The 69,582-nt window shown below is 56.2% G+C and overlaps 5 protein-coding genes across 8 annotated transcripts in view; 2 read left to right on the top strand and 3 right to left on the bottom strand.

The window, feature by feature from the left end:
* Positions 1-11,456: 11,456 nt before the first annotated feature.
* LOC133355088 (spindle and kinetochore-associated protein 1-like) lies at positions 11,457-20,079 on the bottom strand. Its single transcript, XM_061572384.1, has 7 exons — positions 19,940-20,079; positions 18,476-18,586; positions 16,775-16,899; positions 16,026-16,126; positions 15,058-15,249; positions 13,784-13,953; positions 11,457-12,466 (listed from the first exon to the last, which is right to left on the bottom strand). Exons 1-7 carry the CDS (start codon positions 19,944-19,946, stop codon positions 12,318-12,320), a joined length of 855 nt encoding a protein of 284 aa, XP_061428368.1. The 5' UTR covers positions 19,947-20,079; the 3' UTR covers positions 11,457-12,317.
* A 1,301-nt stretch (positions 20,080-21,380) lies between these two features.
* Positions 21,381-28,925, top strand: LOC133355010 (RNA-binding protein, mRNA-processing factor 2a-like). The gene is made up of 8 exons (XM_061572267.1): positions 21,381-21,386; positions 21,928-22,017; positions 23,735-23,812; positions 25,309-25,347; positions 26,107-26,169; positions 27,073-27,226; positions 27,994-28,157; positions 28,779-28,925. The coding sequence occupies exons 1-8, from the start codon at positions 21,381-21,383 to the stop codon at positions 28,923-28,925; spliced, it is 741 nt and encodes a 246-aa protein (XP_061428251.1).
* Positions 28,926-31,460: 2,535 nt separating this feature from the next.
* LOC133355091 (tumor necrosis factor receptor superfamily member 19-like) lies at positions 31,461-39,283 on the top strand. Its single transcript, XM_061572387.1, has 3 exons — positions 31,461-32,966; positions 37,932-38,164; positions 38,651-39,283. Exons 1-3 carry the CDS (start codon positions 32,632-32,634, stop codon positions 38,809-38,811), a joined length of 729 nt encoding a protein of 242 aa, XP_061428371.1. The 5' UTR covers positions 31,461-32,631; the 3' UTR covers positions 38,812-39,283.
* Positions 39,284-39,989: 706 nt separating this feature from the next.
* Positions 39,990-52,225, bottom strand: LOC133355080 (phosphopantothenoylcysteine decarboxylase-like). 2 transcript variants are annotated; one of them, XM_061572371.1, is made up of 6 exons: positions 52,121-52,225; positions 44,358-44,986; positions 43,567-43,662; positions 42,186-42,314; positions 41,640-41,808; positions 39,990-40,697 (listed from the first exon to the last, which is right to left on the bottom strand). In XM_061572371.1, the coding sequence occupies exons 2-6, from the start codon at positions 44,475-44,477 to the stop codon at positions 40,150-40,152; spliced, it is 1,062 nt and encodes a 353-aa protein (XP_061428355.1). In that variant the 5' UTR covers positions 44,478-44,986; positions 52,121-52,225; the 3' UTR covers positions 39,990-40,149. The 2 variants fall into 2 exon arrangements, with proteins under 2 accessions (XP_061428355.1, XP_061428356.1); XM_061572372.1 differs by having other exon boundaries at positions 44,358-44,555.
* Positions 52,226-59,327: 7,102 nt separating this feature from the next.
* LOC133355084 (tropomodulin-1-like) overlaps positions 59,328-69,582 on the bottom strand; it is a 16,106-nt gene continuing 5,851 nt past the window's right edge. For all 3 annotated transcript variants that reach the window (XM_061572379.1, XM_061572380.1, XM_061572378.1), the window contains exons 2-10: positions 67,860-67,991; positions 66,885-67,041; positions 65,655-65,771; positions 64,805-64,888; positions 64,049-64,179; positions 63,711-63,818; positions 63,314-63,457; positions 63,007-63,151; positions 59,328-62,554 (exon numbers count right to left, since the gene is read on the bottom strand). In XM_061572379.1, the coding sequence (XP_061428363.1) occupies positions 62,529-62,554; positions 63,007-63,151; positions 63,314-63,457; positions 63,711-63,818; positions 64,049-64,179; positions 64,805-64,888; positions 65,655-65,771; positions 66,885-67,041; positions 67,860-67,982 (1,035 nt within the window). In that variant the 5' untranslated portion in view covers positions 67,983-67,991 and the 3' untranslated portion in view covers positions 59,328-62,528. The remainder of the gene's footprint in view (positions 62,555-63,006; positions 63,152-63,313; positions 63,458-63,710; positions 63,819-64,048; positions 64,180-64,804; positions 64,889-65,654; positions 65,772-66,884; positions 67,042-67,859; positions 67,992-69,582) is intronic.

Raw genomic sequence — 69,582 nt, 5'->3', positions numbered from 1 at the left:
CCCCCCAACGTCATCCGTTGCATAACATCATTAGCCGCCCCGGCTGATTAGCTCACCTCTGTTAGCTCGCATTCGTCAGCATCGGCCGTGATCTATCCACTGCTGGATGAGGTTGCCCCCACGTCGCGCGGGTCGGTGCGTGGGGTGGTCCCAATTATTCAGCGGCGGCGCGGTGGTTCGAACCCGGCGCCTCTGAGTTCGATTCCCGCATCACGGCCAGCCAACATCAGTGACAGCGAAAATCTACATGGGGCCCTGGGCCTCCTGCCCCTAGGTCGACTCAGCCTCAAATGAGTACCTGGTGCGGTGCGTGAAGATGATCACTGGGGAGACAAAGGCGGCCGAGCGTGGTGCTGGCCACCCCCCCCCCCCCGTGGTGTGCCTGGCTGGCCTTCACAACTGCCCCTCGTTCACAGAACTGTGTTTTTTCCCAACAGCCTATCACAGGCTAATACGGGGACCGTTGCTTTGACCATATTTCACACCACGATGAGTTGTGGGAGAGTTATGGGGCAAAGATATTTGGAGCATAGTACACTACAACAATCTATGTTGCTGCGCTGCCCTCTGCTGCCCACCGCTTGGGATCGCGGACGCCTATAGCACCTGTGTTTGTTTATGCGCGGTGCATGGTGGTCCATCCAAAGCGCCAATCCAGGCTTTAACCTGCTTAGCTTCCTCGAGATATGACGAGATCGGGCGCTTGCAGTGATATCATCGTAGGAATAATCACCATCACCACCACTATCATCATCATCAAAACCATCATCATCACCACCATAATTATCACCACCATCATTATCACCACCACCATCATCATTACCACCACCACCATCATCACCACCATCACCACCATCATCATCACCATCATCACCACCACCACCACCAGTATTCATTTCTGAAATCACGAATTGGCCAAACATCCCAGTGAAGCAGCATCTTTGTTCACAAGGAGTATTGAGCCTCGGTCGAGGCTCTCCTGGTGGAATTATCGATCGCTGTATTACATGATCGATTATCGACAAGCTCTGGTGAGCCCCCTCTCGTGGCGCCAAACGGTGATGTGAGCCCAGACATTGCAGGGCTCCGCCTTTACGCGACAGTCGCTGGCAATGCACACACACAGACACCACACACACACAGAGACACCACACACACACACAGACACCACACACACACACAGACACCACACACACACAGAGACACCACCACACACACACACAGACACCACACACACACACACACAGAGGTAAACACCACACACACAGAGACACCACACACACACACAGACACCACACACACACACAGAGACACCACACACACACAGAGACACCACACACACAGACACCACACACACACAGACACCACACACACACACAGACACCACACACTCACACAGAGGTAAACACCACACACACAGAGGTAAACACCACACACACACTCACACAGAGGTAAACACCACATACACACTCACACAGCCATCTCCTCCCCACCTTCCCTACTGTGACAACTTGGCAGGGCTCTCCTGAAAGAGTCGTGAGACTCGGTGAGGCTCCCTGGGTGAACACGCGTAATCAGAATGTGTGTTTACACTGGAGGAGGAATCCGATGAGCTATAAAGCTCTTTTCGACAGATGTCCAGTAAGTGTGTGTTGCTACGTCAGACAAGTCGACACCTTCCCGTATGTCTCTCTACATGAAAGAAAATACAGGTACAGTATTTATGTTCTTACACATGCCATCAGCCGCAATGGCCTTCCTCCTGGGAGTGAATATGTTCCAGTAGCAGCGGTTCATAACAAACGAAACTCTAGAGCGGTTTCAACATTCAGTGCATCATCATCATCAGCAGCAGCGTGAGGCTTTGCTTGAAGCAATGTTGCTGAACTACCCGATGCTACGGGCGAGGACTGGTTTCAACATTAAGGGTCTTATCAACAGCAAGGTCAGACTTGCTTCAGCCAATGATATCGACAAGGTCACCGCCCTCTGCTGGGTCCTACAGCTGCTCGACACAACTCTATATCACGCCCACTTCATAACCATCGCGTAGCAATGAATACATATTCATGCTTGTGCCCGCAGGTGCAGGGGCAATTGGGGATACCAGTGCCCCCCATCAGCCCCGGCCTCCTCCCTCCAGATGGCCGCGTCTCTGCAAGCAGCCGAGCGTGCCCAGATGAGAGAGAGAGGGGACGGTTCCTGGTTCCTGGTTCTCGGAAACTCGGATATTTTTGGCGAGGTTCTCAACTCGGCGCGGGATTCACGGCTCTGTTGTTACACGTGGGGTTTTTTTTGCTGTTGTTTGCTTGAATCGGCATGACATTTTCTCTGGTTTTGAATTCCAAGGCATCGCGGAAACACGGCGTTGGGGCTTTCGTGTTCACGCGGAGCGGTGGCGCAGTGGTTAGCGCGCTGCGAGTGCCATGCCCGCTCACGACCAACATCCCTGACGATTCCGCCCGAGATGAGTCCCTGGTGCGGTGTGTGAATCGCCCAATGAGGGAGACAAAGGCGGGAGGGTGTGGTGTTGGTCACCCACCCCGCCACCACCCCCGTTTGCCAGCCGGACCAGGTGAGAACAGGGGGGGGGGGAGGGCACGAACCCTGCACTGCGGTCGGTCAGGTTTATCCGGAAATCGTCGCTGAAAGTGCCACTGGGTAGACACCAAACACAGCCAGAGACAACATACCCCCCCCCCCCCCGAGTAAGAAAACGCACGCTGTGAGCACACGCGCAACAGAGACAAAGATCCCCAGTGCAGGCGATAACAATGTGCTCTATTAGACCCAGCGCAGTATAAATGCTGGCACATCCCATTCATACAATCGCAGGCATACACGAACACACATTCTTGCTGTGATCATTGCATACCAGTGTAGATTATTACGCATAAACACCCCTGCTGGGCATGCGTGTACACACACGTGGGCCCACGCATCGTTCCCCTCAATGACGCACGGTGCACAATGAAGTGGCAGGCAAGGCACGAATCCCACACAGTCACACGACACGAATACTCAACACAGTCACACGGCACGAATACCACACGGACACACGGCACGAATACTCAACACGGGCACACACTACAAACAACAACAGCCGCCAGTCACAGCACTGCGCTTCGTGGGTGCACTCCTAGTGTGGAGGGCGATCGCTCTCTCTCGCCGCTGTCAGGATTAAGGGGCCGTCCATAAATGACGTCACGCGATTTTTGACGATTTTTGACCCCCCCCCCCCTTCCTCTTCGTCCCACGGCGTCACAAAAAGTCAGACCCCCCCCCTCAAATATGACGTCACAAAGCTCTGCCCCCCCACCCAAATGTTTTTTAAACATGCTTAAAATCGCTTTAAACTATTGTCAATGTAGTGCGTATTTAATGTGGCGCTGCACTCTGATGTTGTAGGAGGAAACATTTATTAAAACGTCTATTTAATTAAGTAGAACGTGTTGTCTATATTTATTTAAAGTTGTGCATTTTGATGCGACGTCACATTTCTCTAACCCCCCTCCCCCTCGTCACACATCGTCACAAATATCTGACACACCCCCCCATAGGTGCGTGACGTTATTTATGGACGGCCCCTAAGGTTACGGGCCAGACTCATTAATGTGCGATGGGATGACTGCCCGAGATGGCCAGGCAGGAGCACCCACGCCTGCAGTGGGACCCACTGAGCGACGCGACGTTTTCGGATGCGCTTCTGCGGCCGTCTGGAACGTTCCTCCTTTCGATGTTAGGAAGGCACTGGGAGGTATGCACTTTTATATCATCATCATCATCATCTAGATCGGCAAACTCGTTTCTTTAAAACGGCTTTTTGTGTGTTCGTGTGTTGTTCTTCCCCCGCAACATCCGACTATCGCGGTTGGCTACGTACGTGCGTGTCAGACGTACACAAAGAACACGCTCATTAAAGACAAAAAATCCCCGTGGAGGCTGCACACAGGCGGACACGTCTGTCCTGTATGTTGGCATTCTTACGCACCGTACGTAGCCGACCGTGCTAATCGGACACACCTCGACATGCCATTAAATATAACAAAGCATTTGGCCTTACCCCTTTCCGGAAAGAATGAAGGTGCTAAGATGTTGAAAAGCCAAAAGGAGACATCACAACGCATCACGTCTGCATTAACCACACACATGCGTGTTTGTGATAAAAACGTGCAAACATTTTAAATATTTACGCGATCTAACCCACACAACAACAACACCAAAACCCCGCATTATGGACGAGCATTCTTTGAGCAGCAAGCGCGTGGTGCCCTTGAGACACGTGTTGGCCTGCAGCCTGCCCCGTGTCCTTGTTGCCACAACGCCACCACGACACAGGAGCGCCCTTCGCCGAGCGCGGCCGCCACAACCACCACAGCCACGTGTCCCCTCCACACCACCATACTCATGTTGACGCTCTACTCTGAGTACAGTAGTGCTCATTTGAAGGCTGAGTCGACCTAGGGTGTGACCTAGTGATCGGCTTCAAACACAAAAATTCGCCACCGATGTTAGCCGTGGCCGGAAATCGAACTCAGGTGGCCAGGTTTGTAGCGCAGCGCACTTACTGGGCCCCCCCCCGCCCACACAGAGAGTCTTACACACACACACAGAAACACACACACACACACACAGAAACACACACACACACAGAAACACACACACAGAAACACACACACACAGAGTCTTACACACACACACACAGAGTCTTACACACACACACGGAAACACACACACACACAGAAACACACACACACACAGAAACACACACTCACACACTCGGAAACACCCATCACACACACACACAGAAACACACACTCACACTCGGAAACACACACACACACAGAAACACACACTCACACTCGGAAACACCCATCACACACACACGGAAACACACACTCACACTCGGAAACACCCATCACACACACGGCAACACTTATCACACACACGGCAACACCTATCACACGGCAACACCTATAACACACACGGAAACACACACACACTCGGAAACACACACACACTCGGAAACACCCATCACACACACGGCAACACCCATCACCCACACGGAAACACCCATCACACACACGGCAACACCTATCACACACACGGCAAAACCTATCACACACTCGGAAACACACACACACTCGGAAACACCCATCACACACACGGAAACACCCATCACACACACACACACTCGGAAACACCCATCACACACACACTCGGAAACACCCATCACACACACGGCAACACCCATCACACACACGGAAACACCCATCACACACACGGCAACACCTATCACACACACGGCAAAACCTATCACACACTCGGAAACACACACACACTCGGAAACACCCATCACACACACGGAAACACCCATCACACACACACACTCGGAAACACCCATCACACACACTCGGAAACACCCATCACACACACGGCAACACCTATCACACACACGGCAACACCCATCACACACACGGCAACACCCATCACACACACGGCAACACCTATCACACACACGGCAACACCTATCACACACACGGCAACACCTATCACACACACACTCGGAAACACCCATCACACACACGGCAACACCCATCACACACACGGCAACACCCATCACACACACGGCAACACCCATCACACACACACACACGGCAACACCCATCACACACACACTCGGAAACACCCATCACACACACGGCAACACCTATCACACACACGGCAACACCCATCACACACACGGCAACACCTATCACACACACGGCAACACCTATCACACACACGGCAACACCCATCACACACACACACGGCAACACCTATCACACACACGGCAACACCCATCACACACACGGCAACACCTATCACACACACGGCAACACCTATCACACACACGGCAACACCCATCACACACACGGCAACACCCATCACACACACGGCAACACCCATCACACACACGGCAACACCTATCACACACACGGCAACACCTATCACACACACGGCAACACCCATCACACACACGGCAACACCTATCACACACACGGCAAACACCTATCACACACACGGCAACACCCATCACACACACGGCAACACCCATCACACACACGGCAACACCCATCACACACACGGCAACACCCATCACACACACGGCAACACCTATCACACACACGGCAACACCCATCACACACACGGCAACACCTATCACACACACGGCAACACCCATCACACACACGGCAACACCTATCACACACACGGCAACACCTATCACACACACGGCAACACCCATCACACACACGGCAACACCTATCACACACACGGCAACACCCATCACACACACGGCAACACCCATCACACACACGGCAACACCTATCACACACACGGCAACACCTATCACACACACGGCAACACCCATCACACACACGGCAACACCTATCACACACACGGCCGTTGAGTTAAAACGTCGTCACTTTCATACAGCGGTGAATTGTGCTCCGCACAACAATCATCAGGATCAGCCAGGGCCACTCCCCTGCTACTTGGCGAATGCCTTCCCAATCTCCTGCCGTCTCTTCTTGTGATGTTCACAATCGGCTGCATTTGTTTCGTGCGGAAATGTTCACCTGGCCTCAAGATTCGTTTCCTGGAGGAGGTGGGGGGGGGGCCTTGGCTCGGGGTTGTATTTGTTTAGAAGCGGACCGCGTCGCTTGGGTGACGTTTTTAAGAGAGGTTCCTGGAGGGAAAAAAAAACCAACTCCGCACTCGCAAGAGTTTAACACGCACACAACATACAGAGCCAGCCCGTGTAGCCTTAACAGACTGTAGGGGCAAGTGCTGTTAGCGAGCACCTATGAAGTCCGGAACGGCACACGAGGGGTGGGTGGCCAGCACCACGTCCGACCGCCTTTGTTTCCCTAGTGGCGATGTTTTTACACATCACCACCAGGTACTCATTTGAGGCTGATTAGACCTAGGGGAGGTCCAGGACCGGTTCACATAATCGTCACTGGTGTTGGCCGTGCGCGGGAATCGAACTCGCGTCGCAGGGCTCGTTGCATAGGGCGCTCAACCACTACACTACCGCTTCCCACACACGGACACACACACGGACACACACACACACACGGACACACACACACGCACACACACACACACGGGCATACACACACACACGGGCATACACACACACACGGGCACACACACGGGCACACACACACGGGCACACACACACGGGCACACACACACACGGGCACACACACACACACAGGCACACACACGGGCACACGGACACACACACACACACACGGGCATACACACACACACGGGCACACACACGGGCACACACGCACACACACACGCACGGGCACACACACGGACACACACACACACACGGGCACACACGGGCACACACACACGGGCACACACACACGGGCACACACACACACGGGCACACACACACACACGGGCACACACACACGCGCACACACACGGGCACACACACGGGCACACACACACACGTAAATTATGATGACGTAAAGTGCCCAGCAGCAGAAGCAGCCTTTAACATTCCCAGCGCGTGTTTTCAACACGCACGCACGCGCGTGTTAATTTACGACCCGATGTGTCTGTGTCTGTCTCTCCCCACTCATGTCTCTCTGTCTCTTTCAACTCCGCGTGTCTCTCCCTCCCCTGTGTCCTCACGCATTCCCACGTCCCTGCCTCTTCCCCAGCCTCTCTCCGTGCGTTTCCTCGTCTCTCCAATTCTCCCCTTTCATCTCTCGTCCTCTCCCCGAGTCCCAATCTCGAGAGCTCCTCCGCCTGCACATTGATCAACGCGGTGCGCTTCAGCTCATCGGTCTATCGGTCTCTCCGGACCAATATCGTCCATCAGCATGTCTCTAGAAGCACATTTTTGCTGGTTTTGACATTCTGGGCCTCTTCAATAAGAGACCGCGGACGTGTCGTTGACTCGGCAATAATCTGGGTCTCGTCAGCAGAAACACCTGAGGGTCGAAACGCTGCAGAGTTGTCTTGCTGCTACACATACAGCTGGATGATATTGTACTGGTAGGAACCTCCTGGTTACACCAGCCCACAGGGATTATTGGGTCCGTCCGTCGTGCAGGGAGGGGCTGGGTGGGTAGGGGGCTGGGCGGGGAGGGTGGGGAGGGGCTGGGTGGGGAGGGTGGGGCAGGGTGGGGAGGGGCTGGGTGAGGAGGGTGGGGAGGGGTGAGAAGGGTGGGGAGGGGCTGGGTGGGGAGGGTGGGGCTGGGTGGGGGATGGGGGGGGGCTGGTCACCCCGTGGTGCTCTTATAAAACTCAACGTTTAACCTTCTCACGCCGGCTTGTGCCCGCCCTCACAGTCGGGCATATTTGCGGAAATCCACCACGCCGCCGTTGATCCTGGCCATTGATGAGACCCAAATGTAGAAACCGGCCCAGAGTGCGCGTGCTTTAAACAAATACTTGCTGCTGTTGTTGCTGCTGCTGATGTTGCTGCTGCTGTTGTTGTTGCTGCTGTTGTTGCTGCTGATGTTGGGCAGCGCATTGTGAGCAGGTAACAGTCAATGAGCGTGGGTGGGTAATGAGTCTGAGCCCAGGGCACCCAACGCAGTCGCGACTCTCATTGTCTCAGTGGTTTCCCACGCGGAGCAGTCGTCACCTTCCCACGCCTCTCCCTCTTCACGCGCCGGGGGGTCTCGCCACGTGACCCTGAGACCCACGCGGGGCGGTGGGGTTGGGGAAGGTGAGAGACGTGGGGGGGGGGGGTCACGTGACACAGCTGTACCTGGAGCCGACAGCCACGCGACACGATAAGAAGTGGTCGTGGGGAGTCCACGGGGGAGGTGAATTGGGGTCAATTCTTCGGTAACGGAGTTACGGGGTAGGCAGGGAAGGAGGGGGGTTGAATGGGGTTATCAGCCTGTGGGGCCGTTCATAAATGACGTCACGCGATTTTTGACCCCACCCCCTCCCATCGTCACAAAAAGTCAGACCCCCCCCTCAAATATGACGTCACAAAGCTCTGCACCCCCCCCAAAAATAAAACATGCTTCAAATCGCTTTAAACTATTGTCATCGTAGTGCGTATTTAATGTGGCGCTGCACTCTGATGTTGTAGGAGAAAACATTTATTAAAAAGTATATTTAATTAAGTAGAACGTGTTGTCTATATTTATTTAAAGTTGCGCATTTTGATGTGACGTCACATTTCTCACCCCCCCCCCCCTCGTTACACATCGTCTACACCCCTCCCCCTAGGTGCGTGACGTCATTTATGGACGGCCGGAAAGCGCCCCCCAAACTCGTCACAACTCGGGAGGCCAAGCGGGGCTTTATCCTGGACAGGTTCTGGACGAGCGGCCGCCAATTGTGCAGGGAACATCGTCGTTGTGGGCACGTGCGTAGCGTTCCATTGTTGTACTGCACACCGCTATGCTTCTCGCATCCTATGCCCCACGCCTTCACCAAGCCCCGCTAACCAGAGCGGTGAAGTATGGTCAAATAAATAATCACGAACCGCACCGCGGCATGGGAAGGCCCTCATCCAGCAGTGGCTTGAACATGTCAGTGAACCCCATGTAAAACAAACCATGCCTTCACATTTATCATTTGGGCCACATCCAACAGCTGATACGTTTATCACACTTAATTTGATGAGACTCGCAGAAGTGGAAACCGGTTCAGGGTTTACTTTGAAACAGACGCTGTTGGGATGAACAGGGGAAAAAAGACCTTCGGTTGACAATGGCTTGCTGGGTTACATGGCCCCTAAAGCCTCGTTGGTGCTTCACGTGGAGATGCCGGACAACGCTCGTCTGTTATTTCACGCCGCACACCCGAGTATGTAGAGCACAGACGCCCAGGAATAACACACCTGTGTACACACGACGATAAGCCAACGCACCTGTGTTTGTGCACACACACACACGCGGCTTACCGTGATGCCAGGTGACACCAGGCCAGGGGGCATCTGCTCTGCGCGTGGATAGTGGACTGCGGTGCAGTGGGGAGCGGTGGTGCAGCGGTTAGCGCTCTGCACTACGAACCCGGCGACTCGAGTTCGATTCCCGCTCACGACCAACACCGATGCCGACTATCTCAACCAGTCATGGGCCTCCCCTCGGGCGAGCGAGCCTCAAATGAGTACCTGTGTAAACATCGCCACTCGGAAGGCAAAGGCGGCCGGGCGTGGTGTTATCCACCCATAGGTGCTCGCTAACAGAATTTTTAGAACTGCAGTGCACACACGCGCGTGTTACTCGAGGGCCATCACACGGCAACAAGAACACTCCTAGGTCCATTAGGCCTGAAATGGGGGTTATTCCTCGGTATAAAATGTCCTCAATCTCCATTTCTGACGAGCCACACAGCACGTGTTGGTCTTCTCCGTTGGAGCACACGTGAAAAGTGTGATGCTGTGTCGGTCGTGGTGCATAGGTAGAGCGAACAAGGACCCAATAACATGTTTTCCAATAACACTGCAATGAAAGGAAAATAAATATTCAACGACGTTTCGGGGAAAGGATCCGTGTGTGCAATCTGTTCTCATGTAAATTAAATCTCGGGTTTCATTTCACGCTGGTTTTTCCAGAAATAATATGCTCCTTCGACTGAAAAGTCGTTTAGCAGACTCAATTTTACCAGCAAACTTCAGCGAGGCAGTCTCAATGGTCATTGCACGTTGCACACGCCAGGTGATTGTCAAACACGTCCAACTGGACAATCATTTGGCGCGTGCAGTGTATGAGTGACTTGTGAATTACGATTTGTAAACATGGAATAGCGTCGAGCCGGGAAAAAAACACTAGGATTCGAGAAGTGGGCATGGGACAAGGCCACGCCATGGTTGAGACTAACAACGGAATGGCAGACCGAAGACGGAGTGCGACCAGAACACCTAATGCGGAGAGCGATGAATCTGGCTCCTGTGCTGGGTGGTTACATCGTCTGATCACGAGGGGTGGTTGCAGCTTGGATGAGGCCTTCACCCAACAGTGGACTGGACTGTGGCTGATGAGGATGGATAGGCGGGACTGCGGTGGGTCGCGAAGGGTCTGGGGCTTGGCAAGTCACGTGGGAGCTGCCGTGACCCAGGGACTGGGCTCAGGCGCGCGGCGCCACCGCGTGGACAGAGTGGAAGACGGCGCACCGCGTGCGGTAAAGACGTCGGGCTTCCGTTCATTGCAATTGAAGGGGATGGCTACATTCGCATTTAGACTGGAGACGAGGGCGACTGTTGCACTTGTCCAAATCATCGGGAATGCGCCCGATCCCACCACCACCACCACCGAGCACAGTCGGCTGCGTATGGTGCAAAACAAATATTCAAGAGACAGATCTCCACTTCATGGTCATCACTCGTATTACCATCAACAACAATTATGCCTGAACTGTTCTCGCCTCGCCACCATCATCATTATCACCACACCACACACAAGGACCTAACTTTCACAAAACCAACATTCAAGTTTATTAATACACAAACTTACATTATATACAAAACTAGCTTTACTACCCGGCTTCGCCCGAGACTTGGATTCTTGTCTTGGATTAATACACGGCCTACGTGGAGGGTTCATATTCTTAGTTTTTTTCGGTAAAGTCACGTGCCGCATGCGGGTAACATCACAGATGTGACGTCACCACTCACTTTCCGTGAAAAATATATCCATTATTGCGCCCTCCTCCCGCCCCCCAAAATACAAAAGTCTTTTTTTTATACTTTTTTGCATTGTGTAGTCTGGAAGCTACCCACATGCCAAATTTCAAGTTTGATGCATGTCGGGAAGTATGCTCAACATTTCGAACAGACACATTCACAAATGTCCCTTTAATAGATATAGATGCGGGCTTTGTCGCCAGCAGAGGGCAGTGCAACAACAGCCATTGCTGTATTGGACCTCCATGCGCACACCCCTTTGGGGGGGTTGGCAAAGATAATGAACCTCGCCCTGTTGTGAATTGTATGTGGAGGTTTGGAAGGACGCCCGAAATCAAACAATAGAGAAGATGGTCACTCGTTTTTTTCCAGCGACGTGTTGGACAAGTGCGACGCTTAAGCCAAGAGAAATGAGGACGCCCAACCACCACGTTATTCGTTATTCGCACAATATATTTTTTTAGGAGGCAGCAGATAAGAGGGACGATCAAAGGGACAGCAATAATCTCACAGGAAGCACGAACACAGCGGCAGCCCGCACGAGGCAGCCACCTCGGCGGTCGCGAAACCTCCACCGGCGCCAGCACGACAAAGGCCCGACCACCTTGGGGGCGAGCGTGTGGGGGTTCGGGACAAGCGGCAGTGGCGCCGGCAGTGCTCAGAGCACCACGTAGCGCGTGAGCCCGCCCCCGCGCACCTCGCGCAGGCGCTGGCAGTGGCGCAGCACGCCCAGCAGGTTGAAGAGGCGCTTGTCCACGCGCAGCTTCGAGTTCTCGCGCAGGTCGTTCTCCACGAAGAAGCTGTGGCCTGGTGGGGGGGGGGGGCACCGTCGCATGGCTGTCACTACCGTCAACTTTCCGACAATTCGTCAAGCAAAAACTCAACACGTAGGTACTCTTAGGCTTTTTCGGCAAAGTCACGTAGGTAAAAAATAAAAATAGAAGTAATAATAGAAATAAAATAATAAATCACGACGTTTCGGAGGCAACACAAGTCTCCGTCATCAGGTGGGACCCTCGCAGCTAAAATTACTGCATCAAGTTCAAATCTAGAATTAACACGTAGGCTTTCGCGACCAATATTATTCTGGCGAATTGCCTGATGATGCTGGATGTAATTACCAGCGAAACGTCGTACTCAAAAATTGTAAATGTTGTGGATTCACTCTTCAACACATCGATGGGCTAAAGTAGTGAACTATTTGTCACTTTTGTCAACGTGACACTTTTTTTGCTGATTGGCCGTGTCGGGTGGTGGAGGGTTACGACACATTTATAAATAACGCGATCTGACCCAAAAACGTTTATTATAGCTATTTGTTAAAAGCGACCTGGCTATCACGAATGATAGCTCAATCAAGTGGATTATCTTGTGGAAATTTATAGCAGCCAAATATTCCAAATACATGTTTCTAAATTTGGGAAGGAAAAACCAGAGGACCCGGAGAAAAATCCACACAACCACCAGGAGGAGAGAGACACGCCAACTCCAAATATTCTGGCGTCAGGGTGGGGATTGAATGAGCGACCTCCTGGATAAGTGTGGAGCAAGCGTTTCTGACAAATAGAACACGCGACTTGATGATTGGGCCGCGGCATCACCAAACAGTGGCGCTTGTGCCACTCGTTGCATTTGCTCGCAGTTCGTGCCCCGCGGTTGCCCACGTTCATACTCGCGGGGGCATTGACCATGAAGATGCGGGGGCATTGACCATGAAGACGCGGGGGCATTGACCATGAAGATGCGGGGGCATTGACCATGAAGACGCGGGGGCATTAACCATGAAGATGCGGGGGCATTGACCATGAAGACGCGGGGGCATTGACCATGAAGACGCGGGGGCATTGACCATGAAGACGCGGGGGCATTGACCATGAAGACGCGGGGGCATTGACCATGAAGACGCGGGGGCATTGACCATGAAGACGCGGTGCCTGCCTCAAAGTGGACATTGCAGATGAAGCAACCTTCGAAAATGTAGTCGGATAGCGTGTGCTGGTGCCCCAATCCGATTGAAAATGTACTCCCCGAGCTACCGCCTTTCTGGTTATGCGTGGCGCCAGTAGGCCGGCGGTGAAGAGCAGCAGTGGGGGGGGGGGGGTATGGGTACGCTGGCCAAGCCACCTTTGGTGTGCGGGGTCTCCTGCTCGCGGTAGACACGATGCCGCTTGACGGCAGCCTCCCCGAGCGAGCGCTTCGGCTGCCGCAGCAGCGTGTACTTGGAGGCGAGCGCGCAGTTTATCTCGTGCACGGTGCCGTTCACCTGCTCGTACGCCATGCGGCCCTTCAGGTACCTGCGGCACACACGATGACGTCCTTGTGCATGCGTTGTTGTTGTTCTGTGTGTTGTTTATCCGGTGTATACAATGCAATTCGTCACCTCGAATTAACCTGCCGTGATTCTAAAGGGGCCGTGTTCTTGGCCGTGGCTCGCCTCTGGTTTGATCTCCAACGCTCGCGCTCAGCCATGGCTTGGGCTCACTCCGCTCATGGAAATCCCGATCGTGGCTGAGATCATGCACGGAGCAGTCAAGATAAACGCATGATTTGAACCGGCTCAGTTGAACCAGAGCAAAGCCCGAGACCGAGTCATCACTAACAATAAAGGGCCTCAGTTCACGATTGCTACTACCCACGTGCAGTGCTCGGTTCAATCCTGCTTCTGAATAACGCCGGTGCTTCGGGACTCGTTCCATTCTCGTGTGATGCAAGAGATCGAGGAATAAATGATGAGCAACAACAGCTGTTGTTTGCCACTGCACAGACATAGCACACGCACAGATAGACAACGCATACACAGGTGGCTGTTACTCCAGTCATACCACAGTCGTACCACACGCACTGTAGTAAACCACGAGAGTATGCGGAAGAGGAATAGAAAAACTTCACAAACTCTCTCCTGAAGCCTTCTTGTGGCTAACAGACCTCAGACATTGGCATTTTGCCCCTAATCGTATTACTATATGCGAGGATAAAAACCACACACACGAATGTCTACACGCGACAACTACAGCCGCTGTGCGACACGAAGTGATGGTGACACCAACACGACGCTTGTGCCAGGCTGGGTGCGCTTTGAGGTCACGTGAAGTGTTGAAGGCTTGCTTGTAGCGCACGGGTAAGACCCAGGTGTTGGCGGTTAACGGACCAAGACGACCGTGTGTTCTTCATTCACATCGACAACAGTAATTTGTTTTGAATGGCACTCTTCTTGTACTCAGTCGTGTCAATACTTTTTAGGCGACCAGCTACTTCTCGATAATGTCAGACAACAGTTGCACTCTCACGCAGGGGGGCCCGCAAGGATTCGCAGTCTAGGGCTGCCTGCGAGGTTCCTGGGGACCCCGAGGGATCCAGAGGAACCTGGGCAGGGGTGAGGGGGAGGTGGGGAAACTCACGCTGGCACTGCCTCGAACTCGCTCACGGTGAGGATGTTGATTGCGGGGATCGGGGGGGGCGGCGGTCGCTCCTTCTTGGGAGGCTGTGCGGGTTGCAACGGGGCCCCAGCGGTCGCCTGGACCCCCGCTTGGGGCCCCAACAGCGGTCCCCCTTGGGCCCCAGTGACATGGGGATCACCACTGGCCTGCATGCTGATAGTGCCAAGAGTCACGGCGAGGTAAAACGTGCGTTAGTGGCTTTCAGAAATCAGAGTGTCACTGAATGGATGATGCAAGCCACTCACTGTTTGGTGTGTCCCTAAATCAAAATGTCATCATCATCATCATCCGCCATGATTATCTATTCACTGCTGGATGAAGGCCTCCTAAAGGCCATCGTTATATCTCCTCAGTCTTGCGAAGCAACTTTCATCGAACTGCTTACGTTCTCCGATCCATGATAAATGTAAACAATGTGAGTGACGCTTGCGGTGACAGAAGAACACTGACCAGCGTGGTTGAAGTATGGTCAAACAATCACCACGACTGACACATGGGGAGGCCCTCAAATAGCAATGGATTGACAAAGGGCTGTCTGGATGTGTATGTTGAACTTCTTTCGCACTGTATGTAGCCAACCGTGCTCAATCGGAGGTGCGGGTGAAGGACAACAAACAAAACACATAAAGCAGTTATAAAGACATTAGTTTTAATCTAGATTTAAAAGTGCATAGCTCCAGTGGCTTCCTAATATTGCAAGAACGTTCCAGACGGCCGCAGAAGCACATCTGAAAGTGCGTCATGCAGTGACCGTCTTTGTTCGATAGTTAACCAAAAGCTGTTGCGATGATGACTGGAGTTTGCGTGATGGTTTATGCTCCTTGACGAGATCAGCAAGGCACATACATACTTGCATACACAAGTGTAGGCCAAGGGTCATGCGTCTCCCACGCGTACAGAGCTAACCCTCACACAGGTGTCTCCCTCACCTGGCCACTAGCGGAGGCTGCTTCCCGGGCAGGTGCTTTGGCAGATTCTCAAGCATGTGCTGCAGCGATTCGTTATTCCTGGTGATTTGCGCCATCACCGCCTTGCGACCACATACACATGCACACAACGACCCCCCCCCATAGTTGTAGCAAACCGTTGCGGAAAGTGCTGTTAGCGAGCAGCTTTGAAGGCCAACATAGCGCAATGCTGGTTTTTACGCACCGCAGCAGGTACTCATTTAAAGCTGAGTCTATTTACTATACTACAATTTTTATTTCACAAAGTAAAGCCCAATGAGCTATATAGCTCTGTTTCAGAAGCAACCTGGCCACAAATAATAGCTCAACAAAGTGGCTTATCATGTGGACATGTATATAGAAGTCAAATACTCTAAACGCATGTTTATAAAATGTGGAGGGAAAAACCGGAGGACACGACCATGGGGAGAACATGCAAACTCCAAATATACAGCAGGCGTCAGGGTTGGGATCGAACCCAAAACCTCCTGTACACCAGGTGAGGTAGTTAACATCTCATCACCACGGCAAGATGTTAAGGCCAAGTCGACCAAGGGGAGGTTGTGAGGACCGATGTTGGCCATAAACAAGAATCGAACTCGGGTCACTGGGTTCATAGCGGAGTGTGCCAACCACTGCACTACCGCTCCCCTACACATGAAGGTCTCCTGTACAGCCACACAGCAAGTGCTGTTCGTGAATACTAGAGGGCCAGCGACAAGAGCTCTCACCTGCACTTCGAGCGCAACCTGGTTTCGCTGCTTCTGCAGCTGCTGCATCTCCTGCACAAGTGCCTCAGCTTCCTGCAGCTCGGACTCCACGCTGTGCAGCATGCGCACTAGCCACTCGTCATCCGCTGTGGGCACACAACGAGGAAAGCTGTGATGAGGTGTTGAAAAGCTGGGAGGTGTAAGGAGCTGTGTGAGGAGTACAGAGCTGTGAGGAGGTGAACGGAGCTGCTAAGAGCTCCTTGAGGTGGAGGCGTGAGGAGCTGAAGTGTAAGGAGCTGTGGGAAGGTAAGGACCTGTAAGGTGTAAACAAGTGTGAGGAGCAGCAATGAGCTGTGAGGAGGTCAAATGAGCAGTGAGGTGTAAGCAGTTGTGTGGCGTGCTGCAAGGTTTGAGGAAGAGCTGTAAAGAGACATTTGGTGCAGAGACGTGAGCTGGGAGCTGAGGTGGGAGCTGAGGTGGGAGCTGAGAGGAGAGGTGGGAGCTGAGGTGGGAGCTGAGAGCTGAGGTGGGAGCTGAGAGGTGAGGTGGGAGCTGAGGTGGGAGCTGAGAGATGAGGTGGGAGCTGAGAGGTGAGGTGGGAGCTGAGAGATGAGGTGGGAGCTGAGAGGTGAGGTGGGAGCTGAGAGATGAGGTGGGAGCTGAGAGGAGAGGTGGGAGCTGAGGTGGGAGCTGAGAGATGAGGTGGGAGCTGAGAGATGAGGTGGGAGCTGAGAGATGAGGTGGGAGCTGAGAGGTGAGGTGGGAGCTGAGGTGGGAGCTGAGAGGTGAGGTGGGAGCTGAGAGATGAGGTGGGAGCTGAGAGGTGAGGTGGGAGCTGAGAGATGAGGTGGGAGCTGAGAGGTGAGGTGGGAGCTGAGAGATGAGGTGGGAGCTGAGAGGAGAGGTGGGAGCTGAGGTGGGAGCTGAGAGATGAGGTGGGAGCTGAGAGGTGAGGTGGGAGCTGAGGTGGGAGCTGAGAGGAGAGGTGGGAGCTGAGAGATGAGGTGGGAGCTGAGAGGTGAGGTGGGAGCTGATAGGTGAGGTGGGAGCTGAGGTGGGAGCTGAGAGGAGAGGTGGGAGCTGAGAGATGAGGTGGGAGCTGAGAGATGAGGTGGGAGCTGAGAGATGAGGTGGGAGCTGAGAGGTGAGGTGGGAGCTGAGGTGGGAGCTGAGAGGAGAGGTGGGAGCTGAGAGATGAGGTGGGAGCTGAGAGGTGAGGTGGGAGCTGATAGGTGAGGTGGGAGCTGAGGTGGGAGCTGAGAGGAGAGGTGGGAGCTGAGAGATGAGGTGGGAGCTGAGAGATGAGGTGGGAGCTGAGAGATGAGGTGGGAGCTGAGAGGTGAGGTGGGAGCTGAGTGGTGAGGTGGGAGCTGAGTGGTGAGGTGGGAGCTGAGTGGTGAGGTGGGAGCTGAGTGGTGAGGTGGGAGCTGAGAGGTGAGGTGGGAGCTGAGTGGTGAGGTGGGAGCTGAGTGGTGAGGTGGGAGCTGAGTGGTGAGGTGGGAGCTGAGTGGTGAGGTGGGAGCTGAGTGGTGAGGTGGGAGCTGAGTGGTGAGGTGGGAGCTGAGTGGTGAGGTGGGAGCTGAGAGGTGAGGTGGGAGCCGAGTGGTGAGGTGGGAAGCGAGAGGTGAGGTGGGAGCTGAGAGGTGAGGTGGGAGCTGAGAGGTGAGTTGTGAGGAGGTGGTGTGTTGCGAGGAGGCGAGCTGCGATTGCGTATTTCTTCACCGTCCACATCTCGGATCTGCAGCGCCAGCCTCAGCGCGTCCACCTTGGTCCTCACCAGCAGCTCCAGGTCCTCCACGCTCTCCACCATCACCACTGCCGACACGGCCTCTCCTGCAAGGCGACATTGGAAGTGAGACGACAATTCAAGAAGGTTGCACCGAACAACTCAAACAGCAACCAAACGTAATGGCCAGCTCAGACGATCACTATCATCACAGCCTCCACCTGCGGGCAAAAACAACGAACAGCAGCACAGCACCCAACAGCGTAGACCATTTCCAACATCACAGCTTCACCTGCAAGCAAAACCATCACACAGCAGCACAGCACAGGCCGCAGGGTTCCTCATTGCACGGCCCGCGGGCCACTGGCGGTCCCTGGTGGCCTTTAGTGCGACCCCCGATAACCACCCCCCACCACCACCACGCTGTCAAACCCCAATGGTTAAGTGTGTGGCGGCCCTCACACTGATTGTGTTTAATCGGAGAACGTGGCCCCCCCTCTAAAAACCAGTGAAGAACACCGACATAGAGACCACCACAGGGGGGCACAGCGTCACCTGCAGGCACTCATCACACAGTCTCGGCCACAGCAGCAGCAGTGTCAACACGGCTCCGCGAAACAAACGAGTCGAATTTAATTGAACAAATTTGGCGGAATGAACCCGATGTGCGAACTCCGAGTTGACTGCTGATCCACACTGAGGCCATCATCGTCATCTGCAGTCACTGCTGGATGAAAGCCTCCTCCCCAACCTATTACGTCTCTCAGCTGTTCAACACGTGGATAAGAGAACATAAGCAAGTTAGAGACATCATCAACATGAAACGCGAGGAGTTGTGAGCTGAGGAGGGATGCTGTGAGGTGCTGTCGAGTCTTGTCTGGCCGGATCGAGGGGGCTAGACGGGCACGGCCTGGACAAGAGATGGAGCGATGTGGTTACAGGAGGACGTGGAGCTGAGTGGACTTGCTGTTGACCGGTACCAGCGGTGTCAAGATCGGCCGCTGTGGAGGAGGCTCGTGAAGGACGCTACTGGGCAGTGCCAGGCTAGGTGCACTGTGAGGCTACTGGGAAGTTGGAGGCAGTCGCCCTCCAACAACAACAACGGAGGGTGGAGGAGCGATGCTCACAACAACGAGCGGAGCGCCGGGCGGATAAAACGCAGCAAAGTTGCCACAGAAGGGGGCACAGGCGGTGCATCAGCCACGGCAAGTGCGGGGTCGACACTTCACGTGGCCTCAAAGTGCACCTAGCCTGGCACAGGCGCCGTGGGAACCTCATCGCCACTTGGCGGCTGTTGTTGTTGTTATCGATTGTAGGTTCACACTAAAGCCATCATCAGCATCGGCCAGTCAGTCCACTGCTGGATGAAGGCCTTGTCTCAAGCGCGCCGCAATCAAATTACATCTTTCGAGCATTTAAAATCTCCTCAGACGAGGCGAACGAAGGGAGAAGTCACTCACCCGACATCACTTCCAGTTTTTGTCCCCAAGAGTTGAGGTCTTTAATGTATAATCTCGGTTAAGGTCTTTAATGTATAATCTCGGCTGAGGTCTTAAACTCCGGGCCCAGCTCTCCACGCCGCTCTCGGGATTGAACAACTTCAACACGAATCGATTCCAGTTCAGTTTCGGCATAAAGAGAATCGATTCTATACCTCACCTATGCACCCAACCGCGCGTGTACAATTGATATATTAATGCAATTAGAAAATGTATGAAGTACATTCAGTAGTTTTGTTTTTATGCGTACAAACACGAAGTACAGACTATAAATGACATTAAAGGAATAATCATATTATGGAATCGAATCGCTAATGTATTGTTTGTAAGTTAGGAATCGGGAATCGGTCGTGACGAATTTCAAACGGATTCCCGCCAAATTGGGCTGGGCGGTGACGCCACTACCGACAAAGGGAGTTCAGTTAAAATAAAGTTAATTTAGTTAATGAAAATGGAGCAAAACAAGTTCCACTCGCTACACAATGATCATTCACGCGGCATTAAAATAGACAGCACGATCATCCACGATCAATCACTGTTGAAGGGTTCACTTCACCACACACGCCGTTGACATCTTTCACTGTCCCACAATGTAACGATTTATTCACCGACTGTGAAGATAATTCCTATTCTGAGTGTTCTTTCAAGAGAATACCATGAAGTCATTCGATTTGTGAAAATGTGGTCAGTAACATATAGCACTTGTGCGGCGGTGTTTCTCGCCAAGCAGAGTGGCGCAGCGGAAGCGTGCTGGGCCCATAACCCAGAGGTCGATGGATCGAAACCATCCTCTGCTAGCTGTTATTTTTTTTCTTTTACTTTAATGAACAATCACTTTTTTATTGTCATTAACATTACATTTTTCATTGTGGAAAAAAAACCTACCTTTTATTATTTAGTTACTATGTATATAGACGTGTATTTCAATGATTTTTCAACAAATTATATATATGCCGTACTCTATATTCGTATTTGCTACCATGATTAGGGTTGGTCATCGAGCACTCGTTTCGGCAGCCGGTGACCACCATGGAACTTGATTCGCCGGGGTTCGTGGCGGAGTGCGCTCACCACTATACCACCGCTCCCCACAAACCTGCTCACGCACACACCTATCGCTTTGTAAGATACGACATTGTGGAGAAACCGGGGTAGTGCCTCTCATCACGTGGACAATGCAGTCCAATTAAGTGGCTTTCTCCACTCCCCGCAGCTCAATTAAGCCACAATTACAATAAATTATGAGCCGAGCTCATTCGTGGAGCGGGTGACGGTGGAGCGCGAATCGTCGTCGTCCTTTGTTCTCGTCGGCACGTGCCAGGGTCACGTGTCCCTCGTGAATCCTGCACGCGGAGGGTGCACAATTAATGACGTCACAGCACGGGTCGATGTATCTCGAGTGATGAGGGTGAGCTTGCCTGGTGTGTGTGTAGGTGTGGAGGAGTGTGTGTAGGTGTGTGTGTGTAGGTGTGTGTGTGTAGGTGTGTGTAGGTGTGTGTGTGTAGGTGTGTGTAGGTGTGTGTAGGTGTGTGTGTATAGGTGTGTATAGGTGTAGGTGTGTGTAGGTGTGTGTCGGTGTGTCTCCGCATCAAATGGGTACCTGGTGTGATGTGTAAACATCGCCATTGGGGGAGACAAAGGCGGTCGGGCGTGGTCCTGGACACCCCCTCGTGTGCCGTGCCGGCCTTCATAGGCGCTCGCTAACAGCACTTGCCCCAACAGTCTGCTGAGGCTATTTGGGGTATCTTTGTCTTTGTGTGTGACATGCGATTGCGTAACGAGGGATTGGGGGGAGGGGGTGGAGGGGGAGGGAGAATCGGGACAAGGGGAAAGGGAGGGATGGGAATGCCGGGGGGGGATGGGAATGCCGTGGGGGGGTGGGGGGGGTCGTGATTGCATCACGTGACCCACCCGCTATAAACGCGACTCGCGCGTGCCGCCTGCTCCAGTCGCAGTCGCACTGCGAGGGGTCCGCGGCGCGCGCCGAGGTCACGGGGTGGTCACTCCTCCTGGGGGGCACTGAGCACGTGGGCACGTGGGCACGTGGGCACAAGGGGGGGCACGGGGTGGGTGGGCACGGGAGCACGGCACTTGGGGCACGGAGGAGGAGACGCGACCCCAGATACGAGAGTGTTGAGCAAAGTTGCACTGGAACCTTGCACCTGTGGGCTTGCCGTCTGCTGCTGCTGCCGCTGTTGCACCACCTGGCGCTGCTTGCCTGCTGCTGCAGCTGCTGGCTCGGCGGGGCGATATGAACTTGAAAAGCGATGGGGCATTTGATGGCCTCTCCAAAGACGAAGGACAGGCGAGTGCGTGTGTGTGTAAAGGTGCGTGTGTGCAGACGCAGGTACAGGTGTGTGTGTGTGTGGGTACAGGTGTATGTGTGGGTGTGTGCCTAAATATTTCCAACCATCTTCGCCGGTGGGAAACATTTAGGCTGGCCTGCCTACGATCCTTCCTGGGTTTAACCAGGCTGGATTGTGTGAGGAGCTCACAAATCCTTGAAAGATCTGGGCAAAGTCCCATTGGTGAGCTCCGGCAGGCAGCGTTGGCTGGGTCATGTAGCCCGCATGCCCAGCCACCGCATGCCTAAACAGCTTTTGTTCGGCCGGATCGAGGGGGCTAAACGGGCGCGGCACGGGCTAGAGAAGAGATGGAGTGATGTGGCACAGGAGGACATGGAGCTGAGTGGACTTGCCGATGACTGGTACCAGCGGTGTCAAGATCGGCCTCTAGAGGAGGCTCGTGAAGGATGCTACTGGGCAGTTGAAGGCAGTCGCCCTCCAACAACAACGGAGGGCGGAGGAGCGACGCTCACAACAACGAGTGGAGCGCCGGGTGGCTAAAGCACAGCAAGTTGGTACAGTAGGGGGCACAGGTGGTGCATCAGCCAGTAATCGCGGTCATCTCGGTCAGTCGACCCGTGGCACCTGGGTCTGCCCCGTGACCTCCTGCCAGCGGGCGTTCGACACTTCACGTGGCCTCAAGGTGCACATTGCCTGGCACAAGCGTCGTGGTGACGTCACCGCCACTTAGTGGCGAATGGCGGTTATTGTGGACGCGGGTACAGGTACGTGCGTGTGTGTGTGGATACAGGTGCAGGTGTGTGGGTATAGGTGTGTGTGGGGGCACAGGTGTATGTGTGTGAACATCGCCACTGGCGGCTCTGCGTGGTGCTGCTGGCCAGCCACGCGTCGCGTGCCCCAGCGGCCTCCCTGGGGCTCGCTCTGAGCAATGCCCCAAGAAGAAGACTTGGAATGGGGTGACGCGAAGTCTTTGCAGCGTCAGCGTTTTTGAACAACTGTGTTTCCTCCCTTAACACCATAAATCTTCCTTCAAAAATAAAATTCTGTAGCAGAAGATTAGTACTGGATACAGCTCACATTTGCAAATGTGATTTGTAAATGTTATTTTTTTAGATTTAGCGATGCAATGTTGACTTAAAGCTTTCGTGACTGCAGGAATTCAAATTCTTTGGGTCTTTCGGTGAAGTCGCGTAGGTTCAAATTTTAAAAAATAACTGAACTCTGACGTTTCGATCACGACACAAGCGATGATCATCGTAATGTGAACTGCGTTTGTGTTCTGACCCGCCCCTACTCGACATCGGTGGAAAAAGAGCTTTGTAGCTCGGATTCCTCCCGGTGCAACTCAATATTCTGAATCTAAAGGTGTGTGTGTGTGCATTTAGATACACGGGGCATCTTTGTCTCTGTGTGTTTCCCTATAACGCCGCTCGCGCCTGACCCCACGCAGGTTCGAACCCTGTTCGTGAGCGGTCTCCCCATGGACACGCACCCTCGCGAACTCTACCTGCTCTTCAGACCCTTCAAGGTGAGGCGGTGGTGGTGGTGGTGGTGGTGAGGTGGTGGTGGTGAGGGGGGGTGGTTAGGTGGTGGTGAGGTGGTGGTGAGGTGGTGGTGGTGAGGGGGGGGTGGTTAGGTGGTGGTGGTGAGGGGGGGGTGGTTAGGTGGTGGTGGTGAGGGGGGGGTGGTGAGGTGGTGGTGGTGAGGGGGGGGTGGTGAGGTGGTGGTGGTGAGGGGGGGTGGTTAGGTGGTGGTGGTGAGGGGGGGGGGGGTGGTTAGGTGGTGGTGGTGAGGGGGGGGGGGTGGTGGTGGTGGTGAGGGGGGGGGGTGGTGGTGGTGGTGGGGGGGGGGTGGTGGTGGTGGTGAGGGGGGGGGGGTGGTGGTGGTGGTGAGGGGGGGGGTGGTGGTGGTGGTGGTGGTGAGGGGGGGGGGGGGTGGTTAGGTGGTGGTGGTGGTGGTGGTGGTGAGGGGGGGGTTGGTGAGGGGGGGTTGGTGAGGGGGGGTTGGTGAGGGGGGGTTGGTGAGGGGGGGTTGGTGAGGGGGGGTTGGTGAGGGGGGTTGGTGAGGGGGGGTTGGTGAGGGGGTTGGTGAGGGGGGGGTGGTGAGGGGGGGTTGGTGAGGGGGGGGTTGGTGAGGGGGGGTTGGTGAGGGGGGGGTTGGTGAGGGGGGGGTTGGTGAGGGGGGGGTTGGTGAGGGGGGGTTGGTGAGGGGGGGGTTGGTGAGGGTGGGGGGGGGGTGGTGAGGGGGGGGGTTGGTGAGGGGGGGGTTGGTGAGGGGGGGTTGGTGAGGGGGGGGTTGGTGAGGGGGGGGTTGGTGAGGGGGGGTGGTGGTGAGGGGGGGGTGGTGGTGAGGGGGGGGTGGTTAGGTGGTGGAGGTGGTGTGGTGGTGGTGGTGGTGAGGAGGTGGTGAGGAGGTGGTGGTGGTGGTGAGGGTGCGGTGGCAGTGGTAAGGGGGCGGTGGTGAGGGTGCGGTGGCAAGGTGGCGGGGGTGAGGGTGCGGTGGTGGTGGTAAGGTGGCGGGAGTGAGGGGACTGGTGGTGAGGGGGTGGTCTGGTGGTGGTTGGTGGTGATGAGGGGGCGGTAGCGGTGAGGTGCGCTCCGTGGGGGGAGGGGAGGGGGGACGCGGCGGATGGGGAGCGGTGGCGCAGTGGTTAGCGGCGCGCTGCCCTACGAACCCAGCGCTATCCCAGTTAGACTCCCGCCCCCGCCCATTTGTCAAGGTCGAGTCGACCTGCACCTCTCCCCCTATCTCGACTCGGCCGTAAATGAAGTACCCGGTGCGGTGTGTCTACACATCGCCATTGGGGAGACAAAGGCGGCCGGTGCGTGGTTACCAATAGCCCCCCCCCCACCCCCTTGTGTTCCGTGCCGGCTTTCATAGATGCTACTCGCGAACGGCACTTGCCCCAATAGTATGTTAGAGGTTTTACGGGGGATCTTTATCTTTAGTGATTGAACAAGGGGGTCGCTTGCGGGCGCCCCACATGACCCCGTCTGTCTCCCCCCCCCCCCCCCCCGTTGCCAGGGATACGAGGGGTCCCTCATGAAGCCCACAACCAAGCAGGTGGGGGCACCTGCGCTGGACCGGAGGTGTGTCGGGGTAGGGGGGGGGGTGTGGGGGGGTCACTGTCAAGTTGACCCCCCCCCCACCCCCCGCGTTTCTGTTCCGCGGCCACGGCTGTCATCGGTGTCGAGACGAGCTCTGAACCGGCTGCTGGGTTGGGTCCCTTCCTCCCCTAGGTGGACTTGGCCTTAAATGAAATGAGCACTGCGATCCCTTTTATTGGTGTTCTCTGTAAGCATCGGCGCTGGGGAGACGAAGGCGGCTGGGCACCCACCACCCCGACTCCCCCCGTGGTGGCGACATTCACAGGCGCTCGGTGACGGTGCTCGACCCCGACGGGCTGTGGGGGACGTGGGACGTGGTGGTGGTGGTGGTCGTGTGCTATTGATTGTGACCACCCGAGTTCTATTCCCGCTCACGGCCTGCAACACCCAGTGGTGACGAATATCTGAACCGATCCTGGGCCTCCCCGGGGTCGGCTCTGCCTCAAATGAGTGCCTGGTGCGGTGTGTAAAAACCTCGCCACTGGGGAGACAAACGCGGCCGGGCGTGGTGCTGGCCACCCACCCCCTTCATGTGCCGTGCCGGCCTTAATAGGTGCTCGCTAACAGCTCTTGCCCCAACAGTCTGTTTAAGGCTATTTTGCATGATGTTGATGGTGGTGGCGTGGTGGTGGTTGGCGTTGATGATGATGTGGTTGGCCGTGGTGGGTGGTGGTTGTTGATGGTGGTGGCTGGTGGTGGTGTGCGCATTCCGCAGCCCGTGGGCTTTGTGATATTCGACAACCGAGAGAACGCGGAGGCTGCCATGATCGAGTTGCACGTGAGTGGCTCCCACCTCCGATCGGCACGGTTGGCTACGTACGGTGGGAAAGAAGTGCACCGTGTACAGTACAATCGCCATCGCTCCACGTGCCCCAGCGCAGTCGTCCCGCCATCGCTTCCTTTATCCATCCCGCAATCACTCGTCCGTTCGTCATCCACCAAATCCCCAACCCCCACCATCATAATCCCTCGCCGCCATCATCGTCATCAATCCACTGCGGAGTCGTCTCCCAAGCAATCTTCCGAAACTCATCTTGGCAAATAAGAGTTGTCGATAAAAAAAAAATCCACCTCGATAATATTTTTAAGTGCAAAGTCGCGTTTTCACGGCTGTCCAGTGATGTCTCCTGATGGCACGTGCCCACAGACATTAGTCGCCTGCTGCACGTGTAGCAGTGCGAGTCTACGCTTCTATTATTACCTTGACAAAGTGCAACCGCTGTAGACCCCACCCTCCCTAATTAGGCCCCTTTCCGTCGACCAGAGCCAGCCCCCCCCCCCTGCAGAGCCCCCCCCTGCAGAGCCGCCCTGCAGAGCCCCCCCCCCCCTTTGCAGAGCCCCTCCGCCCGCCTTTGTTTAAGCCCTGTCCCCCCCCACCTCCAGAGGCTTGGGCTGGCTTGGGCTGGCTTGGGTGGTGTGGTGGTGGTGGTTGTGGGAGGCGGGTGGGGGGGTTCGTGCGCATCGGTGGTAGTGGTGGGCGGGGTCAGAATATTAATACTGCAGGAGGAATCTGATGAGCTATAAAGCTCTTTGTCACTTTGTCACGTGTCCAGTAGGGGCGGTTCAGAACTTTACAACTCGCAATACAAAAACACGATCGAAAAGGTAATTTTCTCATTTTAATCTCCTGAGTAATATGCCCTTGACCTCAGGCTTGACCCCAACTACCCCCCCCCCCCAGGGCATGCGCTTTGACCCAGAGAGCCAGCACACGCTGCGGCTGGAGTTCGCCAAGGCGAACACGCGCGTCTCGAGGCAGCGTCTGAGCCCGCCAGGGCCTCTCGCGCTCCGTCTGCCGATCCAGCTGGGACCCCAGTTCCTCACGCGGGACCCACGTAACCAGAGCACACACGCCCCCCTCTACCCAGGAAACCACGGTGGCCGGATATTAACTACCTCGCCTGGTATACAGAAGACCCTGGGTTCGATCCCCAACCCTCATGCCTGCTGTATAATTGGAGTTTGCATGTTCACTGTCCCCGTGGTCGCGTGGAGTTTCCTCCTGGGTTCTTCGGTTTTTCCCTCCACATTTTAGAAACGTGCGTTTTATAGAGTATTGGTCTCCTTTAAATGTCCCCGTGATGAGTCACTATTTTTTTGCTATCTTTTGACCAGATCTTTAAAAAAAAGACATATATATATATAGCTCCAATGGGCCTTACCTGGTAAACTAAAACAAGTTGCGTTTTGGATTTTTAGTGCCCCACCACAGTTTGGTTTCTCACGGAAGTGGTTGCCGGGTCACTGGAGAATGGCAGGCAATAGGTGACACGTGCGGTGTGCGTGCCACCTGGGGGTGTTCTTCCACAAGCACGTGCAGACGATGCACACTTGATGTCTTGCAATAGGTGCTTGAGCATCTTGGCACCCCCTGTGTTATTGCTGGTTTGGCGCACTGCGCTACAAACCCGGCACCCGAGTTGGATGCCTGCTGACAAATGACCGGTGACGACCATCTGAACTGGTCCTGGGCCTCTCTCCGAGGTCAACTCTGCCCGGTTAAATGGGTACCTAGTGTGGTGTGTAAACACCGGCACCGGGAAAAGACAACGGTGGCGGGGCATCTCCCCCCCCCCCAACTCCCATCTTGCCCCCCCCCCAGAGGAGCTGCTGGGCCCCACGCTGGTCCCCGCCTCCAGGGACGCATGGGGAGCGTTCCCCCCCTTCCAGCTGTTCGCCACGGACCTGAGCTCGTCCTTTCACGGGACCCCCTTGCCGGGGCTCTCCTACCCGGGTCTCGCTCCTCCTTGGCTGCAGAGCGCTCAGGTGAGAGCCCCCCCTCACTCACTCAGGATTCCTGTAGCACTGCCTCGGCAGGCCACGTTTGTCGACTTGCTTGGGCACCACCTTTTATGGCCGCCCCCACATCGTATCTGCCAAAAGTCAGAAATCGCTCCCCGACCCACACAACCACCACCACCAGCAGCGTGTACGAGTCACGCTTGGCGTAACGCGGCTCGCGACGACACTACTCGTGGCCCCGCCCACTACCGGGACAGGTCGGCTATAACGTGTAAGGCTTGGGTACGAAACGGATTTTTCACAATTGAATCATCATGGGGGAGGGTGGAGAGAGGGAGACGGCCCTTCTGACCCCCCCCCCCCCGGCCCAGCGGGGCGTCTGGCAGCGTCTCTCCAGGCGGAGACGGCGTCTGGTCGTGGACCTGCACGGAGACGCGCGGGGCTTTTGTGATGCTGATCACACGCGCGCCACTGCACGTGGACACGCGGTGCGGGGTGGGGGGGTAGTGACACGTGTGCCTCTGCCGTCTCTACACAGCCGTCGCCTGAACCCTGCCTCGAACCCTGCACTCCCTACCCCCCTCTCTCCCCGCCAGCCTTGTCGTAACCCTGCCTCTTGATCCCCCCCCCCACCCCCTCACCCAGGCCGCTTGGGGGTCGCCTGCACCCCCAGGTGCAGCTGCGGCCACCCCCGGGGGGAGCAACGCGAGCGCGGGACACCGATCCGAGGCCGCGAGATCCCGGTTATGGGGTTCCGCGAGTATGGAAAACCCTACTCTCCCTTCACCGTGACCCGGGGTGGGGGGGGGGGGGGGTTAGGGCGGGCAGCTGCTGCTGGTGGGGGGGGGGGGGGCCTCGGTGGGGAGCTGAGGGGCTCGCGTCTTGGTTGGGGGGGCACCGCCATCGTGCGCCTTGCGCTGTTGGGGGTGGTGGTGGTGTCAGTGTCGGACGAAGCTACTGCGGGGCCTGTGTAGCATGATGTTATAAAGGGGCCCTGAATTTAAAAACGCGCGCATATTAAAACACAAATGTTTAACTTGCACAGTAAAGTAATTGTATTTTTCCATTTTGCTATACAGCCAGATAATACGACAAATCGCTAACCTTAAACACCCAGTCGTTCGTAAAAATTGTAGGCAATATAGTACTATAGTAATAGAGAAAGTGCAGAATCACTGAACCGGAATCGATAGCTTGAAAGCGATTAGTGCGGGGCCCGTAGCCTTTGTCGCTACTCGTGCTACTGGGATGACCCGGCACTGGCACTGCTGGTGGTGGTTGTGCGCGTCTCTCCCTCTGCGCCGTGTCGGCCTTCATCGGCGCTCGCTCAGCCAAGTCCGTCGAGGCACCACGAGTCGCCAGACTCGTGGTGCGTGCGCGAGTTGTAGTCCAACTTTTTTTTTAATACATAGAAGTAAATTTCGCAGGGATTATTTTGGTGTTCGCTAAAATAAAATCTTGGCGAACCCCCCCTCCCCCAAACCCCCTACCCCCTTTTTAAAGCGTGCGAGTGACTGCGAAGTCCCAATGTAGGCGGGCGACGTTCATCCCCAGTGAGTTGCTGGTGCGCGCCGCGTGTTGCTGTACGCGCCGCGTGCGCCGACGTGACGAGCCGACGGCCTCGACGCGGCGCTCGCTGCGACGGCACTTGCCCCGACAGACCTGTGCTGGCTACACGGGGCACCTTTATGTTTTGAGTGCGTGAATTATACATCCAGAATATTTATTTATGAGAGTGCCAGCCGCCTAATGAACCCAAGGGTGCCTGCGTCGGTCTGATAACAATCTTCTGCTGCTGTGCGTGACGAGCTGCTGCTGCGCTTGTGGTGATTGGGAGAGAATAAAGTTTACTCTGAGCCTGAACAATCTCGCTGCTCGGTCTTCACCGGGCCCCGTGTCTCCATCCCTCTCGTGTCTGTCTCCGTGTGTCCTCCACACCCCCCTTCCCCCTTGTCTATCGGAGGGGGGTTTAACTTTCCAGCGATGGGGGGGGGGGGGGTATGGGGCTCAACTTTTTTTAAATGCACCCCCAAACCGCCAGTTACTGGGGTACATCGCTGCAGATTTAATCGGCCCGTGTTCCAAGTCGTGACTCGGATTCAAGCGAGCCAGCTCGAAGCAATGCACTCTGCTTGATCCGGCTCTGGGCCATGCCCCCCCCCCCCCCCCTCGAGCCGTGCTCGAGATGCGACTCAGCGGCGGGTCGCGCCGTCACGGAGAAGAGCGCCCCGAGGGCCCCGAGGTGGCTCGACGGTCCGAACGCGGAGCCAGCGCCGCCGAGGTTCCTGGGTTCCAATCCGGGATTCGCCCGCTGCCTGTAATCAAATCGAATTCTCAAGTGTCGCGAGTTGGTCTCGTCCTGTCGGCTAATGACTAAGACGCCCATAGTGTTATATCGAGACAGATATCCATAGCCTTTTACAGAGACTCATAATCTTGCATGGAGAGACTCGGTAACCAATAGGCTCGTCCAGACACGCATAGTTGGACATTGAGCCCTAGAAGAGATCTATAGGCTGATAACCCCCATTGATAAATGACCTGGAGTCCAATAGACTTGCAGACGCCCCTACACAGTATTCTGTGACCCACGCACACGTGTAGACTTGCGTAATCTGAAGTTGTGATTAAACCGGGTGTTCCATTGTAACCCAATCAATGGCTGCACACACAACGCAATTCGATGTAATTATTCACTTGATGTGACCCAATTCCAACCTGGGGAGGGAGAATCATCTCGTGTTTGACTCGCGCCACGAGCATCACCAGCGCGGTGCAGGGCGGGCGGCAGAGTGCCACTGCACTCTTCGCTGTGTGCGCCGGAGGTCACGTGACGGCGATCTCGGTAGCAGTTCAGTGAAGGCTCCTTCCACGGGCCGTTCTTTCGGCAAATAAAAATCGACTAAGATTAGATCTTGCGAGGTCTTTCGGCAGTCGAATGCAACCGCCGTGGGACCTGGCAGAAGGAAGGTAGCGATGGCGGAGTGTGCGTGGCGGTGACATCAACGCCCTGATCTGACATCCCCTCCCCTTGCTGATGATTTCCACCGTAGCCATTACAAGGAGCTGCCTCTGAATTTAGGGGGCACACGGGGTGAAGGGGGAGGAGGAGGGGGGCACTGACCAATAACCCCCAATGAAGAGAGGGCCCCGAATAGGGGACCCACCCCCCGCGCAGACGCAGGGGACCTCATCCCATAGGGGGCGCTGAATTGAACAGGGTGGAGGTGGGATGAGGGTGGGCGTGGGTTTTGGGGGAGGAGAGAGGGAGCGAGGGAGGGAGGGAGAGAAAATCGGGACATGCCCAGACACGCCACTCCACTACCGCCGCTAAATCTCCAGCACTCCACGTCGCGGACCTGCACGGGCACCCTGAACTTTATTTCCCAGTGTGAAAAAAAAACAAACTAATATCACCCTGCATCGTCAGCATCAGCGGCATCGGTGCCGTCATCATCATCGGCAGCAGCAGCAGCATCAGCAGCACGTGCGTGCGTACGGGATGCGCACTCGCGGCCACGTGGGTTGGACGCGAAACTCTTCGGCTCCGCGTATTTCCAGCCCCCCGCCCGGGACCCCCGAAGTAAGCCCGTGCGACTGAGCGGAGAGAGAGAAGAAGAGGCTGGACGTGAGAGAAGAGGCGCCTCAAGTCCCCGTGCGCAGCCATCGCCCGCGACGTCTCTCAAACTCTCGTCTCAGTCCGTGAAGTTTTCCGCCCCCTCCATTCATTCTCTTCGTGTCCTCTCCCTCACTCCCTCGCCCGTCTCCTCCACCCCTCGTGTCGATTGAGCGACGTTCTCCTCTCAACAATCGTCTCCATACCTCTCGACTCACGGTCCATCTCTCATCTTCACCTCAAGAGACACATCGTCGTCAAAATCACCGTCACTGCGTCTCTCGATTTCCCAATGCTGTCATCTCCATCCACCCGTCTCTCCTCTCATCTTCCCTGCGTCGCTCTGCTTTCCATCTCCCGTTACGATATCTCCGGAAGATGCGTCGCCACTGATTACTTTCACGAGCTCTCAAACGTTCTCGTCGCAATCTCCCTGAGCTCCTCCGTACGCCTCCTCGTTTCTCCATCGCTTGCGTCTCTCGCGGCGCTCACCGATTTCTCTCAAGTCTGAACATCTCCTGCCTGTCCCACCTCCTCCTCGTCAACCTCTCTCCTCCAAACACACATCTCAACACCGCGTGTCTCTCAACGGGTCACCCCCTACTTACTACACCTCCAGCTGTCGTCTGATTCCACTCCGTCAAATCTTTACACCTCTCAATATCATCTCGTCCGCCATCTCTCAGCTGCCCATCTCGTCTGCTCATATTTTTGCCCTCTCATCTCACCCGGGCGATCTCTCTCCCAATATCTCTCCTGCCCCACCCGTGCGGCCGCATCTCCGACAAGTCGCTCCCTCTCCGAGTAAGAGGCGAGGACCAGGGAAGTCCTCGTAGTTTGGTAGCAGTCGCAGTCGTAGTCGTTGTTGTCGTAGTCGTTGTCATGGCTCTCCATCTCAGCCCAGCTCCATCGCCAGATCACCGACCTCATCATCACCACCATCACCACCACCATCATCCTCTTCCTCCACCACCTCCTCTGCTGCTCCTCCTCCTCGCCGCGAGCGCCGTTGCGCTCTCCTCGGGCCGGGCCGAGGCTCAGGAAGCGGGGGGCCACCCGGGATGCCCCCTTGGAGAGGAGACCCCCGCCGAGGGGGTCCGCTACCCCGCGTGCCGCTGCGGGGTGGAGTTCGCGCGACCCCTGCCCGAGGAGATTCTCCCCGCGGACCCCGCGAGTCGCCGCGAGCAGGGGTACCACCGTGACGAGGCCGGGGGCTGGTAAGGGCGACACACGCACCCTGCAAGGGGATCATCAGATAGGGGCTCAGAGGGACATTCACTGAGCAAATCGGGGACCCCCAGAAAGGAGAGAATGGAACATTCAACAGAGGAGATTGGGGACCCCAAAAAGGGGATATGGGCACCACCGCGATGCGGCTGGTAAGGGGGCCGCGCCCGACAGAGGAGACCCCACCGGGGTCTCCAGTGTTGTTACTGCGGCGGCTTGAGGTGGGGGGGGGGGCTTCATCCAGCAGTGGATTGACGATGGCTGATGATGATGAGTGTTGTAGTTGCGCGCGTATTAACTGAGTGTGCATGTCAACGTTGGCCCAACGTTGACACGTTCCACCGTTCCAAAGTTACAGGGAAGGCGCAAAGTTCATAAAATCAGAGTTTGAGTCCCTCATTTGCCAGTAAAAATATGATAATTGGTTCTTTACCCTTCTATCTGGCAACAAAACTGACACCTTTTTACAAGGAGTCATGTTTGCATAGACCGCAATACCTGCAGTCATATTACAAACAAAAGAACATAACTCTGATAATGTGCACTGTCCTTGAAGTTGATTGGTCCACACCCGAGACAGCTTTCCTTAGTCTCATATGGGTTGGACCAGATGACGCCAAAAGGCGCACGAGTGCACATTATCAGAGTTATGTTCTTTTGTTTGTAATATGACTGCAGGTATTGCGGTCTATGCAAACATGACTCCTTGTAAAAAGGTGTCAGTTTTGTTGCCAGATAGAAGGGTAAAGAACCAATTATCAGAGTTTGAGTCTTGAAGCGAGCCCCCCCCCGCCGCCCCCTCCACGTCCGTGTTGAGGACTCGAACCACCAGACCGAGGGTTTAATCTCATCGACCCTGCTGTGTTCAAGCATCACACTGCAGGTCACAACAACACACCCACCCACTCACCGACTATCCCACTCACTCACCCAACCACCTACTCACTCACCGACTATCCAACACACTCACCCAACCACTCACTCACCGACTATCCCACACACTCACCGACTATCCCACACACTCACCCACCCACTCATCTACTCACCCACGCACTCACCCACTAACTCATCTACTCACCCACCCACTCACCGACTCTCCCACCCACTCACTCACCCACGCACTCACCCACCCACTCGCCACACTGCAGATCACAACAACACCGTCACCCACCCACCACGCCGCAAGTCACCCTCTCACTTCTGCGCTTATTCCCTCGCATCGTTCCACTGTCGATTTCCCTCCTCCCATCACCACCACCACCATCATCGTCGTCTCTATCCCCCAAGCTCTTACAACAACAACAATACTCATCTCGCTCAAAGCATAAAAACACGTGTTAACAACTGGTATCGCTCACAACGTTAACGGTGCTGCTTGTCGCTGGCCACTTGACGTTTTGAGCCTTCGCTTCGGAAGACTTTTTAGCGCAAATCCTCGATGGGCAACCAGGTGGGGGGGGGGGGGACCGATGAGGAGGGGACATCCCCCCCACCCCGCCGTGAGAAATTGGCTTAATTAGCGAGCTAATTATAATTAGCTCACTAATTATAATGAGCTCACTAATTATAATTAGGGGTGTGACGTGGGGGGGGGGTCAGGGATGGGGCCCGGGGGCTCAGGTTACGGGGGGGGGCGGACACGGACCTCGGTAACGTCACTCACTGAGTCACACTTTATGAATGGCGCGGTGGCGTGTGCACGTGCGTGTGTGTCCGTGTGTGTGTGTGGTGAATGTGAGTGTGGTGTGTGTGTGTCTGATGTGTGTGTGCGTGTGTGTGGTGTGTGCACTTGTGTGTGTGTGTGTGTCTGGTAAGGCCGTAATTATAATATTCAAATATGATAAAATGTCCCCCCCAATATATTGCTATAAATAGATATCTGTTGATTGTGGTTATGGTTGTACTTTATAAATCCCTAATCTCTGCCATTACATACAATAAAACAAGAAAAGGTAGAAAATAAAAAACAGAGCAATACACTCTTAGACATTATTGTAAAAAATAAATAAAAAGCTAATCCCATGTGTTAGTGATTTTTTTTATTTTAGGCAGGAAATTAGTTTTCAAATTTATCTTTTTTTCGGGGGGGGGGGGGGGCAGACCCCCTGAAAGATTTGCCCCCCCCCCCAATGTTGACACCATGGCTACGGCCTTGGTGTCTGGTGTGTGGGTGTGTGGTGTGTGTGTGTATGTGTGTGTTTGTGTGGTGTGCGGTAGTGTAGTGGTTACCGCGCTGCGCTACGAACCCGATTATCTAAACCCCCTAGGTCGATTCAGCCTCAAACGAGTATCTGGTGCGCAGTGTAAAACATCGCCACTAGGGAGACAAAGGCGGTTGGGCGCGGTTGCTGGCCACCCACCCCCTCGCGTGCCGTGACGGTCTTCATAGGTGCTCGCTAACAGCACTTGCCCTAACAGCCAGTTGATGCTATACGGGGGTTCTTTGTCATTGTATGAGCTAATGCCCCCCCCACGTCACGACGCTATTCATAACCGTGATGTCACCGCATGTCGCTACCCACACGGACAGAGACCGCGCGTCCCATCATCCCCCTGGGGGCCGGTAAACTCGGCACCGTCAACTCCGTGAGAAGGCGGCGGTGTTCCGTAAAGGAAACCCGACACCCGCCATGGGAATGTGGAATTTCCCAGGCTCGTTCCAGTGCAGCCAATGGGAGGTGAGCTCCACCCCACAGCTACTATGAGCGAGGAGACCATGTCGACCTTGCTTGCCACTACAGTCTATAAGTACTGTATGTCATACAGTCTATAAGTGCTGTATGTCATACAGTCTATAAGTGTTGTATGTCATACAGTCTATAAGTACGGTATGTCATACAGTCTATAAGTACTGTATGTCATACAGTCTATAAGTGCTGTATGTCATACAGTCTATAAGTGTTGTATGTCATACAGTCTATAAGTACGGTATGTCATACAGTCTATAAGTACTGTATGTCATACAGTCTATAAGTGCTGTATGTCATACAGTCTATAAGTGCTGCTCTGTATGATCGCGTGGAGTGGGGGTGTTTGGCGCTGCACTGCGCTCATAACCCGGCCACCTGAGTTCAATTCCAGCTCACGGCAGTGGCGATTATTTGAAGCGGTCCTGGGTCTCCCCGAGTACCTTGTGCGGTGTTTAAGACATGAGCACTGGGGAGACAAAGGCAGCCGGGCGTGGTGTTGCACCCCCCCTCCCCCCACGGCATTCTTCAGAGGCGCTATTCGCGAACAGAGAGCGACATCGCAGAGCTGAGAGAGACGCAGCAGCCGGATTGAAGAGGCCTTCATCCAGCAGTGGATTGATGGTGGCTGATGCCGGCTATGTTTCTAACATTTACCATCTCGTCACCCACCTCGTCACTCACCTCGTCACCCGTCTCGTCACCCACCTCGTCACCCACCTCGTCACCCGTCTCGTCACCCACCTCGTCACCCATCTCGTCACCCACCTCGTCACTCACCTCGTCACCCGTCTCGTCACTCACCTCGTCACTCATCTCGTCACCCGTCTCGTCACCCATCTCGTCACCCGTCTCATCAGCGCTCCATCTTCTCGACGGAAGCTCCTCTCGGACGCGTCCCGTTGCTTAGGCGACGTTTCGCGCTGTGACCCTATTTCATTGTCGTACGCGCTCTGAAGGGGCATTGCCAGGAACGTTGCCTGTTAAGTATATATATGTCTATGTGTGTGTATGTCCCCTTTGAAGGCCGTGCGGAACGCGTTGAGTTGTTGTCTGTGTTTGAGCGTCGCTAGATAAGTCATTCATTGTTGGTGACCATCGTCCAACACCCCGACTCACCCCGTGAAATCAAATCATCTTGAACCATCAGCTCAGGGAGGGCCGCAATCGGCCATGGGGCCCCAATATTCGATTCTTCTCGCACAGTCGCACCGAGGCTATCACACAGGCTGCTTCAAACCATGTTAACACTTACATGAGACTATCGTTTTAAATGGAAAAAGAACGATTACGTATATTGTAACATGATAATAAATGTAATGTTAATACCTTCATAAAGTCAAAGTCTCCACTTGTTCACCATCATTGGCGACACGTGCCTGGGATCTTCTCCAGGTGGTCTCCAGAGCCCGGAGCGCAGCACATTTCTCGTGGCGCTGTTGCACGTTTTACTGGTAGGAACCTCCTGGTTACACCAGCCCACAGCGGATTATTGTGTCCGTCGTGCAGCGAGGGGCTGGGTAGGGAGGGGCTGGGTGGGGAAGGGCTGGTCACCCCGTGGTGTCCTTATAAAACTCAACGTTTAATCTACTCAGGCCGGCTTGTGCCCGCCCTCACAGTCGGGCATATTTGCAGAATACACCACGCCGCCGTTGACCCTGCAGGCCATTGACCGAGCAACCCAACGTTCCTACCAGCTTCTTCCGCAGGAATGTGTGTTTTTAAGCACCCTGTACATCACGGCTCCTCTTGCTTGATCACATCGTTACATAAATGTTGTTGTTCTATGACACTGTTGTTGAAAACAAATCCTATGGTGGTTGTCAAGGGGGCCCCAACTCGTAGCTTTGGCCGCCTGAGGGGGGACAAGGCAGCCCGTGCCTGCCCCCCGCGCTCGTTACGCTCCTGCTTACATCCCCCCCCCCCCCCAAATACAAATATCCTCTCTATAGCCTTGAACAGACTGTTGGGGCAAGTGCTGTTTGCGAGCACCTATTAGGGCTTGAAGGGCACACGACGGGGTGGACGTGACCAGCGCCACACCTGGCCGCCTTTGTCTCCCCAAAAAGCGATGTTCACACGCCACCCGTTTAGAAAGGCCGCGTCAACCCGAGCAGAGCGCCAGAACCGGGTCAGATTGTTCGTCACCGAGGCCGGCGGCCGCGAGGAGGAATCGAACCCGGAGGTGTCGCCAGTCTCCGTCGCGCGGGTGCAGTGCTCACCACCGCGCCACCGCTCCCTACCGCTCACCCCCCCCCCCCCCCACAGGTACTACTGCAGGCGGTGTCGGGACTGCGCGCTGGGGGGCCGCGTGATGCTGGCGGGGTGCTCGCGGGCACGGGACGCGGTGTGCGGGGGCTGCGCCCGGCCCGGCGCGCGCTACGACGCCCGCGTGCTGGCGTGCGTCCCCGACGAGGAGCACCAGCAGCGCGGGGGGCACGAGTCCGCTGCGGCCTCCAGCACACGGCGCGTCGAAAACATCACGGAGCAGGTCATCGAGGGTGAGCGTGCGGGCGAGAGAGCGGGCGGGCGAGCGGGCGAGGCTGGGTGGCGGAGGGCATCGCGCGCGTGCCGTCATCCCACCTGTCACGCATCGCTGCCGCGAGGAGCGGTTACGACGGTCATCACGTCATCGCTCACCGTCACCACGCGCCGTCACCACGTAGCAGGAGCGAGGTTTTGTTTTTGAGGTTGGAGTGGGCGAGTGATTGTTGAATGGGGTGAGAGCCGGTGAGCGAGTCGGTAGGTGGGCGTTTGGAGTAAATGAGTGAGCGATTGGAGGGAGTGGGTGAGCGACTGGGCGAGTGCTTGGGTGAGTGGACACCCCACACACCCCACTCCAACGCACAAATTCATATTGTAACCCTCTTCAACCCCCCTTTCTCACTGCCCCCCTCCCTTCCCCCTACCCCCACTCTCCCCTTCTCCCCCCCCTACCCCCACTCTCCCCTTCTCCTCTCTCCCTGCCCCCCCCCGCCCCCCCGCAGTGCTGCTGGGCCCCAGGGACGTGGTGCGGGCTCCGTGGTTCGCCCCGGCGCTCTGCCTCGCGGCGCTCGCCGTGCTGCTGCTGACGGGGCTCGCGCTGCACATGCGCCTACGCGGCGGCGGCGCCGCGCGGGGGCGCTGCGCAACCTGCGGGCACGCGTGATGGGGGGGGGCAGAGGGGGCTACAAGGCTGGGAGAGAAGGGAATTGGGGGTATAGCGAGAGGGGAGCTGGGGTGGGGGGGGGTCACGCTCACACCCCCCTCGCTCACTGTCAGCCGTGATCGATCCACTGCTGGACGATGGAGACCCCCTCCCCCGCGACGTAAAACAATCTACCTGGCACCTGGCACCTGGCACACGAGGCCGTTTCGTAGCTCCGTCTCTGCGGCGAGACGTGCGCCGCGTTCCTCCTCCGGCTGCCGACGCCGCCGCTTGCCGACGCGCGGCCGTCGGCCAATCAGCTCGGAGCCGGCTCGGCGTGACCGCACTGCGTTTGTCGTTGTTGACGTTTGTTGTTGGTGTGGTTGTTGTTGTAATTTATAATGTACGTGCACTTGCGCCTGTGACGACAGGTGGCGGGCCCTGTGAAACACGCGGCTTTGTCTTTGCTAAATAAATAACTGAAAATCCTCGACGTCATTTGAATACTGCAGAGTTAATTGACGGTGTCAACTTGTGACACTGCTCTGCGCGGTATTCGCTCGGCGCTGTCGGAGAGAGAGCGGACGACTCGGAGACGCGGGGCGGAACCACGGACGAGCGGGATAGGCAGCGGCAGTATCCGGGCTGCGAGGAGCCGGCGCTACCAACAATTGCCCAAGCTCTGTGGTCCTCTACATATCAAGGTGTTATTGGCCCAATTTATGAGCTTTATATGTGTGGAAGTCAGAGCATTGGGGAGAAAACCCAAGCATGTGTGCCTGCATGCGAGGGGGAAACACTCTATCCCATACGGATAGAACACGTTTGCTGTTCTACCTTTTGGCGAGCCAGGCAGGGGAATACTTCCTCGACGCCCACGGGAAGAGAGTTCCACGCGATCCAACAACCCTCGCTGCTGCTGCCTCCAACACAGTGCTGGATTACAGGCAGCCAAGTGCGGAGTCACCACCGCCACCATCATCGGGGGGTGGGTGGTGCGTTAATATATTTAAGGAGGGGGGTGGACATAGAAGAAGCCTGCGAGAGGATGGTGGAGTGGGGGGGTGGAGGATTGGGTGATGGCAATGCCCGTGAAGACGCTGCTCGGCACTTCTCCCAGAAAATCGGACAATTTAATTTCAAGGAGTTTACTCAAATTTGGGACACGTGCAAACAAACACACGCAGTTTAGCCCTGAAGGCCTTCTGTAATGGCTGGTTTATTAATTAAACAATGCCGTGTTGACGAAGGGGACTGCTGCGTGAAGATGAAGTGTTGGGTCTTTGCCACGCGGATCCGAGGTTTCATCCCTAATCAGTTAAAATTTTAAGATATAAGCAATCTTCGGTTATAAGCAGTTCAGGTATTGGATACAGAATCATGGATGGATCCAGGTTCCTGTGTGGAGCTGGGTTCCTGTGTAGACCCTGGTTCCTGTGTAGACCCAGGTTCCCGTGTGTAGCTGGGTTCCTGTGTAGGCCCAGGTTCCTGTGTAGGCCCAGGTCCCTGTATGGATCCAGGTTCCAGTGTAGACCCAGGTTCCTGTGTAGACCTGGGTCCCTGTGTGGAGCTGGGTTCCTGTGTGGAGCTGGGTTCCTGTGTAGGTCCAGGTTCCTGTGTAGAGCCAGGTTCCTGTGTAGACCCAAGTTCCTGTGTAGGCCCAGGTTCCTGTGTAGACCTGGGTCCCTGTGTGGAGCTGGGTTCCTGTGTAGGTCCAGGTTCCTGTGTAGGTCCAGGTTCCTGTGTAGGCCCAGGTCCCTGTATGGATCCAGGTTCCAGTGTAGACCCAGGTTCCTGTGCAGACCCATGTTCCGGTGTGGAGCTGGGCTCAGGTGTGGTGAGGGAGGCTCTCAGGTGAGTCTGCACTGCCCGCACAATCGTGTCCACCTCCGCCATGGCACCCAGACCTGCGGTGAGGGTCGTGAGGGGGGGTGGTGAGGGTCGGTGAGCAGTGTGGTGAGTAGAGCTGGGAAATGCGATTAGAAATCATCCATTACCGCTGGTCGGTTCTATTGCTGGGACCAATCGGAATGAGTGGGTGAGTGTTGTTGTGTTGACCTACCGTGTGGTGAGTTAGTTGAGTTAGTGAGTGGATACATTTGTGAATGAATGAGTTGTCACCTGCAGTGCGGTGAGTGAGTCAATGAATGAGTGAGCTGGTGGGTGGGTGAGCGTTATAATGACCGGCGGTGTGCTGAGAGGGTGAGCGAGCCAATGAATGAGTGAGCTGGTGGGTGGGTGAGTGTTGTAGTGACCGGCGGAGTGCTGAGAGGGTGAGCGAGTCAATGAATGAGTGAGCTGGTGGGTGGGTGAGCGTTGTAGTGACCGGCGGTGTGCTGAGAGGGTGAGCGAGCCAATGAATGAGTGAGCTGGTGGGTGGGTGAGCGTTGTAGTGACCGGCGGTGTGCTGAGAGGGTGAGTGAGCCAATGAATGAGTGAGCTGGTGGGTGGGTGAGTGTTGTAGTGACCGGCGGTGTGCTGAGAGGGTGAGCGAGCCAATGAATGAGTGAGCTGGTGGGTGGGTGAGCGTTGTAGTGACCGGCGGTGTGTGGAGAGGGTGAGCGAGTCAATGAATGAGTGAGCTGGTGGATGGGTGAGCGTTGTCGTGACCTGCGGTGTGGTGCTAGTTGAACACAGGGTGGCGATGCACTCAACACGGCCGGAGTGATCGAACGAGCCAAGTTCACGGGAACAGCGACCGTGGCAGCGGCGGCAGCAGAGTGCCAAGGAGGCGACTGGGCGCACGAGCGTTCCCGTGTCTCCGTACGCGAGCGTACCCGTGTCTCCGCACGCGAGCGTACCCGTGTCTCTGCACGCGAGCGTAGCCGTGTCTCCGCACGCGAGCGTACCCGTGTCTCCGCATGCGAGGGTCTTGCTCACGCACGCCACCTCCTCGTAGCCGAGCTGGCGCAGCGTGCGCGTGTGGGCGCCCGTGAGCGGGTGATCCCACATGTGCGTGTTCATCGCCGGGCAGAAGAGCAGCGGGCGATCTCGGTCCCAGGCTCGCACCACACACATCTACGTGTGCGGGGAAGGGGGTGTGGGAGGTGTACATGGAAGGGGGGTTGGGTGCACAAGGGGAATATGCGAGATGGCTTCCCATAGAGACAAAGACACTCGCACAGGGACTCATAGACATATAGAGAGACCCACTGACTCACACAAAGACCCATAGCCTAACGTAGAAACCCAGAGGTTTACATCAAGATAACGCAGGCTCACAAACAGACCAATAGAGTCACATAGAGACCCACAGAGTCTCTCACACACACCAAAAAGTGCAAATTAGAATCCTAAAGACATCCACACCTGTGCCCCCCCCGCACCCCTCCTCACCCCCCCGCCCACCCCCCACGCTGCCCGCAGCTCCCCACACGTCACCGCCGCCCGCTCACCAGCAGGTTGTCGCAGAGACCGCCGGCCACCTTGGCGAGCGAGTTGGCGTCGAGCGGCGCGAGCAGCAGGAGGTCGGCCCAGCGGCGCAGCTCCACGTGGAGCACCGGGTCACCCAGACGCCTCCATGTCTGGGAGACGCACAGGGTGGGGGGTGGGGAATGGGGGGTGGGGGATGGGGGGGGATGGGGGGGGTGGAGGATGGGAGGGGTGGGGGGGATGGAGGATGGGAGGGGTGGGGGGGATGGGGTGGGGGATGGGGGGGATGGGGGATGGGGGGGGATGGGGGGTGGGGGATGGGGGGTGGAGGATGGGAGGGGTGGGGGGGATGGGGTGGGGGATAGGGGGGGATGGGGGTGGAGGATGGGGGTGGGGGATGGGGGGGAATGTGGGGGGATGAGGGATGGGGGTGAGGGGTGGGGATGGGGGGTGGGGGGTGGGGATGGGGGGTGGGGGATGGGGTGGGGGATAGGGGGGGATGGGGGATGGGGGTGAGGGGTGGGGATGGGGGGTGGGGGGTGGGGATGGGGGGTGGGGGATGGGGTGGGGGATAGGGGGGGATGGGGGATGGGGGTGAGGGGTGGGGATGGGGGATGGGGGGTGGGGGCAGCATAGGAAATAAATACCCCACCCCCACCAATGTTCCATCACGATTGCGCTATTATCGGCGGCGCTGCGTCTCGAGATGCCAAGGTTCGTTTCGGAAAACTCGCAGGGCGGCGAGACCCCTTCGAGCTCCGTAGAGAACGGCTCGCGGAGGCGGATGTCACAGAGCTCCATCTGAGAGGCCTTCTTCCTCTTCTTTGAGCGAGCTCCGCTCTGTGCACAGTGCAGAGGGCGGCTCTGCCACATGGGAGTAACGCTTGGCACGTGACGGTCACACTGACGTTCCATATGGCCTCACGTGAACACCTGCTGCGCTGTTTAAACATCAGCGCTGGGGAAACAAAGACGGTTACGCGTGCCATGTGCCTGCCTTCATCAGTGCTCGCTAATATAGCATTTGCTCCCAACAGTCTGTGTTAAATGCTAAATGGGATCTTTTTCCTTGTATAGTGTGCGCGTGTATATGTGTGTGTGTGTGGCACCAGCGGTGTCAAGATCGGCCTCTGTGGAGGAATAGGCTCGTGAAGGATGCTGCTGCTGGGCAGTTGGGAGGCAGTCGCCCTCTAACCACAGCGAAGGGCGGGGGGGGGCACAGTGGGGGGCGCAGTGGGGGGCACAGTGGGGAGCACAGTGGGGGGCACAGTGGGGGGCACAGGTGGTGCATCTGCCAATCATCTCAGGCCGGCCGTAACACCTGGGGTCTGTCCCGTCACCGTCCAGCAGCGAGCCTTCCTCGCTCGGTGCACCTAGCCTGGCACAGGCGTCGTGGACACTCACCTGCCACTCGTCGGCGTCGCTGTAGACGGGGACGGGCAGCGACTCGGCTGCGAAGAAGTGCTTCGCGTGCTCCGTGCACACCACACGCACCTCCGGCTACACAAAGACAAAGATCCCCCGTAGAGTTTTAATGTAGGGGCAAGTGCTGTTAGCGAGCACCTATGAAGGCCGGCACGGCACACGAGGGGGTGGGCGGCCAGCACCACTCCCGACCGCCTTTGTCTCCCGAGTGGCGATGTTTTTACACATCAGACCAGGCACTCATTTAAGGCTGAGTCGACCTAAGGAAAGCCAAGGACCGGTTCAGATAGTCATCACCGGTGTTGGCCGCTACGCGACCGCCCCCATTCGGCCGCACACACAGGCGGGGGTTCACACACGTGGCGGCCCATCTGCCAGCAGGGGGCGCGAGCGAGCAATTGCAGGGCTGCACCTTTATCTGTTTAGACTTTAGACTCACATAGGGACCCATAGACGACCATATGACCCGTAGACTAACACAGAAATCAGAGACGCACACAAGGGTCAGAATTGCATCGGGACTCATAGACTAACACACGAGTCATAGCCGTATATAGTTACAATGGACTCACATAGGACCAGTGGAAGAGTAGGCCAAATACCCCTCGACTAGAGCTCCTCATAGTGGGATAGTGGGGGGCTCTTTCACCAGCAGGGGCGTGAGAGCGAGCGATTGTAGGGCTGAACCTTTATCCTGCACCCTCTCAAGCAAAGCGCGATGATGATGAAGTCTCAGTGATGACAAAGTTCCAGAGACGATGGCGACTTGCCTGCTGTGGAAGTTCGAGGATGCGAGCCACCAGCTGCGGCAGCTTCACCGACGCCACGCTGCCGGTGGCTCCCAGCAGCACGCGGGGCCGCCTCCCCGCCCCCCCTCCTCCCTGCGCCATGGGCCCCCCTCGAGCCCCCCTCGAGCTCCCCCTGAGAGCCCCCCGATGTCACGGCACACAGAGACCGCCCGTGCCAGGCTGCAGTGCAGCGCACGCGTCCCCTTTAGAATCGAATCGTGAGCGACGTTGAAGTTATACCGATTCACTGCAGATCGATTCTAGTCACCCATCGCAATTGGCATTCCGCGTGTCGTTTTGTGTTGGTGGTTGAGGCGTGTTGAACCATGCTGGAAGTCTGAGTTGCGACTCGATACATCGATCGATAGTTTTTGTTAGCGGATGTTGTAATCATTCTGGCTGTTAGGGAATATGTAACGATCCGGCTGCTGGCGATCCACATCCGCAAATTAATTTTGTCGATTCTCAACGTGCCTTTCAATGGGTGCTGGACACGTTCCGTGAATCGCGGAATCGCGACCACGGTAATCGCGCTCGCGATTCACCCATCGGCGATTCCATCAGGGTGGCAGAAACCGTGACGCCGGTCGACGTTTCGAGCAATGTCCCTTCTGCATGGGCACACACACACACTGTGAACAGAGAGGCCCAGAAGAGAGACAGAGATCATAGGTTTGAAAAGCTGTGTCCCTCTAATGGGATCTCCGCTCAAAAGATTGATCCAGCCTCATTACACGTTCTGATTCTGGGATCTCAACACAAAATCTTTCACTTTTTCAAACATCGTGGGGGGAGGAGGAGGAGGTTGAGGCGGGTTGCCATCAACTCTCAGCTGCAGCTATTCCGGGAGACGTTCTAAATTGCCATCAATTAGTTTCATTAAAATATCCTCTACTTTTAAAATGTCCCGGATTGCTTTAGATCAGCGGTCGGGAACTTATGGCTCGCGAGCCATATATGGCTCTTCCGGTGACGGCATATGGCTCCCAGACAATTTTGAGTTGAAAAAAATAATAATACAAAAATAATAATAAAATCAGTCTTGAACTGATTTTAAAATACTTGTGATATTGCTTAATAATACTGTGTCATTTTAAAGTAAACAGAAATTAGTTTTGAAGATAAAATTTCTCGGGTCACGGGTACCGTGACCAGAAGTCGCATTAAAAGTAAGACATATTTAATTTATTATACGTTAAAAATACTATATGGCTGTCAATGAAATATATTAAGAAATATTTGGCTTTTATGGCTCTCCCAGTCAAAAAGGTTCCCGACCCCTGCTTTAGATCGTCACCGGGAGATCGGTCATCAATTCCGATCGAGACTCCCGGCCAAACCGAGGGGCTGGGCAACCCCACGGAGTCGGAGTCTTCATTGAGACTTCAGGAGGAATCCGATGAGCTATGAAGCTCTTTTGCACAGATGCCACCAGCAGACGGCACGAGACATTGGTAGAAGTGTACGGTGAGCCTCCTGCCGTGTTACATCCACACTCGAGTCCAGGTGGTGTACTCATTGTGTTGAGAGAGGGGAGATTATAAGGGGCCGTCCATAAATGACGTCACGCGATTTTGGACGATTTTGACCCCCCCCCCTCAAATATGACGTCACAAAGCTCTGCCCCCCCCCCCCCCCCCCCCCCCCCAAATAAAACTTGCTTCAAATCGCTTTAAACTATTGTCATTGTAGTGCGTATTTAATGTGGCGCTGCACTCTGATGTAGGAAAAAATGTATTTAAAAGTATATTTAATTAAGTAGAACGTGTTGTCTATATTCATTTAAAGTTGCGCTTTTTGATGTGACGTCACATTTCTCAACCCCCCCCCCCCCAGGTGCGTGACGTCATTTATGGACGTCCCCTAATAGCGAAGAGGAGAGTGATGGGGTGAGGCGTGAGAGGAGGCGGCCGCTAGGGGTCGCTGCTGCTGCTGCTGCCTCCACGCGGGGCCGCCGAAACCCCTCCCCTGGGGGTGTCAATCCAAGCTATGGATTCAAGATCGTCTCCCAGGACGGATTGTATTTGTTAGTCTGGATGGGTACGGGTTGAGGCGTGCACGTGGTGGCCACCACCCACGGCCTTCGTGTGCCGTGCCGGCCTTCAGCACGTGCCGCTTGCTGCTCGCTCACAGCACTTGCACCCCCCCAACAGTCTGTTAAGGTGACACGGTGGGGGGGTCTTTGGGGAGCGGTGGCGCAGCAGTTAGCGCTACGCTACGCTACGAACCCGGCCACCAGAATTTGATGTCCGCTCCCGGCCAACACCGGTGACTGATTATATCTGAACCCGTCCCGGGCCTCCACGAGGTCAAACTCGGTGCGGTGTAAACATCAGCGTTGGGGAGACAAAGGCGGCCGGGTGGTGCTGGCCACCCCACCCCTTCCATGCGCCGTGTCGGCCTTCTGCTGCTCCCTAACAGCACTTGCCCCAGCGGTCTGTTAAGGCTATAATATAAACGGGGGATCTTTGTCTTTTGTGAGGAGTGTAAGTTTATGTCGCTGTGTGAATGTCAACGTGTCCTCGTGTCTCTGAGTGACGTGTGAGTGTGATTGTGATCTCCTTATATCCCCGTGCCATTGTGTGTCGGTGTCATTGCGTCATCGCGGGGTATGTGACAAGAGCTGAGTGTGTGTGTCAGTGTGTGTGTCAGTGTGTGTGTCAGTGTGCGTGGTCAGTGTGTGTGTCAGTGTGTGTGTCAGTGTGCGTGGTCAGTGTGTGTGTCAGTGTGTGTGTCAGTGTGCGTGGTCAGTGTGTGTGTCAGTGTGTGTGTCAGTAGTGGGGAGCGGTAGTGTAGCGGTTAGCGCGCTGCGCTATGAACCTGGCGACCCGGGTTCGATTCCCGCTCACGGCTAACACCAGTGACGATTATCTGAACCGGTCCTGGGCCTCCCCTAGGTCGACTCAGCCTTAAATGAGTACCTGGTGCGGTGTGTAAACATCGCCACTAGGGAGACAAAGGCGGTCGGGCGTGGTGCTGGCCACCCACCCCCTCGTGTACCGTTCCGGCCTTCATAGGTGCTCGCTAACAGCACTTGCCCCTACAGTCTGTTCAGGCTATACGGGGGATCTTTGTCTTTGTCAGTGTGCGTGGGGAGCGGTGGTGTAGCGGTTAGCGCGCTGCGCTATGAACCTGGCCACCCGGGTTCGATTCCCGCTCACGGCTAACACCAGTGACGATTATCTGAACCGGTCCCGGGCCTCCCCTAGGTCGACTCAGCCTTAAATGAGTACCTGGTGCAGTGTGAAAACATCGCCACTGGGGAGACAAAGGCGGTCGGGCGTGGTGCTGGCCACCCACCCCCTCGTGTACCGTTGCGGCCTTCATAGGTGCTCGCTAACAGCACTTGCCCCTACAGTCTGTTAAGGCTATATCTTTGTCAGTGAGGTCCTGGGGGAGGGAAATTCTCTCAGCCAGGAAAACATCATGGCACAAAGTGGTGATAACCCTGCTGAGGCTGCGGTGCCTCAAATATTGGAAGAGGTCACCCCCTGTGAGTGGCTGGCTGAGGTGCCAGCTGTTGAGGAAGTACTGAGGGCGATCCGGAGTCTGAGACCAGGGAAGGCATCGGGCAGAGATGATCTCCCAAGCGAAATGCTGAGGGAGGGTGGCGTTTGTGCACAGACTGCCCTATATGACATCATAACAACAGTCTGGACCACTGGACGGGTTCCGCAGGACTGGAAGGATGCCCTGGTGGTTCCCCTCTTTAAGAAGGGGGACCGTACCGACTGTAACAACTACAGGGGCATCTCACTCCTCAGTGTGCCGGGTAAGGTCCTGGCAAGGATTATTCAACATCGCCTTGCTAGGCACGCTGAGGAGAGGCTTGCGGAGCCCCAATGCGGTTTCAGGAAAGGGCGGTCCTGCACAGATGCCATATTTTCTGTCCGTCTGCTACAGCAGAGGTGTAGGGAATTCCAAAAAGACCTACATCTCTGCTTTATTGACCTGGTCAAGGCCTATGATACCATCAGTAGGCCTGGGCTCTGGGTTGTTCTTCGTGCTTTCGGAGTCCCTGACCCTCTGCTCACGATCATTAAGGACCTTCATGATGGTGAGCGGGCCCGGGTAAAACTACGTGGCCGGGAGTCGGAGCCTTTCCCTGTACACCTTGGGGTGCGACAGGGATGTCCTCTGGCTCCCACATTATTTAACATCTATTTTGACCGCGTAGTTCGTGAAGCCTTCAATAGCTGTACCGGGGGAATTTCCATTTGGTACAGATATAATGGGAGGCTGATCGACGCCCGGGTGCGATCAAGGGATGGCTCCCTATTGGTCAACCACGTTATGTATGCCGATGATTTGGTAATAGCTGCTCACTCAGAGGAGGAGTTGGAGACGCTGCTGCTGAGACTGGAGCATGCCACTAAGAGGTGGGGCCTTACCATCAGCCCCACCAAAACTAAGCACCTGCCTGGGTATTTTGTACCATCGGACACTCCACCCACACAACTCCCAATCGGTGATGGGGCAGTTGTGGAGAGAGTGGAGAGTTTCCCATACCTAGGCAGTATGCTTATGACCGGCTCCAGTTTAACAGCAGAGGTCTCACTCCGAATCAGTCGAGCGGCAATATTTTTTCATCGGTTGCGTAACGCTGTGTGGAAGCTACCTGGTCTGTCGCTCCGCACGAAGCTTCAGGTCTTCTCGGCCACGGTCATTCCCTCCCTTCTCTACGCTTGCGAGACGTGGACCCCCCTGGTGGAGCATCTTCGCCGGTTGGAAACATTTAGGCTGGCCTGCCTACGATCCATCCTGGGTTTAACCAGGCTGGATTGTGTGAGGAGCTCACAAATCCTTGAAAGATCTGGGCAAAGTCCCATCAGTGAGCTCCTCCGGCAGGCAAGGCTGCGTTGGCTGGGTCATGTAGCCCGCATGCCCAGCCACCGCATGCCTAAACAGCTTTTGTTCGGCCGGATCGAGGGGGCTAGACGGGCGCGGCACGGGCTGGAGAAGAGATGGAGTGATGTGGTACAGGAGGACGTGGAGCTGAGTGGACTTGCCGATGACTGGTACCAGCGGTGTCAAGATCGGCCTCGGTGGAGGAGGCTCGTGAAGGACGCTACTGGGCAGTTGGAGGCAGTCGCCCTCCAACAACAACGGAGGGCGGAGGAGCGACGCTCACAACAACGAGCGGAGCGCCGGGTGGCTAAAGCACAGCAAGTTGGCACAGTAGGGGGCACAGGTGGTGCATCAGCCAGTCATCTCGGTCATCTCGGTCAGTCGACCCGTGGCACCTGCTGGGTCTGCCCCGTGACCTCCTGCCAGCGGGCTTTCGACACTTCACGTGGCCTCAAGGTGCACTTGGCCTGGCACAAGCATCGTGGTGACGTCACCGCCACTTAGTGGCGAATGGCGGTTGTTGTTGTTGTCAGTGTGTGTGGCCATGTAGCCCGCATACCCAGCCACCGCATGCCTAAACAGCTTTTGTTCGGCCGGATCGAGGGGGCTAAACGGGCGTGGTACGGTCTAGAGAAGAGATGGTGTGACGTGGTACAGGAGGACGTGGAGCTGAGTGGACTTGCCGATGACCGGTACCAGCGGTGTCACGATCGGCCTCTGTGGAGGAGGCTCGTGAAGGACGCTACTGGGCAGTTGGAGGCAGTCGCCCTCCAACAACAACCTAGGGCGGAGGAGCGACGCTCACAACAACGAGCGGAGCGCCGGGTGGCTAAAGCACAGCAAGTTGGCAGAGTAGGGGGCACAGGTGGTGCATCAGCCAGTCATCTCGGTCATCTCAGTCAGTCGACCCGTGGCACCTGGGTCTGCCCCGTGACCTCCTGCCAGCGGGCGTTCGACACTTCACGTGGCCTCAATTGTGCACATGGCCTGGCACAAGCGTCGTGGTGACGTCACTGCCACTTAGTGGCGAATGGCGGTTGTTGTTGTTGTGTCAGCGTGTTTGTCAGTGTCTATGATACCATCAGTAGGCCTGGGCTCTGGGTTGTTCTTCGTGCTTTCGGAGTCCCTGACCCTCTGCTCACGATCATTAAGGACCTTCATGATGGTAAGCGGGCCCAGGTAAAACTACGTGGCCGGGAGTCGGAGCCATTCCCTGTACACCTTGGGGTGCAACAGGGATGTTCTCTGGCTCCCACATTATTTAACATCTATTTTGACCACGTAGTTCGTGAAGCCTTCAATAACTGTACCGGGGGAATCTCCATCTGGTACAGAAACAATGGGAGGCTGATCGATGCCCAGGTGCGGTCAAGGGATGGCTTCCTATTGGTCAATCACGTTATGTATGCTGATGATTTGGCAATTGCTGCTTACTCAGAGGAGGAGTTGGAGACGCTGCTGCTGAACCTGGAACTTGCCACTAAGAGGTAGGGACTTACCATCAGCCCCACCAAAACTAAGCGCCAGCTTGGATATTTTGTACCATCGGACACTCCACCCCCACAACTCCCAATGGGTGATGGGGCAGTAGTGGAGAGAGTGGAGAGTTTCCCATACCTGGGCAGTATGCTCATGACCGGCTCCGGTTTGACAGCAGAGGTCGCACTCCGAATCAGTCGAGCGGCATTATCTTTTAACTAGCTGTACTACCCGGCTTCGCCCGGGACTTGTATCCACCACGGCCGGCCGCCTTTGTCTCCCCAGTGGCGATGTTAATACGCCACAGCAGTTACTCGTTTGAGGCTGAGTCGACCTATGTGAGGTTCAAATAATCTTGATCGGTGGTGGCCATGAGCGGGAATCTAACTCGGTTCGCCGGGTTGGTAGCGCAGCGTAGCGTTAACCACTACACCCACCGCTCCTCACACACACAGACGCACACACACACAGACACACGCAGAAACACACAGACAGACACAGACAGACACAAAGACAGCACGCTAACCACTACACTACCGCTCCCCACACACCACACACGCAGACACACACACAGAACACACACACAGACAGACACACACACACAGACACACAGACAGCACGCTAACCACTACACTACCGCTCCCCACACACCACACACGCACACACACAGACACACACACAGACACACACACACAGACACACACACACAGACACACACACACACAGACACACACACACACAGACACACACAGGCAGCACGCTAAGCACTACACTACCGTTCCTCCTACACACCACACACGCACACACACAGACACACACACACAGACACACACACACAGAGACACACACACAGACACACACACAGACACACACACACACAGACACACACACACAGACACACACACAGGCAGTACGCTAAGCACTACACTACCGTTCCCCCTACACAACACACGCGCGCGCGTCCATAGGTACACATACACGCGCTTGCTGCAGACACACACATACACACACATACATAACCGCACATACACACAAACACATACACACACATGCATACACACAAACATACACATACATACAAACACACACATACATACACACAAACACATACACAATACACACACACATACATACAGACACACACATACATACACACAAACACATACAGACACATACATACACACATACATACAGACACAGAGACATACACATAAACACATACACACATAGTCATGACCCGGCTTTGCCCGGGACTTGTATCCACCAGGCCCGGCCGCCTTTGTCTCCCCAGTGGCGATGTTAATACGCCACACCAGTTACTCGTTTTGAGGCTGAGTCCCTCCCTCGCCACTCTGCCTCCCTCGCCACTCTGCCTCCCTCGCCACTCTGTAGAGGACGTGAAATTTGTATGAATTTACCTCAGAGTGGCGTGTTGGGTGTCGAGGCCTAGCACCGTGCAGAGCCTCCCGCCTTGCCTGATTTTCCCACCCGGCGAACGCTGGGTACGGGTGCCGGTCCCCCCCCCCCCCCCCCGCCGCGCTATTAAAAATGGCGTCCACCCCGCGGAGAAAAGTTGCTACTCGTTGCCAGGGGCAACCGCCGTCCAATGAAAGCTGCGAAGGCGTGGCTAGCCGTTGCCAGGGGCAACCGCCGTCCAATGAAAGTGCAGTCCACACACACACACACAGACACACAGACATGAACGATTTTATATATATAGATTGGTTGTGTAACGCTGTGTGGAAGCTACCTGGTCTGTCGCTCTGCACGAAGCTTCAGGTCTTCTTGGCCATAGTAATTTCCTCCCTTCTCTACGCTTGCGAAACGTGGACCCCCCTAATGGAACATCTTCGCCGGTTAGAAACATTTAGGCTGGCTTGCCTACGATCCATCTTGGGTTTAACCAGGCTGGATTGTGTGAGAAGCTCACATATCCTTGAAAGATCTGGGCAAATTCCCATCGGTGAGCTCCTCCGGCAGGCAAGGCTGCGTTGGCTGGGCCATGTAGCCCGCATGCCCAGCCACCGCATGCCTAAACAGCTTTTGTTCGGCCGGATCGAGGGGGCTAAACTGGTGCGGTACGGGCTAGAGAAGAGATGGAGTGATATGGTACAGAAGGATGTGGAGCTGAGTGGACTTGCCGATGACCGGTACCAGCTGTGTCAAGATCGGCCTCTGTGGAGGAGGCTCGTGAAGGACGCCACTGGGCAGTTGGAGGCAGTCGCCCTCCAACAACAACGGAGGGCGGAGGAGCGACGCTCACAACAACGAGCGGAGCGCCGGGTGGCTAAAGCACAGCAAGTTCGCAGAGTAGGGGGCACAGGTGGTGCATCAGCCAGTCATCTCGGTCATCTCAGTCAGTCGACCCGTGGCACCTGGGTCTGCCCTGTGACCTCCTGCCAGCGGGCGTTCGACACTTCACGTGGCCTCAAGGTGCACATAGCCTGGCACAGGCGTCGTGGTGACGTCACCACCACTTAGCGGCGAATGGCGGTTGTTGTGTGTGTGTGGTCAGTGTGTTGTGTTTTTAATGTGTCTGCGAGTGTCAGTACGAGTGTCAGTGTGTGCGTGAGTGTGCACCTCGCCTGGCACAGGCGCCGTTGTGACATCACCGCCACTTAGCGGTGAACTGCGGCTGTTGTTGAGTCTATCAGTGTCTGTATCGGTGTCAGTGATTCAGTATGCGTCAGTGCAGTGTGGATGTACGTTTTGTGAGTGTGAGTTGTGTGTGAGTGTGAGTTGTGTGAGTGTGTGAGTGTGTCAGTCTACCACCCACTCCACGCCCCTGCCTTCCCCCATGGACATTTAATAAATCTCCAAGGGCCTCTTATCCTGGGGATCTCTCCCTCCTCCCTTTCCTCCCTCCCTTAACCCTCCTCCTCCATCACGACCACTCCTCGCTCCGTGCTGTTCCACCTCTCATAAAGCCACCTCGCAGCCATTGGCTATCGCATACACTCGTCCTTGTGACTCGGGAAGTGGTGGGTGAGGGTGGGTGGTGGGTGAGGGGTGAGGGTGGGTGCGGGGTGAGGGTGGGTGAGGGTGGGTGAGGGGAGGTGGTGGGTGGTGGGTGAGGGGAGGTGGTGGGTGAGGTTGGGTGAGGGGAGGTGGTGGGTGAGGGGTGAGGGTGGGTGAGGGGTGAGGGTGGGTGAGGGGAGACAGTGGGTGAGGGTTAGGGGTGAGGGTGGGTGGTGAGGGGAGGTGATGGGTGGAATGATGGGTGAAGGGAGATGATTGGTGAGAGTAATTGGTGGGTGAGGGCAGGTGATATGTGACAGGTGATGTGTGACAGGTGATGGGTGACAGGTGATGGGTGACAGGTGATGGGTGACAGCGGCTGCTCAGCTATCCAGGGTGCAGGCGGTGCAACTGCATCGCGGCCCTCAGGCGGCAGGGGCCCAGGCGCTGGGCTCCGAGGCGAGGGAGGGATTGGCCATGAGGGGCCCTCGCACTTGGGCCCGTGGTGGCGACCATTTAGTCGTTGTTGTTGCTGCTCTGAATTCGTTTTGCTTAATTGCTGTACAGTACGTGATATTTACGGTGACAGCCCAGGTCCCGATTGCAAGTGAGACTCCATCCCTTTGTCTTGAGGTCTCGCCTTAACTCGCTCATATCACTTACTCATTCACCACGCATTCACTCACCGACCCTCATTCACCCACTCACCCACCCCATGTAGGAGCTGTGGGTTTGGGGTGTGTGATGGGATGGTGGTGTATGATGGGAGCTGTGGGTTTGTGGTGTGTGATGGGATGATGGTGTATGATGGGAGCTGTGGGTTTGGGGTGTGTGATGGGATGGTGGTGTATGATGGGAGCTGTGGGTTTGTGGTGTGTGATGGGATGATGGTGTATGATGGGAGCTGTGGGTTTGGGGTGTGTGATGGGATGATGGTGTATGATGGGAGCTGTGGGTTTGTGGTGTGTGATGAGATGATGGTGTATGGTGGGAGCTGTGGGTTTGTGGTGTGTGATGGGATGATGGTGTATGATGGGAGCTGTGGGTTTGGGGTGTGTGATGGGATGATGGTGTATGATGGGAGCTGTGGGTTTGTGGTGTGTGATGGGATGATGGTGTATGATGGGAGCTGTGGGTTTGGGGTGTGTGATGGGAGCTGTGGGTTTGGGGTGTGTGATGGGATGATGGTGTATGATGGGAGCTGTGGGTTTGGGGTGTGTGATGGGATGGTGGTGTATGATGGGAGTTGTGGGTTTGGGGTGTGTGATGGGAGCTGTGGGTTTGGGGTGTGTGATGGGATGATGGTGTATGATGGGAGCTGTGGGTTTGGGGTGTGTGATGGGATGGTGGTGTATGATGGGAGTTGTGGGTTTGGGGTGTGTGATGGGATGGTGGTGTATGATGGGAGTTGTGGGTTTGGGGTGTGTTATGGGATGGTGGTGTATGATGGGAGTTGTGGGTTTGGGGTGTGTTATGGGATGGTGGTGTATGATGGGAGCTGTGGGTTTGGGGTGTGTTATGGGATGGTGGTGTATGATGGGAGTTGTGGGTTGGGGTGTGTTATGGGATGGTGGTGTATGGTGGGAGTTGTGGGTTTGGGGTGTGTTATGGGATGGTGGTGTATGGTGGGAGCTGTGGGTTTGGGGTGTGTGATGGGAGCTGTGGGTTTGGGGTGTGTGATGGGATGGTGGTGTATGATGGGAGCTGTGGGTTTGGGGTGTGTGATGGGATGGTGGTGTATGATGGGAGCTGTGGGTTTGGGGTGTGTGATGGGATGGTGGTGTATGATGGGAGTTGTGGGTTTGGGGTGTGTTATGGGATGGTGGTGTATGATGGGAGCTGTGGGTTTGGGGTGTGTGATGGGATGATGGTGTATGATGGGAGTTGTGGGTTTGGGGTGTGTGATGGGATGGTGGTGTATGATGGGAGCTGTGGGTTTGGGGTGTGTGATGGGATGGTGGTGTATGGTGGGAGCTGTGGGTTTGGGGTGTGTGATGGGATGATGGTGTATGATGGGAGCTGTGGGTATGGGGTGTGTGATGGGATGATGGTGTATGGTGGGAGTTGTGGGTTTCGGGGTGTGTGACACACCCCTGACTCCCACACTCCGAGGAGGGTGTAACTGCTGCTGATGATGTTATTTGTGATCAGCAATTCCCCCCCACCCATCTCTCTGGGGAACGCGACCACAGTCACACCCACAACAACACGCCTGCACACACCTCTCATGCAAACACACACACACAGATCCACCCTATAGCCCTTCATAGGCTCGTTGGAGCAAGTGCTGTTAGTGAGTGAGCATCCATTAAGAGGGGTGATGTGGCTAAGCGCCATCCCCGGACGGCTTTGTCACCCCGGTACTGATATTTTACGCCATCTAGGAGAGCGACCCAGGACCGGTTCTATTATTTCACCACCGATATTGATTGGCTGTCAGCGGCAATCGAACTCGATCCACCTGTCATTGCTTGCTAGACATGCATTAGTGTGTGTGCGGTAAAACCGGTAACCGTCATGCGGTTACCGGTAGTGCAAACAAACCGATTTTTTAAACCGCCCCAAACCCACGACCACCCCCACCCCTCGTTTCCCGTGCTTTGTATTAACGGCAGCAACCATCCGTGGGACGGAAAGGGGGGTGCGGTCAGACCCTACCATGTTGGATGCAGGGGTTAGGGGTGTGAGACGTGGACCCAGATGCTTTAGCTCTCTCCTTCATATTCGCTGTATTACTCAGACACTCAAAACCTCACTCACACACTCATTCACTCACCCGCTCAATACAAGACCAGGGTTGCACTCTAATCATCATCATCCATCACGGAGTGGCCAGGTGTCGCCCTTTGGGTCAACTCTCGATAACGAAGCGACCACGTGGGGTGCACGGGGTGGCTAACCCGAGTGAGCAAGCCGATCGCGGTTGTCCTATGGATAGCCTCGTCCCTTGCCATAGGAATGTGGACTTTCCACCGCTCGCTGTGCAGGCATGAAAACCGGAGCTATATGACTCAACATCGTGTTTGGTTGGACTGCTATTCCGCTTGTTCACACAGGAAACCCTGAGCGAGTGTCAAGATTATTGTTTATGGAGGGTCCTGCCAAGTTTTCACAGTTGTGGGGGCCGATGTTGCTGCTGCTGCTGTGTGACCCAAATCGAGTGATTTGAAAGTCGTTTCTCAGCATGGGGGTATGTCTGGCCATGGGAGGGCCCGGAGGAAACCCCACGCAGAACAGGGGGAGCGGTACAAACTCCAACAGCAGCCGTCGGTCGCCACGGCGCTTGTGCCAGGCTAGGTCCACTTTGATGCCATCACGTGAATTTTTGAAGGCCTCGCTGCTGGCAGGTAACTGGACTGACCCATATGTTGTGGGTTGACCGAGATGAGTGGCAGACGCAAACCTGTGCTTGCCACTTTGCCACACACTCTCACAAAGACAACATTCCACGTGCAGCCTTGAAGCCATCGCTCTTCATCGCGAGGCCCACGGCCCCTGGCGGCTCCTGGCGGCCTTTAGTGTGGCCCCTGGCGGCCTTTAGTGTGGCCCCTGGTGGCCTTTAGTGTGGCCCCTGGCGGCCTTTAGTGTGGCCCCTGGTGGCCTTTAGTGTGGCCCCTGGTGGCCTTTAGTGTGGCCCCTGGTGGCCTTTAGTGTGGCCCCTGGTGGCCTTTAGTGTGGCCCCTGGCGGCCTTTAGTGTGGCCCCTGGTGGCCTTTAGTGTGGCCCCTGGTGGCCTTTAGTGTGGCCCCTGGTGGCCTTTAGTGTGGCCCCTGGTGGCCTTTAGTGTGGCCCCTGGTGGCCTTTAGTGTGGCCCCTGGCGGCCCCTGGCGGCCTTTAGTGTGGCCCCTGGCGGCCTTTAGTGTGGCCCCTGGCGGCCTTTAGTGTGGCCCCTGGTGGCCTTTAGTGCGGCCCCTGGTGGCCTTTAGTGTGGCCCCTGGCGGCCTTTAGTGTGGCCCCTGGTGGCCTTTAGTGTGGCCCCTGGCGGCCCCTGGCGGCCTTTAGTGTGGCCCCTGGTGGCCTTTAGTGTGGCCCCTGGCGGCCCCTGGCGGCCTTTAGTGCGGCCCCTGGCGGCCTTTAGTGTGGCCCCTGGTGGCCTTTAGTGCGGCCCCTGGCGAGTGGACCTCGACAGTGCACAGCAGATGTGACCCCCCCCCCCCCCCCCACCGTGCTTCCAAACCCCAATGGTTACAAATGTGTAGCGTCTTATCGGCGAAAGTGGGCCGCCCCCCTCTGAACATTAGTAAAGAACACTGCTCTAGCAGGCTGCTGGGCAAGTGCTGTTAAGGAACACCGATGAAGACCGTCACGGTAGACGAGGGGGTGGTTGCCAGCACCATGTCGAGCCCTCTTTGTCTTCCCAGTGGCGATGTTGTACACACCGCACCAGGTACTCGTGAGACTGAGTCGACCTAGGGGAGACCCAGGACAGGTTGAGGTATTAGTCAGGACGCGAGCGGGAATCAAACTCGGGTGGCCGGGTTCGTAACGCAGTGCACTAACCATTGCGCCACCGCTCCCCCCCCCCCCCCCCACACTCAGAAAAACTGGTGGTGGGGGGCACACAAACTCCACTCACGCATTTCATTTAGATTGCATGGAAGGATCAGGCAGGAGTCAAGGTTAGGGGTTCATTCAAATAATCCAGCCACGATCCAACTACATCACAGCTGCGGTTGTAGCCATGATTGTCCCGCAAACCGGAACCAGTTTTCGTAGCGGTTACAGGAAACCGGTTTTGATAACCAGAGTAGGTATACAATATTGCTGCTGCTAACAGCGTGGCTCTGTCACATCTCAATTGCCTCCCAGCAGCAGCAGCAGCGAGTCCGGGGTCGTTCACGCGACGGGTGGAGACGGGAATCGCCGCTCGTGTTCATCGCCGCGCCGGTGATGCCACTGGGTCTTTAACGTCGCATTGCCCGCTTTGGTAAAGTCCGTAACTATTGTTTGTGCGTGCGGTGCGTGGAGGGGCAGTGCTGTGGTCGCGCTCACAACCCGGCGATCCGAGTGAGATCTCCGCTCACGGCCAACACCAGCGAGGCTTCTTGTATGTGCAGCAGCAGCAGCTGATCACATGACCCCCTCGTGAGCCGTGTTGGTCTTCATAGGTGCTACTCGCCGACAGGACGTGTCCCAACATTCTGATAAAGGCTATAAAGGGAGTCTGTGTGTCTACGGTGTTTATGTAACACGAGGTGTGTGTAGTTTACACTGGATGTGTGCACGTGCTTTGAGCGTGTTTGTGCAAGAGACTTGAGTAACGTGTGATTAGGGGTGTGCGTGTGCGGAGAGCGGTGGCGCAGTGGTGAGCGCACTCGCCAATGAACTCGGCGACCCGAGTTGTTTCAATATCGTCAACGGCCAATATCAGTGATCGGTCCCTGGGCCTCGCCCTAGGTCGACTCAGCACTGAATGACTACCTGGTAGTGTGAAAACATCGGCACTGGGGGAGATAAAGACGGCCGGGCGTGGTACCGTTCTGTCTACTCGCGAACAGCACTTGCCCCAACAGCCTGTTAAAGGCTACACGGGGGATCTTTGGTTGTTGTTGTGTACGACCATGCCCCCCCCCCCCCCCCACGTGAGCAGGACGCTCCTGCAAACGAGGCTCGAGGCCTCGGTTCAAATCGTTCTGCAAGCGAATGCACACTTCTGAGTCCTCCGTGCTCACGATGACCGATACTTTATTTGTTTGTTGTAGCACAGGTGGCTCACGCACGACTTCACGAATGAGACTGCAATGAACGAATGAGAGAGAGGCTTGTGTATTGAGAGTCGCGTGAAGGACCACTTTCAGTCGTCCAGACTCCCATGCCAGGGGGGGGGGGACACCGTATATCAGGGGTCGATGTAACGGGCGGGGTGGCGATATGGTGGACAACACAGGGCAGGTAGCGCTGTACTTCTATGCTCCCACGCAAACCCCCCAACCCGCATTGACCAGCGTGGTGAAGTATGGCCAAAAAATAAAACCCGCCCCACAATTCGTCAGATGGCGAATTGGGGCGGGCGGGGGGTCGAGTTCCTACCCCGCCCCTCCCCCGTGGAGGGGGGCGGGGGGGATTGAGAGGGGGGGTGCATAGCTCAGGAATGTTTGGTGACGTCACCAGAATGTGTGGTGACGTCACCGGAATGCGTTAGTGTGACGTCACCCGGATTCTTGCTGTAGCCGTGAACTTCCCCAAAGCAAAAATAAAGAGCCACGATTCATTGCACCCCTCCCCCCACAAACGTGGGGGGGGGGGGGGGGGGGGGGGGGAGGCTGCTCCCCAACACCTGCGGTGAAGTATGGGTAGACCCACACACGAATATTGGGAGCGCGGAGTGGGGGGGGCGTCACACCTTGGGCTGTTTAAAAAAATGGGACGGGGGGGGGGGACCCACACCTAGGGGCTATAATCTAGGGGGGGCTGGCTTCACTTCCACGGGGGTGGGGTCTTATCTATGGGGAGGGGGGGGAGCCCTCGACACCCAACGGTCATACCTGGGAACCCGCCTACCTTTTAGGGGGACCTAAAATACCCAGAGGAGGCCCAGCATAAGTGGGGGGGGGGGGGGGGTGAATCACACCAAGGGGACCCCCTCGCTCGGGGGTCCCACGCACGTCAAGTTGGCGGTTACACGCGGGGTGGGGGGGGGGGGCGGGGGGGGCGTTGTCACGAGCCCCCCCCCACCTCTACCCACCTGCGCTTCAATGCATGGACACTTGCGTCTCCTAGCTTGCCCTGAGAACTCGCCTAACTCTGCTGAATTCTCCACTTCTCTCTCTCGCGCTCAAAACAGGCGGGGGGCGGGGGGGTGCCGGCCGCCTACATCGTTGTCGGGGACGGACGAGGTCGAGGCCACGAGGTCCTCTGGGCTCGCCTTGTCAAGCCACCGAGATCGCACACACACACGCACACACGCACACACACGCGCACACGCGCACACACGCGCACACACGCGCACACACGCGCACACACACGCACACACGCACACACACGCACGCACACACTCACGCGCACACACGCACGCGCAAACACACGCGCACGCACACGCACACACACACACACGCACCCGCACGCACGCACACGCACGCACACACGCACGCGCACAATAATCGGGCGCTGGAGGAGCAGGAGGATCTCGCTGGCGATAGCAGAGGAAGAGGAGCTGTCGTACTCTCCGGGGTCACACGACGCACGACATCCCTCCGGCATTTGAAAGCCAAACTTGGGGGCGCGACTTAATCTGCGAGAGCGGTGTGCGTGGCCAGATTTGGACGCGCAGTGAGCGGTGGCACAGCGGTTAGCAGCTTGCCACTGCGGCGCTTAAAACCTGGGAGACCCCTACCCCCCCCAATTCCAATTACCGCTCACATGACCCAATGACGATGACGGAGGCCTCCCCTAGGTCGACTCGGCCTCAAATGAGTAGCTGGTGCAGTGTATGGAACATCAACACTGGGGAGACAAAGGCGGTCGGGCACAGCGCTGGCAACCTCCACCCACCTCGTGCCGGCCTTCAACAAGTGCCCGCTAACGGTACTTTCCCCAAAAGTTTGCTTAAAGCTGTACGGCGGACCTTTGTCTTTGTCGGCCTCTGGAGAATATGGTACTTGTAGGTAGGATTGCCTCGAGTGGTGTCGCATTACTGTCAATATTCCTACACAGGGGACAATAACCGCGAGCGTTGATGTTACGAGGGAAGACCGACAGATTTCTTTGCCAGCTCTGCAGCGGCCGCCTCTCTTCCTGTCCACGAGCGACGACGCGATCCGGGGGAACACCAGGACGGAGTGGCGACCCTTCAGTTACTCGACCCCGACCTCGTTAATATGGCGGCGGCGGCGACGACGACGTCCGCACGTCGTTTGCAGCGCGACGCGGCGATGTATGGCAGAGGACGGCGGAACTCTCACGTAAACACAAAAAGACAAAAACCCACCCCGAGAATGAAAAACGCGATTAAGATGACCCCTAGCAAAACGATACAAAACATGCAACCGCCGGCCTCATCGGCAACAAAATATCAAAACGATGACGATGGCGACAACGGCGACGGTTACACCACGTGGAGAAGCCTGGCGCAGGCCCCGACGCGTGCAACAAGGTGCTGCTCCCATCCGGCGAGGATAATCGTGGGAAATCCACGGAAGCACCTTTTTTAGGCTCCGAAGGTCGGGAAAAAAAGGGATCACGATTTCTTGGAGCGAAAAATTGGAGCTTCCTCGGATTTCGAACCGCCGCGGGAATTGTACGTGGGAATGTAACGGAAACATAGCCGGGGTAGAGAGCTGCCACGGATTTCTATCTGGAAAACCTGGAGCACGGTTGGATTGGACCGAAGTGAGGACATCCGTGGAATTGTCCCCAGGTTTGATGGCTGGTCAGGAATGTTCGAGTTGTAAACCAATGATGATGACGATGATGACGGTGATGACGATGATGGTTACGATGAAAGATTTAACCATCGCATCACGATGGTAATGGTTGTAATTTCGGCCGAATTGTTATCACTTCGAATGTCGTGGAAGATTGATCAATCACGGGAGGCCGGGGGAGGGGGGGCCATGGGTGGTGGAAGCTGGTGGGGGGCGGAAGGAGAGCTGTCACGTCCCAATCGTCATCGCGTCAATTGGTCCCCGTCCAGGCGAGGCTGGGGTCACGAGGTCACGTGACCTCGACGGTGCCGACTCCAGTGCGGGTGGCACCAAGGGGGAGGGTGGCGGCGGGTGGGGTGGTGGTGGTGCTGGCGGGAGGGCGGGCGAGGGGATCGCAGCTGGGGAGGGGGGCCAGGACAGTGGACCTGGAGGAGATGGGACCTGGGCTGGCGGTGTTGGCCCAGGGTGGCCGTGGCCCAGCTGTCCTCTCCGTGGATGGCCGTGTCTCACCCCTCCAGCCTCTTCTGTCGAACTGCAGAAGAGGCAAAGATCCCAAGTGTAGCCATCAACAGACTTGTACGTGACGAGCACCTACAAAGGCCGGCATGGGGCACGGGTGGGTGGGTGGGTGGCCACCAGCACCGCACCTTGCTGCTGATGTTTTATACACACCGCACCAAGTACCCATTTAAAGGTGGAGTTCACCTCATGGAGGCCCAGAACCAGTTTAGATATTTCGCCACTTATTGGTCGTGAGCGGGAATTGAACTCAGGTCACTGGGTTTGTACAGCAGCGCACTAACTATTGCGCCACCACCCCTCGCGACAAAAACTTAGATTGCATACACACATACAAACATTAAAACACAGACACCTGACATACTTGAGTTATGGTGTGTGCGCATTCGTGGGTGTGTGGGCAAGTGTGCGTGTGCGGTGCGTGTGCGGTGCGTGTGCGGTGCGTGTGCGGTGCGTGTTCCGCACTCAGGTCGTTGTTGCGGGTGATTGCGTCTGCTGCCCGCGTGCGGGGCCCCTGCTGCAGGAAGTGGTATCCCAGCTTCAGCAGCGTCGGCTTCTCCTCCACCAGGCGAGCCAATTCCATCTCTACGTGGTTCCCCAGCTGCTGCCTCTGTAACATCACCAACACCAACATCAGCACTATCACCGCCAACATCATCATCAACAATACCAACATCTTTACATCAACCATCAGCGGCCTCTGTAACATCACCCACATCGCCACCACTACCCCCAATCCCCGTCCCCCCACACCCCCCTCCCCGCGCCCCACCTGATTGTCGATCTTGAGCTCGCTGAGCGAGTCGTTTTCGTGCATCGCCTCCACCATGGCCAGGATGCCGCTGCCTGTGATGAAGTTGGTCTCCACGTTGAGGCTGCGCAGCGCGCGGTTTTCCCGTAGCATGTCCGCCAGTGCCTGGGGCAAGGTGGGGGGCACGGGGGAGTTGGCGGGGACAGGAGTCAAGAGGATCGCGAAGATGCCGAGGAGAGGAAACGGGACAACGATGCAAGGGCAGACCAACCGGGAGATCACGTGATCCGAGCTGCCCCGTGTGAGGAGGTGAGGAGGTGTTGAGGGGAAGAGGTGGGTAGAGCAGAGGTGTGTAGCGGCGAGGAGGTGAGGAGCGGCGAGGAGGTGAGGAGCGCTCAGGAGGTGGTGGGGGCCTCACCAGGGCGACGGGGTCGTTGCTGCGTGTGGCCGCGAGGCTGAACGACGCGACATGGGTGTTCCTCTTCAGCGCCTCCGCGTAATCCTTCAGCGTTGGGATCGGGATGCTCTGTGGGGTCGAGCGGCCAGATTCAAGTCACCATCAAGTCACCATCAAGTCACCATCAAGTCACCTCTGAGTCGGCTTCAAGTCTACCCAAGGCATTCTTGTTTCAGATTCACCCGTAAATCCCCCTTAGTCACACCGAATCACCCTCCAGTCATGCTGAGAAGACACCGAGTGTGGGGAGCCCTGTTATGGTGGGGGGGGGGGCCCTGTGATTGTGGGGGGCCGCTTGCCTTGATGTTGTTGAGGTTGACCTCCTGGAGGCGGGGGTCGTTGTCACGGATACGCTGCAGCGTCGCCTCCACGTCCGTGGGGTTGGGGGGCTCTTCGGGCATGGGGCGCATGGGCTCGGCACGCACCACACCTGTGCACACACACACGTACACACACTCATGTGAGCACACACAGACTCATGTGAGCACACACGCGTACGCACGCACACACACACACGTGTACGCACACACACACGCGTACGCACACACACACGCGTACGCACATCCACACGTGTACGCACACACACACGCACACGTGTACGCACATCCACACGTGTACGCACACACACACGTGTACGCACACACACACGTGTACGCACACACACACACACGTGTACGCACACACACACGTGTACGCACACACACACACACACGTGTACGCACAAACACACAAACCCAACTGCCGATCGCCACCAAGGCGCTTGTGTGCGCATGCGCACACAAACACGTGCGTACATAAATAATATTTTTTTTGCATTCATGCAAAAAAAATTACGTCTCAGTCGCTCAAAATGAGTTGCTTCGCATCTAAATCCCAACACATTTTAAGAGAGCACCCCCAGCGACAGCGGTCCCTGTGCGACACCATGTGACTCGGCCCTGCGTGCAGGCCGTGCGACGATGGTGACGGCGTGACGGCGTGACGGCGATGAGGGCGATGAGGGCGATGAGGGCGATGAGGGTGATGAGGACGATGAGGGTGATGATGCAACTCACTGCCGATGCCGTCCGCGTGGCTCGTCCCCTTGTGGGCGCTGTAGTACTGCGGGGTGCTCACCAGGGTGTGCATGCCCAGGATGGCTGCGGGTGAGGTAGGGGTCACAGGGTCACCACGGGGTCATTAGGTCATTCGGTCACAGAGGTACACGAGGGTCATGGGGGGGGCACAAGGCAGCGTAGGGGTCAGAATGGCTGTCATGTGCACACACGGTTAATGCATGCGTGGTATTTGTGTGTGTGTACGTGTGTGTGTGTGTTTACACGCATGCGTACATACAGCCGTCGTCAGGGTGTGTGCGGTGCGACACATTGGGGTGTGTGGCGTGTGACGTGTTGTGTGCGTGTGACGTGTCGTGGTGTGTGCGGTGCGACACATTGGGGTGTGTGCGTGTGATGTGTTAGTGGTGTGTGCGTGTGACGTGTCGTGGTGTATGCGTGTGACGTGTTAGTGGTGTGTGCGTGTGACGTGTCAAGGTGTGTGTGTGTGTGTGAGACGTGTCGGGGTGTGTGCGTGTGACGTGTCGGGGTGTGTGTGTGTGACGTGTCGGGGTGTGTGCGTGTGACGTGTCGGGGTGTGTGTGTGACGTGTCGAGGTGTGTGTGTGTGTGTGACGTGTCGGGGTGTGTGTGACGTGTCGGGGTGTGTGTGTGTGACGTGTCGGGGTGTGTGCGTGTGACGTGTCGGGGTGTGTGTGTGTGACGTGTCGGGGTGTGTGCGTGTGACGTGTCGAGGTGTGTGTGTGTGTGTGTGACGTGTCGGGGTGTGTGTGTGTGACGTGTCGAGGTGTGTGCGTGTGACGTGTCGGGGTGTGTGCGTGTATGGTGCGACGTGTTGGGGTGCCGCTGACCAGCGATGTCGCACAGCTCCACGTCCGTAGCTCCGGACAGAGCCTCCTCCAGCTCGGGGTCCAGTGCCATTTTCTCCTCCACCGGCATTGGTTTCACCTTCGGGACAAACTCCTTACCTGTGCACAGGTGAGCGCCGGGTGGCGGTGGGGGGGAATTAGAGAAGGGGGGGGGGTGGCAGGGGTCAAAGTGCAAAGTGCCTCCAGATACTCGCCCACTGATATACGTGGACTTTGTCCGACTGTCCGTCATTCCGTGCGGTGATGAGCGAGGCTATGTACTCCGGGGAAACCTTGGAGGCTCTCACAACTCATTCTTCACGGGGTTCCTGGCGAGGTTACGCAGGGTGGGGGGGGGGGGGGACGTTTCTGCTGCCGTGTGTAGGGGCATCACCATTCCTGGGCCCTCCCCTAGGTCGACTCGGCCTCAAATGAGGCGCTCACACACTCTCGCCCGATTACGCCGACAGAGAAGGTGGCACAGCACGTGGACTGACGCCATCTGTGTGGAGGAGGAGGAGGTAGAGCGTTGCCCTCTCGCGCACGGAGGGGTTCCCTCCGGGTGCTCCGGTTTCCTCCCACTTGTATAATAATAACAAACACTCATCACTAATTAGCCGAAACACATCTTCTAATTAAAACCCAATATAGCAGCACCCTCCTGTCCAGGCCAGCGTGGCACATCGCACAGAAGGAGGGGATGGGTGGACGGCACCACGGCCAGCCGCCTTTGTCTCCTCATTGCTGATGTGTACTCCACACGGCCGCCGCCACCACGCACAGACACGCACATTCGTGTCGATACACAGACACGCATGCACAAGTCGACGCACAGACACGTGTGCACAAGTCGACGCACACGCATGCACGCACCGACACAGACACGCACGGCATGGTCGGCACGCGCTCTACGTTCCGCGTCGCTGCTCCCGGCTCCACGATTTATCACCGAGCGAGAATCATCGCCTCTGAGCAGCCCCAGCCTCCCGCGATCGTAACCGTAACTCACGGGGACGCCCTCTCGCCTCCCCCCGTGCCCATCCCGACAGGCATAGGGGATAGCGACTCCATCTTTCGTAATTATCTTGCAACCACATCATTAAGTTTGCATGCAGTGACACCACTTGGTTGTGATGGTCATTATAATTAAGCCCAGGCCCTCCCCTCCCCTCCCCCTCCTCCACTCCCTCTCCCCTCCTCCTCCTCTCCCAGCTCTCCCCCTCCTCCCCTCACCCTTCTTCTCGCCGGTGAAGGGCACGAGGTCCTCGCGGTCACGGTGCTCCCGCGCTTGCGTCTCCAGGAAGCGCAGGAGCTCCTCGCGGTTGAACGGCGCCGCCGGTGCCTTTGTTGTCTGGTCCTTCTGTCGGAACGCGGCGGGGAGCAGCGCGTTCTGTGGGGAGGGAGGAAAGGAGAGGGAGGAGGAGGTGAGGGAGGGGAGGGAGGAAAGGAAGAGGAGATGGACAGAGGGAGAGGAGAGGAATGCGAGGGAGGAGAAAACTAGAAACTATTTTTATTTTCTTCTACCAGGTAATGCCCACTGAGCTACATATTTATTTGTCAAAAGTGACCTGGCCACAAATAATAGCTCAATGAAGTGGCTTATCATGTGGAAATGGAGAGCAGCCGAATAGTCTAAATGCACGTTTCTAGAAGAGGGAGGAGAGGGAGAAAAGGAAGGAGATGAAGGAGAGGGAGGAGATGAAGGAGAGGAAGGCGATGGAGACGAGAGGGAGGACGAGGCAAGAGAGGGAGGTAACAAGCAAATGTTCCGTCCTCCGATTGTTGGTGGGGTTTATGGGTAATAACGATGAGACCGAGTAGCAGTGTTAGACGGAGCCACCCTCCTCCATGTCGGTGGCGTCTCTGAGAACGCTTCACACGCGACAAGCGACTGGCATCTCATCTCAATGCATTTCCAAGGAGCACCCCCAGTGGCAGATGTCCCTGTGCTGCACTATGTGACTCAGCACCTGGCCTGCAAGCGGCATTAGTCAGCCAATAGGGGGCGATCATAGCTGCTGTGGTTGATTATTTTTCTTGGCAAATTTGGATCATGATGCCAGCACACAATGGCGTAGCCATTTCAATTTAAGTCAGGAGATCTTTAACTACTTTAATGCGGATCTATGTCCTGCAGATCCTCTCTCCCCGTGCCTCTCTCCCCGTGTCTCATGTCTGGGTCCCCGGCGTCTCTCCCCGGCGTCTCACGTCCGGGTCCATGTCCTGCAGATCCTCCGCTAGCTGCTTGAGCTCGTCCGCCGAGAGTCCGCTGAGCATCGACTCCGCGTCCACATCCTGGCCTCGGCCCGGCACCGTCCTGCGAGTAGCCATCCTGTCAACCTGCGGGTGAAGATGGGAGGGCGGCACGTGGGGGTCACTTTAGTAGATGCACAGTGATGACGAGGTGACGGATCACCGGGCGGCGGTGACGTCGTGGTAGGTAAGAGCCGGCGCGCCAAGTTGGTTAACCCGATGCACCGAGGCAGAGGCTGTGACGCGTCAGCTTCTCGGCGCTCCATCACTCGGGGTCCCCTTCACAACGGCGGTGGCCGCCCTCCCCCCGACACGCTGCCTCTCGAAGACGGGAAACCCCCAACGAGCCACACTTATCCAGCAGTGGGCTGACACTGCTGGGGGGGGGGGGGCTGGGAGGGGGAGTGGGGGGCAACATCCCAGGCTCGGCTGCGTCGAGGGCTCAACCCGGCCCACGGCTTGAGGCCTGTTTCTCATTAACAGCCCCGTCCTGGGGAGGGGTGGGGAGGGGGGGACGTGTGAACACAAAGTTTTGGGCGCAGTGCCACGCAGCTCGCCACCGCACAGAGGCGCCCTCCAGTCCGATCCGATGCAGAACCCTCGTCTCAAACGAGACAGAACCCTTGTCCTATCCGATACACAACCCTCATCCCATCCGAAACAAAACCCCCGTCTCATCTCATACAGAACCCTCATCTTGTCCAATACAGAACCCTCATCCTCTCCGCTACACGACCTGACCTGGCTGAGCAAGGTCACACCTCATCACATCTCATCACATCTCATCACATCTCATCACACGTGGGTGCTCGCATTACAGTATTGACGAGGAGCACCATCTCTCGCTCTCTCACTTTCTCGGTCCGTTCCTCTGTAGCTCTGCCACGCTCTCCCTCGAGCAGAGCGAACAGCGTTCCACCCCATGGGCATCGCCAATTCACTCGAGATCCATGCAGCCACGCGCTGCGGCCCGGCTCCCTGCAGCCAATCACACGGCTAAGGCAACTCAACTCCCAGGGTCTCAACTCCTTTGATCTCAAATAAACTTCACATCGAGGAGGGTCTCAACTCAACTTCCAGAGACTCAGTTCCCAGGGACAACTCAGCTCCCATCGATGGACCTCGCTGTTTCCTCCCTTCCAGTCTCCCCCCTCGACCGCCCCCTCACCCCCGTGATCCCTGTTCCTCCCATCCGGTTAATTTCCCGTCCAGAGGCCTCGCTTCCCACGTCGGATTTTCTCCTCCGTGCTGCCTGGGGGCAGTGGTGTCCAGAATGCACAAGGGGCATGGATGTAATGTCCTGGGAGTGTAGCAATGCCCTGTTAAATACACCAATTGCCTGGCATGTGTACCAATGGATTTGCACTTCTAAAAGTGGTCTAGAACATGTATCAATACCCTGACACATGCACCATTGCCCTGGCATTTGTATCAAAGGCGTTTCACGCACCCGTGTCCCACTTCTCGACTCAAACACAACTCATTATTCATCATAATAAATTCACACAGTTGTAATTGCACAACCTCTCACACTGTAAATACACACACACACACACACTTTCATCCAAAAGACAAAGATCCCCCGTATAGCCTTAACAGGCTGTTGGGGCAAGTTAAAACACACAGACAGGCCTTGTGCAAGTAGCTTATATGGCTCAACGCAGGGCGTGTGCACGCG

Source organism: Lethenteron reissneri, chromosome 50 (genome assembly GCF_015708825.2).
Source record: "Lethenteron reissneri isolate LAM-NWPU_2019-01 chromosome 50, ASM1570882v1, whole genome shotgun sequence".
Classification (NCBI taxonomy): Eukaryota; Metazoa; Chordata; class Hyperoartia; order Petromyzontiformes; family Petromyzontidae; genus Lethenteron; species Lethenteron reissneri.
The sequence above is the reverse complement of the archived record's forward strand: the minus strand, read 5'-3'. Positions and strand labels throughout refer to the sequence as shown.

Excerpts from the sequence above, each read along its gene's own strand:
- LOC133355010 (XM_061572267.1), top strand. Across the intron at positions 23,813-25,308 it reads TGCTCTTCAGACCCTTCAAG|GGATACGAGGGGTCCCTCAT; the intron begins GTGAGGCGGTGG and ends CCCCGTTGCCAG. Across the intron at positions 25,348-26,106 it reads TGAAGCCCACAACCAAGCAG|CCCGTGGGCTTTGTGATATT; the intron begins GTGGGGGCACCT and ends CGCATTCCGCAG.
- LOC133355088 (XM_061572384.1), bottom strand. Across the intron at positions 15,250-16,025 it reads CAGCCTCCGCTAGTGGCCAG|CATGCAGGCCAGTGGTGATC; the intron begins GTGAGGGAGACA and ends TGGCACTATCAG. Across the intron at positions 13,954-15,057 it reads GAGTTCGAGGCAGTGCCAGC|GTACCTGAAGGGCCGCATGG; the intron begins GTGAGTTTCCCC and ends TGTGTGCCGCAG.
- LOC133355091 (XM_061572387.1), top strand. The coding sequence starts at position 32,632 with ATGGCTCTCCATCTCAGCCCAGCTCCATCGCCAGATCACCGACCTCAT. Across the intron at positions 32,967-37,931 it reads CGTGACGAGGCCGGGGGCTG|GTACTACTGCAGGCGGTGTC; the intron begins GTAAGGGCGACA and ends CCCCCCCCACAG. Across the intron at positions 38,165-38,650 it reads CACGGAGCAGGTCATCGAGG|TGCTGCTGGGCCCCAGGGAC; the intron begins GTGAGCGTGCGG and ends GCCCCCCCGCAG.
- LOC133355080 (XM_061572371.1), bottom strand. The coding sequence starts at position 44,477 with ATGGCGCAGGGAGGAGGGGGGGCGGGGAGGCGGCCCCGCGTGCTGCTG. Across the intron at positions 41,809-42,185 it reads GTCTCTGCGACAACCTGCTG|ATGTGTGTGGTGCGAGCCTG; the intron begins GTGAGCGGGCGG and ends CCGCACACGTAG. Across the intron at positions 40,698-41,639 it reads CCTCGCATGCGGAGACACGG|GTCTGGGTGCCATGGCGGAG; the intron begins GTACGCTCGCGT and ends CCCTCACCGCAG.